Raw genomic sequence first — 72,089 nt, 5'->3', positions numbered from 1 at the left:
GAAGAACTGGGGGAAGGTGTTGGACCCGCAGAAGGACAGGGAGAACGTCCCAGCTGAACACATTGAGGTAAACAGTCCCGTGCTGAGCCAGGAAGCGGCAGCCATCTTCCCAAAGGTACCTCGAGCCCTAACGACCTCGTAGCTCAGGGGGAGGCAGATGGCAGCGTAGCGGTCGTAGGACTTCACCGTGAGGATAAACAGCTCTAAGCCGCCAACCCAGACCACGGAGAAGACATGGACGGCACAGCCCGCTAGAGGGATGGATCTCTTGTTGGTCAGGGAGTTCTGGATCTATTTGGGGACGGGGACGGAGATGTAGCAGAGGTCGAGTGCGGACAGGTGCCTGATTTAGAAGGACCTGGGGGTGTCGAGGCGCCGGTCGAGGGCGGTAACCGTGATGATAAGGAGATTTCCCATCAGGGCTGCCAGGTAGACCAGAAGGAACAGCGCCGCCTGGACCAGCTGCAGCTCCCGGACCACGGAGAAACCCAGCAGGAGGAGTTTTCTCACTATGGAAATGTTGGTAATTGGTAGATGATGATGACTCCCTGCACCGAACAAAGACCTTGATGAGGTGAAGAAATCAACAGGAATTTTGCCGGTGAGTCTATGGAAGGAGAAGCTTATGGTATATTGGAAGAGAGGTATCAATTACAAAATGACCTAGAAACTTGGTAAAAAACTTCCACATAACTAGGAGCCACCTAACTAGTAGGGAATTTCAAAGGAGGACTGACACCATAGTTCTCCCAGTGGGGACAACAAAATGACAAAGATATACGACGGGAAAGTAGTCATGGTAATAATAGCAGTAATAACAGCAAAAGCCCTTATAGAAGTTGCAGTATCAGTTAATCAAGAAATTGGGAAATCGTATTTTTGATCATTTATTGTGTGCAGAGCACTGTACTAATTACTTGGGAGAATACAACGTAACTTAGTTGGTAGACATGTTCCCTACCCATAACAACCTTACAGTCTAAAAGGGTATTAAGATGTTAATATAAAATAAATTACGGATATGTACAGAGACTGTAAGCTCATTCTGGGTAGGGAGTGTGTGTTACACTGTTATATTGTACTCTCCCAAGCACTTAGTAGAGTGCTCTACATACAGAGCTCTGTTCTGAGCTTAAAAATATTCATTAATTCAATCGCATTTATTGAGGGCTTACTGTGTGAAGAGCACTGTACTAAGCTGATTGACTGACTGGTAATAGTAATAACAGTGTTTATTTAGCCCCCCGTGGACATAAACAGCAAGGATATACCAACTCTATAAGGCATCCCGAAGCACAGAAATTCGTTCTAACCCACAAACCTACAGCTAAACATATATGTATCCAAACACATAATGCCCCCACATGTATTCCCGCTCATTCACAGGCAAGGGTTCTCCCACACACGGACAGTCGCACAGATTCATTCGTATTTATTGAGCGCTTACTTTTTCCAAAGCCTGTGCTAGTCACTTGGGAGAGTAGAATACAAACAAGTAGGTAGATGCATACACCCAAAAGCGTATCTAATCACTCATTCAGCTCTTCCGTGACCCCCAAACCTGTTCCCTAGGGTTAAACGGAGAACATTCCCCACTGTTCCCTACCAAGATGTACCCCTTCCCCTAAAGTCCTGGGATTTGCCCCATGATTTCCTACCCTGCCCTAAGCTCGTACACACACAAACACACACACACATACACACACACCTGCATGTCCAGGGAATCCAATTGCAGCTGTCTCAATACGAGGAAAATGAACTGCAGAGTGAAGGGTCTGACGTGGGACCCCAATTACATACGTCAACTCGGTTTTGGCAGAGTGCCGGGAGAAATGATTAATTGATGGTATTTACTGAGCACGTACTGTGTTCGGAACACTGGACTAAAGCGTTAAGGAGAGGACAATCCAACAGAGTTGGTAGATACGTTCCCTGCGCATAACAAGCTGACAGTCTAGGGGGAAGGAAGGAAGATGGGGCGTTGATGAAGGGGCGACGACGAGATGATGGAGGGATGACAGAGGGCCGGTAGAGGACCGATGAAGGGCTGTCAGCGAGACGGTGAAGGAGCTGTCCTAGAACAAACAGCAGAGAAGTGCTGGTCCAGGTACAAAGACCGTGCGACTAAGAACCTGAGCGGAGGAAGTGATTACAGTACTAGTGGCTTATGCTGTGATACCTGCCACTGTCTCGTCCCCGCTGAAGCCTCGTTTCTGCTCCTGCAAACCCGCCTGAAATGCAGCAATGATCTGAACTTCAACCTGGGGACTGAGTGCAAGATTCTCAATAGACTCACTACGGGCTGATGGCCGCTCCGCGCCCCTCCATCCCCACCCCAGCGAACACTCACCAGGGCAGTGTGGAACTGGGGGTCACCGACCTCTGCCGTGCTGGGCTGGTCCCCTGTCTCCCCTCGGATTCCTGGGTTCAGTCAGCCAAGGAGGCACAATGAGGAGCCCTCATCCCCTCTCCACTCTCCGGCGGACACTGAGATGCTTCTCCAGACAGACCCCAACCACAAAGATAAAGCTAGCGCAACTCTGAGCGGAATTCATTCATTCATTCATTCAATCGTATTTATTGAGCGCTCACTGTGTCCAGAGCACTGTACTAAGCGCTTGAGAAGGACAAGTTGGCAACATATAGAGACGGTGCCTACCCAACAGTGGGCTCACAGTCTAGAAGGGGGGAGACAAAGAACAAAACAAAAATTATTAACAGAATAAAATAAATAGAATAAATACATACAAGTAAAACAAATAAATGGAGTAATAAATACGTACAAACATATGTACATATATACAGGTGTTGTGGGGAAGGGAAGGAGGTAAGGTGGGGAATGGAGAAGGGGAGGAGGGGGAGAGGAAGGAGGGGGCTCAGTCTGGGAAGGCCTCCTGGAGGAGGTGAGCTCTCGGTAGGGCCTTGAAGGGAGGAAGAGAGCTAGCTTGGCGGATGTGGGGCAGGAGGGCATTCCAGGCCAGGGGGATGACGTGGGCCGGGGGTTGACGGCGGGACAGGCGAGAACGAGGCACGCTGAGGAGATTAGTGGCAGAGGAGCGGAGGGTGCAGGCTGGGCTGTAGAAGGAGAGAAGGGAGGTGAGGTAGGAGGGGGCGAGGTGATGGAGAGCCTTGAAGACCAGGGTGAGGAGGTTCTGCCTTATGCGCAGATTGATTGGTAGCCACTGGAGATTTTTGAGGAGGGGAGTAACATGCCCAGAGCGTTTCTGGACAAAGACAATCCGGGCAGTATGGATTGAAGAGGGGAGAGACACGAGGATGGGAGATCAGAGAGAAGGCTGATGCAGTAGTCCAGACGGGATAGGATGAGAGCTTGAACGAGGAGGGTAGCGGTTTGGATGAAGAGGAAAGGGCGGATTTTGACAATGTTGCGGACCTGAGACCGGCAGGGTTTGGTGACGGCTTGGATGTGAGGGGTGAACGAGAGAGCGTAGTCGAGGATGACACCAAGGTTGCGGGCTTGTGAGACGGGAAGGATGGTAGTGCCGTCAACAGTGATGGGAAAGTCAGGGAGAGGGCAGGGTTTGGGAGGGAAGACAAGGAGTTCAGTCTTGGACATGTTGAGTTTTATGTGGGGGGCAGACATCCAGATGGAGATGTCCTGAAGGCAGGAGGAGATGCGAGCCTGGAGGGATCCCTGGAGGACAGTATCGGGGCCCTACCCAGGGACTTTGGGGCCCCAGCGACAAGAGAACCCTTGGTCACGTGGTTCCTGGTCCTTGAAACTGGTCTACAGGATGAAATATTGTCTCAGACGTTTTTCTGCCGTCTGACTCCTTGTTTTCAGTTTCTCAGTTTCTGCTTTCCATTAAGTAACTGTTTGAGTAACCTGCTGTTTCTCATTTTCCTTTCATCACTCATTCATTCAATAAATCAATCGATAGTATTTATTGCATGTTTACTGTGTGTGGAACTCTGATCACCACCACACATAGCGGTGTTCAGGTGAGTATAACATTGATGGTTGGAGACTTACTTCTATTCAGAACTTCATTCTTCATGGAATTCGTTAAGCACTTACTATGTGTCAAGCACTGTTCTAAGTACAGGGGTAGGTACAAAACAATCAGGTTCCACACGGGGCTCACAGTCTAAGTCGGGGAAGGAACAGGTATTGAATCCCCATTTTACAGATGAGGAAACTGAGCGATGGAGAAATGAAGTGACTTGCCCAAGGTCACATAGCACGGAATTGGTAGAGCTAGGATTACCGCTCTGGTCCGCTGATATCTGGGCCCGTGCTCCTTCCAGTAGGCCATGGTGCTTCGCTGATCTTTTCCTGTAGTTTGAAAGTTAGTCCTGAATAATTAGTGGTGCTGCTTCAGTAGGTGTGGTGCCTGGGTGGCTTAGTGGATAGAACATGGGCCCAGAAGTTAGAGAACCTGGGTTGTAATCCTAACTCTGCTAATTCCCTGTTATTTGACCTTGGGCAAGTCACTTCATTCCTCCATCCCTCAGTTGCCCCATCTGTAAAATGAGGACTAAGACCACGAACCCCCGGCTATGTCCAAACATATTAACTTCCGTCTACCCAAGTACTTAGTACAGTGCCTGTCACATAGTAAGTGCTTAACAAATACCAGTTTGAAAATAATAACACAAAAAAGCATTGATTATCAATCTGAGTGCCAGTGAAAAAACAAAAATAAAACAAAAATTAATTAATCACACAAGGGGAAAATTACTTTTGTTTGAGCCATACTGTGCACATGCACGCACGCACGCGCGCGCGCGCACACACACACATTTACTCATGAAACACTGTACAGACATGCAAAAATAGCAGTAAGGTACATTGTGCAACGTGGTAATTGGGCAGTGTAAAGTTTGAAAGTTTGAGGTCTGGTTCCAAGGAAGGGGGATGAGTCAATTCAGTATCTAATCCCCCACCGATGACATTATTTCCCGGGGAATATTAGTTCCGACTGATAATGATACGACTTTGAGTGTCACCTTCCATTAAGACTTGTGCTCTCTTTCTAAGGGTGGCCTTCAACTCAGGAAGCAGAAGACGAATCTAGCCTGACCCAGTCTGTCTGTGGAAACGAGGAGCTTGTTCTAAATAAGTGTTATACATGGTTTTCCATTCTTCTAGGGTGGTCTGTTGGTGAAACACACAAAGATCCGGTCCCTGAAAGATGTTGGGGTCAGTTACTGTGGCCATGTAAACTCCAGCAGGCAAAGAATGGTGATTTCACATCCCCAAGATGGAAGGAATTCCCTGCCTAGCCCTCTCCCCTGAGTGGCCTTCATGTCCCTATTCCTCAGGCTGTAGATGGGGGATTCAGAGCGGGGAGAACCATGGTGTAGGACACGGACATCAGCAAGTCCAAGACTGAGGGGGAATCTGAGGGTGGCTTCAAGAAAGCATAGAGACAAGTGATAACAAAGAGAATGAGAATGACTACGGCGGCCGGCATCCTCAACACGGCCCGGAAGATGCGCGCATATGAGACGATGATGAGAATGAAGCAGACGACCCCTAACACTAACCCAACGGTAATGCTCACGTCAACAGGGTCGTGGTCCCCAGACCAGGTATCTTCACCGGGGAGGTGACCTCGCAGAAAAACTGCTGGACGACGTTGGACCCTTAGAAGGACAGGGAGAAGGTCAAAGCTGAAAACAAGACTCCAAGCGGGCCCCCACTGAGCCACAAGGCGGCCGCCATCTTCCCACAAGCCACTCTGTTCATGAAGACCTCGTAATGCAGAGGGAGGCAGATGACGGCATAGCGGTCATAGGACATCACCGTGAGGAGAAATTATTCTGCACCTACAAAAAGAAAATCACCAGACAGACCTGCTGGTACAGCGTAGGAGATTTCTCTACGGTTGGTCAGGGCGTTGTGGATGGATTTGGGGACAATGTTGGAGAGGTAACAGAGGTCGAAGATAGGTTCCTGAGAAAGAAGTACGTGGCGGTGTGGAGGCGCCGGTAGAGGGCAGTGACGGCGATGATAAGGAGATTCCCTGTCAGGGCCACCAGGTAGACCAGGAGGAACAGCGCGGCGTGGACCAGCTGCAGTTCCAGGGCCTCCGAGAATCCCAGCAGGAGGAATCCCCTCACCGCCATGTGGTTGACCATTTCCCAAAGATTGCTGAGACCATACGCAAAAGCAATTCGGAGGAAGTTATTTCAGAACCTCAACAGAAAATGACAGTCAAATCAATCCATCAATGGTATTTCTTGTGCATTTACTTTGTTCAGAGCACTATGCTAAGCGACTGGGAGAGTGTAACAGTAGAATTGGCAGACATATTTGCTATCGACGAGGAGCTTACAGGCTAGAGGAGGAGAAATACATTAAATACATTTCAAATATGTACATACGTTTGTGGGTACGTGAGTGGGGAGAATAAAGGGTGTAAATCCAAGTGCAAGGGCAAGGCAGAAGGGAGAGGAAGTAGCGAAGATGAGGGCTCAGTTGGGAAGAGCCTCTTCGAGGCGATGTGACTTTATTAAGTCCCTGAAAGTGGGGATAGCGATGGTCTGTCAGAGTAGACATCGAGGCCTAGTTGAAAGATCAAGGACTTCAGAGTCAGAAGGACCTGAGTTCCAGTCCTGGCTCTGCCACATGCCTGCTGTGTGACCTTGTGCAAGTCACCTGACTTCTTTGGGCCTCGGTTCCCTCATCTGTAAATTGGAGTTTAAGCCCATAAGCCCCATGTGCAGCCGGGACCGTGTCCAACCTGAGAACCTTGAATCTTCCCCAGCGCTTAGAACAGTGCTATCAAATACATTAATTATTATTATTATTATCATTATTATATAAATAGGGAGGGAATTCCATGGGCTAAGGGTCAGAAGCGGGATAGATGAGACCAAAATGCAGTGAGTAGGTTGGTTTTAGATGAGCCAAATGTGTCGACATGAGAAGCAGCCCCTCTTAATCTTCAACCTTTAGTCAGAAGGAAACCAAAATCAATCGATCAAATATCTTGACCACTTACTATGTTGCTGAGCGCTTCCAAATAAATTATCTCTCACCAGATGGAGCCTCTTGTTTCATGGCAAATCTGGTGTAGGAGAGCCTTTTATCTCCCATCTGAGCTTAACCCTCATTTAGTTGTCAGTGACTGCCCAAAGGACCGTGTCTAATGTAGCCACCATTTTTCTCTTCCACAGAACTGAGCATGGTGCTCTTCAGGTAGTAGGTGCTTAGTAAAAACCACTGAATGGCAGACATTACCAGCTCTGACCATGATTCTCCACTCCTTAAGACCCTCCAGTGTTTGTCCATCCACCTCTGCGTCAAACAGAAATTCCTCACCATCATCTTTACCTCGCCCCCTCCTATCTCACCTCCCTACTCTCCTACTACAAGCCAGCCCACAAACTTCCCTACTCTAATGCCAACATATGCACCTTACCGCCTTCTCTTCTCTTTCACCAACGACCCCTTTTCCACGTTATGTCTCTTGCCTGGAATATCCTCCTTTTTCATGGCTGACAGACATTTACTCTCCCCACTTTCAAAGTCTTATTAAAATCGCATCTCCAAGAGGCCTTCGTATACTAAGTCCCGCTTTCCTCCACTCCCACACCCTTTCGTGTCGCCCTTCACTTGATTTGCCCCTTTTATTCACCTCTCTCTCGATCCCAAGGCACGTATGTATAGATCCATAATCTATGTATTTCTATTAATGTTTGTCTCCCCTTCTAGACTGTAAGCTCCTTACCGGCAGGAAATAGGCCTGCCAATCTTATATTTTACTCTCCAAAGCACTTAGTACGGTGCTCTCCACACAGTAAGTGATCAATGAATATGATCGATTGGCCACCCAGAACGTTTGTCACCGATCAATCCCCGTCCACCCCCTCCACCCACCCAGTAGATCCGGTGGATGGCGAGCCATGGAGATGCCTGGGGGAGAGATCGGTTTTACGAATGAAGACGTCAGGAGATTCTAGTTCTTTGTCACCGCCGGCTCCCCTGTAAGACCCGCAACCCATCCGTGTTCTCCCCGGCCTAGACTCACTGGTCAGTCTGGAGCGAGTGGGCTCTAGTCGCTGTTGTCTTTTAACCATGCCCCGTCCTCTCAGCTCCCGGACGTCTGTCACAGGAGGATCTCCGGGAGGTGTTCGGGGTCCTGACTCTTCTTGCTATCTGCTTGGAGTGTGCCGGCTCTCGGTGAAGCCGGGCCTTTCTGGAAAAGCTTCCTGCTGTTCCTGCGGGACGGGGTACAGGTCACAGCTTGGGCTGAGGGGCCTCATTATGTCCTGTTCGGGCCTTGATCCCCGGGGGTCCGGCACCGCTGGGGACCTTGGGGACCTTGGGTGGGGTAGTGACCCTGCCCCACGTGACTACCCCACTAGGGCCATGTGACCCGTCACACTGGTGTGCGTTGCACAGGGAGAACCTCCAGAGTAACTGCGTAGATGACAATGAGTTGTCCATCTTGGTTATTTGTCAGTGGCCCACCGGCTTCATCCGCTTCACGGCTGTGGGGTGGCCATTTTAAAATGGTTTGTTTGTACTACTCGTCCCTCCTCCAGACCTCACTTTAACCCTCCCACTCCTGATCCCGCTTGCTACGCTCCCCGCCCTCTCTAAAATTACGCTCCTTCTGTCAACTGCAATCCCCTCACTTCTCCCCACTCTTCTACCCACAGCTCCATTCACTGTCCAGCACCAGCCCTTTTGCCTCTCCTGCATCCAATTATTATTGTTATTATTAGTAGTATTATTATTATCATTATTATTATTATTATTCCCGTTCTTGCTAATTGCTTACTATACACCAAGCACTGTTCTAAGCACTGGGATAGATACAAGTGAAATCCAGCAGGAGGAATCCCATAACCGTGGAGACGTCGGGCATGTCATGCAAGATGTCCTTGGGCATCATGTGATGGGACCTGATTTCGAACAGAGATGAAAATCATTCAGGGAGAAATTCACATAGCAAGATATTGCCCTTTTCTGGGGATGAACCTCAATCGATCCATTAATCAATCGATGGTATTTACTGAGCTCATACTGTGTGCAGAAAAGCAAGGATTATGACAAAATTGAAAGTATCAACAAGCTCCTACTCTCAGGATTTTAATGGTATTTGTTAAGTGCTTACTCTGTGCCGAGCACTGTACTAAGCACTGAGCAGGATACAAGCAAATCAGGTTGGAAACAGTCCCTGTCCGACATGGGGGTCACATTCTTAATCCCCATTTTACAGATGAGGTAACTGTGGCACAAAGATGTGAAGTGACTTGCCCAGTGTCACACACCAGATAAGTGGCAGAACTTGTATTAATAATAATAATAATAATAATAACAATAATAATAATAATAATGGTATTTGTTAAACGCTTAATATGTGCCAAGCACGGTTCTAAGCACTGGAGTAAATACAAGGTAATCAGGTTGTCCATGTAGGGGCTCACAGTGCTTCATCCCCATTTTTACAGTTGAGGTAACTGCCTGCACAGAGAATTTAAGGTGACTTGTCCAATGTCCACCAGCTGACAAGTGGCAGAGGCGGGAATTAGAACCCAGGTCCCCTTGACTCCCGGGTCCATGTAGTGACACTGCTTTCAATTTAGAGAAATTGTGACTCTTACACTGGTCATCCCAGTTCCCTATTGAAATTTCCCTCACCTTTCCCCTGATCCATTCTCGAGTCACCGGGCCTGTCCTGGGCTGGAGAGAGGCCCACTCCATCTCGCCCGTCCTGGACTCTTGTGGCGGTGACACGAAGGTCTGGGCGTGGGATGAAAGCAGTCAGTATCCTCGTTACCCCTCTCGGCTCTCTTGTTGGCTGCGCTGTACCCTCAGGCGCCGGCCCGGTTATTTCCCGGGGGAGTCCCCGTAGGAGGATGGGCCCGGGGCTCCGCTGAGAGAGCTGACGGTCCGGGAATCTCGTAAGGCAGGGATCGTGGGCTCCCTGTGGTCCCGGCCCGCACCACCTAAATGACTATTCAGTCCCACGTTGTTCCCGCTCTGGGACTCCTTGCTATGACAACATCTACAGACTAATCATCAATCCCTTTCTGTGATTAATACTAGCCTTCTGGTTAAACTCTGAGTTTGGGAGCTTCATCCCATACTAAGCGCTGAAGTGGACACAAGCAAATTAGGTCAGACAAGTCCCTGTCCCACATGGGCTCACAGTCTCAACCCCCATTTTCCAGATAAGGGACCTGACGGCCGGAGAAGTGAAGAGCCTTGCCCAGGGTCACACAGCAGAAAGGTAGCAGAGCCAAGATTTGAATCCAGGTCATTTTGACTCCCAGGTCCATGCTTTATCGACTAGACTGCGCTGCTTCTCTGAGTTTTATCTTGTTTATAACCTCAAACAATCGGTTCATCACTTAATCAGCTGCATTTTCTGACGTCTTCTGATTGCCGGTCTAGAGAGAACGAGAAATGACTCGAAATACATCCTAACACCCTCCCCCGGACTGGCTTGGGGTATCAACCCAGAGAAGCAGTATGAAAAGCAGCATGGCGTAGTGGCAAGAGCACAGGACTGGGAGTCAGAGGACGTGTATTCAAATCCCAGCTCCGCCTCTTGTCTGCTGCGTGACCTTGGCCAAACCATTTAACTTCTTTGGGCCTTGGTTACCTCATCTAGAAAACGGGCATTATTCATTCATTCAATCGTATTTATTGAGCGTTTACTGTGTACAGAGCACTGTAATAAGCGCTTGGGAAGTACAGGTTGGCAACATATAGAGACGGTCCCAACCCAACAGTGGGGTCATAGTCTAGAAGGGGGAGACAGAGAACAAAACCGAACATACTAACAAAATAAAATAAATAGAATGAATATGTACAAATAAAATAAATAAATAAATAGAGTAATAAATACGTACAAACATATATACATATATACAGGTCCTGTGGGGAGGGGAAGGAGGTAAGTCGGGGGGATGAGGAGGGGGAGGAGGGGGAGAGGAATGAGGGGACTCAGTCTGCGAAGGCCTCCTGGAGGTGGTGAGCTCTCAGTAGGGCTTTGAAGGGAGGAAGAGAGCTAGCTTGGCGGATGTGGGGAGGGAGGGCATTCCAGGCCAGGGGGATGACGTGGGCTGGGGGTCGACGGCGGGACAGGCAAAAACAAGGCACGGTGAGGAGGTTAGCAGCCGAGGAGCGGAGGGTGTAGGCTGGGCTGTAGAAAGAGAGAAGGGAGGTGAGGTAGGAGGGGGCGAGGTGATGGAGAGCCTTGAATCCGAGGGTGAGGAATTTTTTGCCTGATGCGTAGGTTGATTGGTAGGCACTGGAGATTTTTGAGGATTAAGACTGTATACCCCAGGTTGAACACTCTGATTACGTTGTATCTTCCCCAGCGCTTAGAACAGTGCTTGTCACATAGTAAGTGCTTAATAAATGCCATTATTATTATTGTTGTCATTATTATCTGTTTGGCAGGGGCTGAAGGGTTCTAAGAACCGGGTGATGGGAACGTATCACTGATACTGGGTGCGTGGAGACAACGGGAACATCCCTGGTTTCAGGAGGAATAGGTTGTAGCCTAGGGTTCATCCTTGTCGATCTCAGAGCCAAGACACTGTACCAAACTGGGGTGAGGAGCTCAGTGCATTCTCTCTTCTGAAAGTCCCTGTCCCCTTTCAAAATATCTCAGTGATTGAAAATGGAGAAATAATGTCAGCCCAAATTTCCTACTCCGCGCTTCCAGTCTATCAGAGCATAGCTTTTCCCATATTCAAAGTCGCTCTGTCCTCCAACTACTTCCAGGATGCCTCACACGAATCTTTTTTTTCCTCCCTAAGTCATCTTCTCCCAACTACCAATCAGCATCTTAGACTACTTTTCCACTTTTACACTCCCACCTACCATAATAATTTTGTACATAGTGACCTTTATAAAATGTACTCTTTAAGCACATAGTCATCTTTTCACCATTTTTTCCATTTTGTTCTTCATCCTCTCATGAATTAATTCTGTGTTTATCTCCCCTGTGAGATTTTAAGCTCTTGGAAAGAAGGGATGGTGTTTCATTTATTTTGATCTCACTGAAGTGTTCACTACAGTGCTTTACACCCAGGATGCATTCAACAAATACCGTTGATTGATGTATGGATGGATTGATAGATAGATGCATGGATGGATTGTTGGATGGATGGATGGATGGATGGATGGATGGATGAATGGATGGATGGATGGAAGGGTTGGGCGGGTAGATGGATGAATAGACGAATGGGTGTTTGGATGGGTGGAATGTCTACTGTGTGAAGTTAGGCAAGACACTTTACTTCTCTGTGCCTCAATTATCTCATCTGTGAAATCGGAATTGAGACTGTGAGCACCTCGTGGGACAGGGACTGTGTAAAACCTGATTAGCCTATATCAGCCCCAGCACTTAGTACAATGTCTGGCACTTACTTAACTAATGCGACTATTATAATTATTATGGAAGGATGGTTGGGTGTTTGGCTGGCTGGCTGGCTGGATGGACAGACAGATGAGTGAAGAGACAGATGGACGGATGGATGGAAGAACGAATGGATTCAAGGTAAGGATTTGCACTGTCAAATTCATTCATTCATTCATTCATTCAATCGTACATATTGAGTGCTTACTGTGTGCAGAGCACTGTACTACGCGCTTGTAAAGTACAATTCAGCGTGAAATAGAGACAATCCCTGCCAACAATGTGCTCACAGTCTAGAAGGAGGAGACACCCATCGAAACAAGTAAACAGGCAGTCAACTGTGGGGGACACTTTCATTCATTCATTTATTCAATCGTATTAATTGAGCTCTTACTGTGTGCAGAGCACTGTACTAAGCGCTTGGGAAGTACAAGTTAGCAAAATATAGAGACGGTCCCTACCCTACTCTTCTCTCTTGTTATCCTTCGATTTTCTGATTTTCATAGCCACCAAGAGTGATCTTAAAATTCATAGAATTACTGTTATCAGTAGTAGTAGCAACATTATCATTATTGGATTTATTAAGAATTTACTTGCAAGTACTGCCATGTGCTGGAGCAGAATCAAACTAATCAGATCGGACATGTTTCCCGACCCACAGGGGCTCAGATTGTGAAAGAGAGACCACCTATTGAATCCCGATTTTACAGAGAGACCCAAAGAGTTTACGTGGCTGGACCAAGGTCATACCGCAGGCCGGTGGCAGAACCGGGCAGACCTTTCAAATATCATGACTCCCAGCCACATGCTCATTCCCCTAAGACAAGTTTCCACCCTATCAATTACTTGTCAGTCATTTATTCATTCATTCAGTCATATTTATTTAGTGCTTACCGCGTGCAGAGCATTGTCTAAGCGCTTGGAAAGTACCATTCTCAATGAAGAGAGGCAATCTCTGCCCACACCGGGCTTACAGTCACACATATCTAATTAGCCTCTGTCCCAGATATTAACAAATCCTCAGACGTTGGACCTTCTCTTTGGACAGCTCTTTATATGGATACCCCCATGATCAGAACCCTGATGAGGAATGGGATGGTTCAGCAAAAGGAAACAGACATTTTGTCCCTTAGAGGAGGGAGGAGGTATCTCCCCTTTAGGACTCTCACCAGGGCGGCCTATGTGGCCCCGTTCCTCAGGCTGTAGATGAGAGGGTTCAGGGCGGGTGGCACCGCGGTGTAGAACACGAACATCAGCAGGTCCAGGGTCGAGGGAGAGTCTGACACGAGCTTGAGGTAGGAGATGATGACTGTAGTGACGAAGACGGTCAAGACGGTGACATGGGGCAGGCAGGCTTTGGTCCGGCCCTCGGTGGCGGCATCCTCAGCACGTCCTGGAAGATGTGCATGTAAGAGATGATGATGAAGATGAAGTAGATGAAACCTAGAGATACCCCACGTTTGACTCACATCGATGGAGACGAGGTCTTCGGAACAAAAATTCCTCAACAGGGAGGGGCTGTCACAGAAGAACTGCTGGACGATGTTGGACCCACAGAAGCTCAGAGGGTAAGTCGAAGCTGAATACAAGATTCCAAAAGCCCCCCGCTGATCCATGAGGCGGTTGCCATTTTCCCACAGGCCGTGTTGTTCATGATGAGCTCATAGCGCAGAGGGTGGCAGATGGAGTCGTAGCGGTCGTAGGACATCGCTATGAGGATTAAAAACTCTGAAGCGACAAACAGGACCACGAGGAAGACCTGAGCAGCACATTCCAAGAAAGAGATGGAGTTGCAGTTGGTCAAAGTGTTGAGGACGGATTTGGGGACGATGACGGTGATGAGGCAGAGGTCAAGGACAGACAGGTTCCTAAGGAAGGAGTACATGGCTGTGTGGAGGCGCCAGTCAAGGACGGTGAAGGGAATGATGAGGAGATTCCCCATCAGGGCCACCAGGTAGACCAGGAGAAACAGCGCTCCATAGATCAGCTGCAGCTCCCGGATCTCTGAGAAACCCAGTAGGAGAAATCCTGTCACCGTGGAGACGCTGGGAATTTTTGGGTGACAGCATTGACTTTCTGCAGTGGATGAGAGAAGAATCAAAGTTAGAGTAAATAGGTGGGATGAATGAAGGAATTGACAGGACACTTGCTGTTGATTCTCTATGGAGAGAAGACAGTTATTGAATTCAAAATGACCTTTGAGTTCACCATGGAAACATTGAACATTTCTGGGGAATGAAGTCGACTTCCTACACAGGAAGAGAGAAGACTTCAATTTAGAGACGCTGATGCTGGGGTTGAGTGAATAAGACTAAGTCAATCAAGTCTATTTATTGAGTACCTACAGAGTACACGGTATTAGTACAAATGATCACTGCTCCCAGGAGCTTCCATTCTATTGGAAGTAATGAGGTTCGAACCGTGTAGAAGCAGGGTGCACTACTGGAATGAACACAGACCTGGGAGTCAGAGGACCTCGATTCTAATCCCAGCTCTTCCAGTTCTCTGCTGCATAGCCATGGGAAAGAGAGTTAGTTTCTCTATGCCTCAGTTTTCTCAATAGTAAAATGAGGATTCAATACGTATTTCCCCCCACCCTAGTCTGTCAATACCTCGTGGGACAGGGCCCGTGTCCTACCAGGTTGACGTTAATCTCCCCCAGCACTTAATAATTTGCTTGTCACATAGTAAGCACTTAATACATTTAAGAGAATTATCTTTGGTTGAGGAGACCGAAACCAAAATGAATAGCAGATAGCAGAGGTCAGAGAACATAAAGATATGTTCATGACTGTTGTGAAATTTTTTCAGTGGTTTTTAAAGTCAAACAAGAAGTGCCTTTACATATAAATATATGCATTTAGTGGACAGAGAATGGGCCTGGAAGACAGAAGGACCTGGAAGACAGAAGGACCTGGATTTTAATCCTGTCACCTCTCCGTGCCTGCTGTGTGACCTGGGGCCAGTCACTTTCTCTGTGCCTCAGGTACCTCATCTGAAAAATGGGAATTACAACTCTGAGCACCCTATGGGGCATGGATTATGTCCAACCTGATTAGTTTGTATCCACCCCAGTGCTTAGTGCAGTGCCTGGCACATAATACGCACTTAACGGTACCATAAAACAAACCAATAAAACAACAACAATAAAAACCTACGTATACTCCAAACTGATTCCATTTGCTCATATATCTGTATTCACACTTGTACACACACAAACACAAGCATACCTTATCATTCATCTAGTCCATTCCTAAGGTATCGCCTAGCCTACTTCTCTCCTCTTCTCAACTTCCTCTCATGACAATTTATGTCTTTTCACGAGGAACATAAACTCACAATCGGCTTGAAGGCTTTCCACCCTATGACTGCACTTCACCCCCTTTTCTTCGTTCAACCCGTCTTCTCAGCTCCCAAAGCAACTGTGTAGTTGTTACTCATGATCGACTCTCCTGTTTCCCTCTCTTATCCACTCAAAATGAGAGAGCACATTTTTTTCGAATTCTGAGCACTGCTATAATCCCCCCTCCTCCAACCAGCTATCCCGATTCATTTCGCAGACCTCTAAACCCACTTCACGTAACTCAAGTGTGAATCAACTCTTTTTCATACTCACTTGGTGGAATAAGCATGGGCAAAAAGTTTTCCTCTTGACGGTGAGCTCCTTAAGGACAGCATACACTCTGTTCTATTGTATTCTCCCAAGCAAAGCTTAATGGGAGTCAAAGGACTTGGGCTCTAATCCTGCTTCTGTCCCTTTGCTGCTGTGGGACCTTGGGCAAGTCGCTTCACTTCGCTGGGGATCAGTTTCCTCATCTGTAAAATGGCACACAATACCTGCATATTCACCTTTCCATTCTTATTTTCCTTCTAGAAGGGGCAGGGGATGTGTCTGTTATGGAGTTATAAAGTGGATAGAGCACGGGCCTGGGAGTCAGAAAGAGTCAGAAGGTTCTAATTCCAGCCTCACCTCATGTCTGCTGTGTGGCCCTAGGCAAGTCATTCAACTTCTCTGAGCCTCAGTTACCTCATCTGTAAAATGGGAGTTAAGACTGTGAGCCCCATGTGGAACAAAGACTATATGCAACCTGCTTAACTTGTAGCTCAGGACAGTGCTTGGGGCATGGTAAGAGCTTAACAAGTACTACTCTCATTATAATCACTCTCCAATTGCTTAGTGCACACAGAACACACTCAATCAATATGATTCAAGATGATTTGATTGATAGTAAATTAAACTGTGTCAACTTGTCCCAGTAGGCTGGAAAGCCCATGAGGGCAGGGATTAAAACCGTTCCGACCATTTCTCTTCTCCCAACATTTGGGAAGAGCTCTTAAATGGAGCAATTGCTGATAGTGCCAGTGGCTGTCCAAAGCTGGTCACACTCTCACAGCCCTGCCTGTCATTTACCCTCTTTAAGGGATTCTGGGACCCACTGAAGACCAAGGTGACTGTCCAGATTGCTGACACTATGCTGGAGCACCGTATCCCGGCTGGTGGTTGGCATGGTAGCAAGGTTTGAGGAGGAAGGAGAGGTATATGATGGTTGGGGGTTACTGAACTGGAAAACACCTCCCCTCCTGCTAGCACCCCTACCCCGCTGGAAGCCAAGACCCTGGTCCGAACCCCAACTTAGGCCCCCAGACTGGCTCCATCTCTTCCATCCTCATTCTTGTCCACCCCCACCCGTCCATCCCACTCACCCCCAATCACTCTCACCGGGGTAGCGTGGAGCTGGTAGTCACTGACCTCTGCAGAGTTGGGCTGGTCCCCTCTATCTCCTCAGACACCTGGGTTCAGTCAGGAAGGAACAGAGAGGAGCCCTCGATGCCTCTCCACTCTCCCTCAGACCCTGAGAAGCTCTCCAGACTGGCTCCAGTCCCTGTAGATAAAGCAGGAGCTGCTCAGAGGGAGATCCCAGGAGGATGGCACGGGGCCCTGCCGAGGGACCTCGTGGCCTGGACGAGGCACGTACCCTCTTGTCACGTGATTTCTGAGGCTCCTGGGAGACAAGGGTTCTCCCTGCAGCATCAGCGATGGTTCCGGGCCTCGGGGTTCCCGTGGAAACAGCAGCATCTGCATCCCAGCGTTCTAACGGTTCCTGTTTTAAATGACAGTTTTTAGTCACTGTGAATGGTTTCATCTTTGTCTAATTCGTAACCTGAGACACTCAATCTGTCAGTCAATAAGCCAATTGTAACTTTTTCTTATGGTCTTTGTGAAGCGCTTACTATATATCAGGCACTATACTGAGTGCTGGAGTAGATACAAATCTAATCGGATTAGGCAGAGTACATGTCCCTCGTGGGGCTCACATCTCAATCCCCATTTCACAGATGAGGGAACTGAGGCACGGAGAAGTTAAGCGACCCTGCCCAAGTTCACACAGCAGACATTTGGTGGAACCAGGATCAGACCCCATGTCCATTTGAATCCCAGGCCAGAGCTCTACCCACTAGGCAACGTTGTTTCCTCTGACCTGCCCTGATTGCAAATCCGTTGAAGCGCTGTTCATACCTGCTATTTGAACTGTACTCTTGAATCAAGCCTTCATCCACTTTCTCATCTTTCTCTTCTCTCCTTCCTTCTCTACGGAATTTACTCTGTGTCTATCTCCCTCATTAGATTGTAATCTCCTAAAAGCAGGAACAATGCAACTTTAACTCTTTTCAACTCTCCTGAGAGCTTACTACAGTGCTTTGCACCCAGGATGTGGTCAATAAATACTATTGACAATAATAATAGTAATAATGATGGTCTTTGGTAAGCGCTTACTATGTGCCAAGCACTGTTGTAAGTGCTGGAATAGGTACAAGGTAATCATGTTGCACAAGTCCCTGTCCCACATGGAGCTAAAGTCTCAATCCCTATTTTACAAATGAGGTAAATGGGGCACAGAACTGAACTGACTTGCTCCAGGTAACAAGGCAGACAAGTAGCAGAACTAGGATTAGAACCCGCACCCTCTGAATCCCAAGCCTGTGCTCTGGATAGATGGAAGGATAGATGAATGGTTAGAAGGATGGATGGAAGGAAGGAAAGATGGATTAATGAGAGTAGATGGAGTTAACAGGACAGATGGAGCTGCAGTCACCCTTTCTTCCCTTCGCTAATACCACCTCCCATTTTACAACTTTCATTCCCATCCCCAGAGTCTTGCTAAGGAGCATATTATTACATTTTCGTAATCATTACTAATAAAGATATCATTATTGCTAGGTCACTGTCCCTAGGTCACACAGCAGGCCAGTAGCAGAGCTAGAATCAGAACTCAAGTCTCAATCAATCAATCAATCCATCAATCATGTTTATTGAGCACTTATTCTGGGCCCAGCACTTGGAATATTTCACTATAACAGAGTTGGTAGACACGTTCCCTGCCCACAGTGAGCTTACAGTCTAGAGCGATTCCCATTCTTTTAGGCCATGATAAATTTTTTAAAAAAATTATGGTATTTGTTAAGAACTTAAGTACTTAGAGAAGCAGCGTGGCTCAGTGGAAATTGCACGGGCTTGGGAGTTAGAGGTCATGGGTTCTAGTGCCAGCTCCGCCACTTATCAGGTGTGTGTGACTTTGGGCATGTCATTTAACTTCTCTGGTCCTCAGTTACCTCATCTGTAAAATGAGGATTCGGACTGTGAGCCCCACGGGGGACAACCTGATTACCTCGTATCTCCCCCAGCGTTTAGAACAGTGCTTGGCACACAGTAAGTGCTTAAGAAATAAAATTATTATTATTATTATTATTATTATTATTACTTGCTATGTGTCAAATACTGTTCTAAGCACTGAGGTACAAGGTAATCGGGTTGTCCCATGTGGGGTTCACAGTCTTGATCCCCATTTTACAGATGAGATAACTGAGGCGCGGAGTAGTTAAGTGACTGGCTCAAGGTCACACAGACGACAAGTGGCAGAGCAGGGATTAGAACCGCCCCCAAACTGGATTTACTGTACTAATCACATGAGAGAGTTCAGGTTACCAGAGTTGTTAAACACATTCTCTGCCCACAGTGAGTTTAGAGTCTACAGGAACTCCCCTTATTTTAGGCCATGATGCCTACCCAAAACTAGATTGTTGGTCATACTTCAATTTTAGCCACCTCCCTCCCAGACTTTGACAATTCATCAACGCCCAGCGTTTTCTGTGTACCCAGTAGGACAGCTACGTTCCTGGCTAGGTCCAAGGGCAATTGCTTGATTAAGTGGTGCCGTGATATTATTTGCACAAAGAAGGAGAATTTTGTCCCAGAGCCGAGGTCGGGTGAGTGACTCTTTTAGGATCCTGCCCATGGCAGCCTTCATGTCCCGGTTTCTCAGGCTGTAGATAAGGGGGTTCACAGCAGGGAGGAATCCCTTCATAGAACCCGGACACCAGCTGGTTCACTATCAAAGAGGAGTCTTAGGGCGGGTTGTAGAGAAATACACCCGCAGAGAGGAAAATAGAGACGACGACAAGATGGGGCAGGCAGGTGGAGAAGGCTTTCGCCCGGATCTCGGTGGCCGGCATCTTCAACATGGCCTGGAAGATGCGCACATACGAGATGATGATGAGAATGAAGCAGTCGACGCCTAACGCTACCTCGGCGGTGACGCTCACGTCGACGGCAACGTTGTCTTCTAAGCAGATGATCTCTAATGGGGTGGGGACGGCACACGAAAACTGCTTGACCATGTTGGACCCACAGAACAACAGGGAGAAAGTCGGAGCTGAAAAAAGGGTCGAGTCAGGCCCCCACTGAGTCACGAGGTGGCGTCCATATTCCCAGAGGCCACTTTGTTCATGACGACCTCGTTGCTCAGAGGGAGGCAGATGGTGGCGTAGACATGGCCATGAGGACCAACAGCACTGAGCAGGAAAACCAGACTACGGAGAAGGCCTAGGCGGCACTTACAGTAGGGAGATGGATCAACGGTCGGTCAGTGGGTTGTGGATGGTTTTGGGGACAGTGACGGAGATGTAGCAGAGGTCGAGAACGGACACGTTCCCGAGGATGAAGTACATGGGAGTGTGGAGGCGTTGGTCGAGGGCGGTGACGGCGACGATGAGGAGATTCCGCGTCAGCGCCGCCAGGTAGACTAGGAGAAACAGCGTAAGGTGGACCAGCTGAAGCTCCCGGACCTCCGAGAACCCCAGGAGGAGGAATTTCCTCACCGTGGAGATGTTGGTTATTGGTAAGTGATGATGACTCCCTGCACACGACAATTATCTTAATGAGGTGAAGAAATCAACAGGAGTTTTGCCGATGAGTCTATTGGATCAGCAATTTATGGTATGTTGGAAGAGAGTTGTCAATTACAAAATGACATAGAAACTTGGTCAAAGACTTCCACGTCACTAGGAGCGAATTCCCAAGGAGGATTGACACCATAATTCTCCAAGTGGCGACAAGGATATCACAAAGACCTAAGAGGTGAAAGTAATCACAGTAGTAGTAGCAGTAATAGCAGCAAACGCCCTAGTAGAAGTTGTAGGATCAATCAATTAAGCAATTAAGAAAGCGTAGTTTGTGAGCATTTACTGTGTGCAGAGCACGGTACAATACTTGGGAGAATACAATGTAACAGAGTTGGTAGACATGTCCCTTGCCCACAAAAACCTTACAGTCTAAATGGGGATAAAGATCTTAATATAAAATGAATTATGGATATATACAGAGACTATAAGCTGGTTGTGGGTAGAGAGTATGCCTGTTAAATTGTTATAATACTAATGATGATGACATTTATTAAGTGTTTACTATGTGCAAAGCACTATACTAAGCGCTGGGGATGTTAATCAGGTTGTCCCACGGGGGGTTCACACTCTTAATCCCCATTTTCCAGGTGAGGTAACTGAGGCACGGAGAAGTTAAATATCTTGCCCAAAGTCACACAGCTGACAATTGACAGAGCCTGGATTTGAACCCATGACCTCTGACTCCAAAGCCCGTGCTCTTTTCACTGAGCCACGCTGCTTCTCTTGTTATTATTGTACTCTCCCAAGCACTTAGCCTAGTGCTGTACACACAGAGGTCTGCTCTGAGCTCAATAAATATTCATTCATTCAATCGTGCTTACTGAGCGCTTACTATGTGCAGAGCACTGTACTAAGCTGATTGACTGATTGGTCATAGAAATAACGGTGTTTTTCGAGCCCTCAGCGGACACAAAAGGAAAGGATATACCAAACCTTCAAGGCAACCTGAAGGACACAAATTCATTATCACACACAAAATTACAGGTAAACATACATGTATCAAAACACATAATGCCCTCACATGTATTCCCGCTCACTCACAAACCGGGGTTCTCCCACAGATGGACAGGGACAATTGCACAGAGTCAATCGTATTTATCGAGTGATTACTGTGTGCAGAGCACCGTGCTAAGCACTTCGGAGAGTAGAATAAAAACAAGTAGGGTAGACACATAAACCCATAAATGTATCTAGTTACTCTTTCGGCTCTTCCTTGAGCCCCAAACCTGTTCCCTAGGGAGAGATAGAGAACATTCCCCACTGTTCCCTACCCAGCTGTCTCCCTTCTTCAAAGTCTGGAATTTGATCCCTTATTTTCCTACCCTGCCCTGAGCATGGGCACACACGCGCGTGCACACACACACACAAAGCTGCGAGTCCAGGGAATCCGATTGCAGCTGTATCTATACGTGGAAAATGAACTGCAGAGTGAAGTCTGGCTAAACAGGGTAGGGTCTGGCGTGGGACCCCAATTACATACGTCACCTCGTGCTTGGCAGTTGGCTTGGAGAAATGATTAATCAATGGTATTTACCAATGCTTACTGTGTGCGGAGCACTGGACTAAAGCATTAAGGAGAGGACAAACCAACAGAGTTGGTATAGGACAATCCAACAGAGTTGGTATACACGTTCCCTGCCCACGACGAGCTGACAGATGGAATGATGATCAGGAGTTTATGGGGGACGGTGGAGGGAGGATGGAGGGACGATGGAGCGGTGATGGAGGGATGATGGAGGGCCGATGGAGGGCTGATGAAGGGATGTCAGCGAGACAATGGAGCGGGTGTCCTGGAGTAAATAGTATATGAGTAGATGAGTGCTAGTCCAGGTACAAAGACCATGCGGCTGAGAACCTGAGCGGAGGAAGTGATTCTAGTACTAGTGGTTTGTGCTGTGGTACCTACCACTGTCTCGTTCCTGCTGAAGCCTGGTTTCTGCTCCTACAAACCCGCTTGCAAAGCAGCCCTGGTCCTAACCTCAACCTGGGGGCCGAGTACGAGATTCTCCACAGGCTCACTACGGGCTGCTGGCCTCTCCTCACCCCTACATCCTCACCCCATGGTGCACTCACAGGAACAGCGTGGGGCTGGGGGTCGCCGACCTTTGCCAGGTTGGGCTAGTCCCCTGTCTCCCCTCTCACTGCTGGGTTTGGTCAGCCAAGGAGGTACATCGAGGAGCCCTCAGCCCTTCTACGCTCTCTCCCGGACACTGAGATACTTCTGTAGATGGACCCCATCCCCAAAGATAAAGCAGCCACCGCTCTGAGGGGAATCCCTGGAGATCCGGATCGGGGTCCAAAAGAAGTGAAGTGACTTGTCCAATGTTACACACCAGATAAGTGGCAGAACTGGGATTAGAACCCAGGTCCTCTTGACTCCCGGGTCCATGCTCTTTACACTGTGACACCGTTTTTAATATAGAGAAACTGTGACTCTGACCCTGATCATCCTGTTCGCTATTGAAATTTCCCTGACATGTCTCCTGCTCCTCTCCGGAGTCACCGGGCCTGTTCTGGGCTGGGGAGCGCCGACCTCTGCTGAGAGGCTCACTCCGTCTCGTCGGTCCTGAACGCTGATGGTGGTGACAGATAGGACTGGGCGAGGGGTGAGAGCTGTCAGGATCCTTACTCCCCTTCTTGGCTCTCCGGATGGCTTTGCCGTCCCCTCAAACGATGGTTCGGTTATTTCCTGGGGGATTTCCCTGTGGGAGGACGGGCCCTGAACTACGCTGAGACAGCTGACTGTCCAGGAATCTCGGAATCCCGGATCGCGGGCCCTCTGTGGTCCTGGCCCCCACAAGCTAAATGACTGTCCGGTCCCACGTGCTTCCCACTCTGGGATTCCTTCCTATGACAACATCAAGAGACTAATCATCATTCCCCTTCTGTGATTAATAATAGCGTTCTGCTTAAGCTCTGAGGTTTGGAGCTTCAATCCATGCCAGGGCTTGGCACCTTCTAAAATCTGCAGCAATCCATGTTATACATTGCCCTCTAGAGTGTCAGTTCATCATGGGCAGGGAATGTGTCTACCAACCCTGTGATAATGTTATATCGTACTCTCCCAAGCCCTTAGTACCAAGGTCTGCACATAGTAAGTGCTCAATAAATATGATTGATCGATTGATATGCATTATTTCATTCATTCATTCATTCAATCATATTTATTGGGCGCTTACTGTGTGTAGAGCACTGTACTAAACGCTTGGGAAGTACAAGTCGGCAACATATAGAGACGGCCCCTACCCAACTACGGGCTCTTGAATCCCCATTTTGCAGAAAAGGGAACCAAGGACCAGAGAAGTTAAATGAATTATCCAAGGGCACACAGCAGGTACGTGGCAGAGCCGCCTATCTTATCTGCATTCTCCATTCCTCCCAAGCTCACCATGTCACTGTGCCTCGTTCCCAACTCCCCCCACTCAGACCCATACCTCACTACCTATCCCCGGCTTGGAATTCCCTCTCCTTACATATCCACCCGACCGCAGTTCTTCCCATATTCAAAACTCCTTCCTAAAACTCTATTAAATCCATGGAACCTTATCTGATTATTTTTTCATAATGGTACGTGGTAAGTGTTTACTATTTTCTAGGGAACCCTCTAAGCACTGAAGAACATACAAACTAGTCAAGTTGGACATAGTCCCTGTCCCGCAGAGGACTTCCAGTCTTAATCCCCATTTTACAGATGAGGTAGTTGAGGCAAGAAGTGAAATGACTTGCCCAAGGTTACATGGGAGACAGGTGGTGGAGGCAGAATTAGAACTCTTGTCCTCTGACTCCCAGGTCTATGCTCTATCAACTGGGCTATGCTGCTTCCCTATGCTTCCCTGTCTCAGGGCGTTTAATTATCTCAGCCTGGGCCTGTGTAAAAAGCCCCCCCCTTAATAATAATAATAACAATAATGATAATTGTAGTATTTGATAAGCGTTTGTTATGTGCCAGATAATGTATTAAGCACTGGAGTGGATACAAGAAAATTGGGTCAGACAAGTCCCTGTCTCACATGGGCTCACAGTCTCAACCCCCATTTCACGGATGAGTGAACTGAGGCCGAGAGAAGTGAAAATACTTGCCCAAGGTCATATAGCATAAAGGTAGCAGAGCCGAGATTAGAACCTGCATCATCTATCTCTCAGGTCCATGCTCTATCGACTTGACCACACTGGTTCTCTGAGTTACATCTTGTTCATGACCTGAAACAATCAATCGGCCATTTAATCAGCTGTATTTTCTGACGTCTTCTGATTGCAAATCTAGAGAAAATGAGAAATTACTCTAAATCCACAATAAAAACCCTCTCCTGGACTGGCTTGGGGGCTCAACCCAGAGAAGCATTATAAGAAGCAGCCTAGCCTACTAGGAAGAGACCAGGCTTGGGAGTCAGAGGACCTGGATTTTAATCTATGCTTTGCCACTTGTCTGATGCGTGACCTTGGTCAAACCATTTAACTTCTCTGGGCCTCAGTTAACGCACCTGGAAAACAGGGATTAATAATAATGATAATAATAATAATAATGGTATTTGTAAACGCTTACTATGTGCCAAACACTGTTCTAAGTCCTGGGGTAGATACAACACAATCAAGTTATCCCACGTGGGGCTCACAGTCTTAATCCCCATTTTCCAGATGAGGGTAACCGAGGCATACAGAGGTTTAGTGGCTTGCCCAAGGTCACACAGCAGTCTAGTGGTGGAGGAGGGATTATAACCCACATCCTCTGACACCCAAGCCCATACTCTTTCCACTTAGCCACACAAATCCTGTCAAATTCCCCAAAGAGCGGGAGTACCATGATCGGGCTAGTATTTTCAGTTTCTCTGGAGTCATTTTTTCATTTAGATATTAATTGAATGGATTCCTTTCCTTCGACCCCCTTTCGTGTCCAGACCTCATTCCCCTTATCCTCCCTTGTGTTCTGGGATCTTACCTTGGGCTCTTACCTCGAGCAGGACTATCTGCTCGCCTCTCACTGAAACCACTTGGCCAGATAGTAAGTGGGTCAGCAACAGAGATGGTTGGGACTCGAGTGTCCCAATGAGTCAAATAATCTCCATTAAAATGTCTTGAAGACTTCAAGTGGTGTAATGAACAGGGGATATATCTGCATGAAGCAAACCTCTCCTTTCTCACCTCAAACATTTTCTTTTTAGGCCTGAAGACGATATGGACAGAAATCAAAGCAGATGGGTTTTTTTTTTCATGAAACAAATTTCTCCCTTTCACTACCAATATACTCTATTCATTCTTATTTCAGAGGCCCCGAGGGCCTGAAGTGAACTACTACACAGGAGGAGTTTCTGTAAGAAACCAATTTCTACTTTTCAAGTTCATACATTTTCCCTTCAGGTCTTGAAGACCTTAGGTGAAAAAATATAAGGTGAGTTTTTGTATCAAGGATTTTTCTCCTTTTTGAACTGCATATATTACCTTCTCCGGTCCATAGGCAGAGAAACAAAAGCAGGAGATTTTTTGCATGAAGAAAACCTTTCCTTTCTCAACAAATGTATTCCCATTCCAGGTCTTGAAGACATTCATAATGAGAAATGAAAGTAGGAGATAGTTTGAATGAAGCAAATTTCTCCATTTCCACCTCGAATATTCCCTTTTCTGGCCTTGAAGGCCTTAGGTAGCAAATTAAGGGCTGGTGGTTGTTTGCATGAAGCAAATATTCTCCTTTACCACTTGAAATATTCTCTTTTATGGCTATGAAGACCTTAGAGAAGTAAAAGCTAGAGAGGATTTTTCCATGAAGCAAATTTCTTCTTTCGCATCTCAATTCTTCTCTTTCCTGGCCTTCAAGACTTTGGGGTAGGGTAATAAAAGCTGGAGGTGGTTTTCATGAAACCCATTTTCTATATTTTCCTTGCAATAATCGTTTTTGAGGTCCTGAAGACCGTAGGGAAGGAAAATACTGGCGATTCACCTTTTTACACCTCCACATAATTTCTGTTCGTTGTCAAATGAAAGGCCTTGAAGGTCTGAGGTGGAGGAATGCACAAGTAGTATATCTGCCTTGAAGACCTTGTATAGAGAAATAAAAGCTGGGGATGGTTTGCATGAAGCAAATTCTTCCTTTTTCAACACAAATATTCTCTGTGATGGCCTTGAAGACCTTAGGTTGTCAAGTAAGCAGGTCATTTTTGCATAAAGCAAAAGTCTCCTTTTTAATGCCATACACTGTGTCTTCAGGTCTTGAAGACCTAAGAGAAATAAAAGCTAGAGCTGGACTGTATGAAGCAAATTTAGCCCATTTCACCTCAAATATTCTCTTTGGAGACCTTGAAGACCTAATATCTTACAGACATAACACCCGAAGATTGTTTACGTGAAGTAAACTAAGTGATTTTACGTTAAGTAAACTAAGTGACCTCATCATTTCCTACCGCTGCACTGTGTTCACACTCACCAACTCTGAAATCCCTCCCTCTGATCATAATCTTCTCACCTGCCTCCTCACTCACACTTCTTTCTCCTGTAAATCCATATTATTCCCTCACAGAGATCTCCGCTCTCTTGACCCCATCCATCTTTCTGAGCACCTCACACCCCACCTCGACTCCATCTCTTTTCTACCCAGGCTTGACGATCAGATTACTGCTCTCAACTCTACCCTTTCTACACAGCTAGACTCACTCGCGCAACTTTCCCTTCACTGCTCTCGTACCACTAACCCACAGCCCTGGATCACTGCCACTGTCCATCTCCTTGGCTCTTATGCTCGAGCTGCCGAACGCTGCTGGTGAAAGTCTAAACACCATGCCAACCTCGTTCCCTTCAAGTTTATCCTTTCCTGCCTTAACTCATCCCTCTCCTCTGCCAGACAAAACTATTTCCCCTCCCTTATTGACACCCATGCCCATCATCCCCATCAGCTCTTCCGTGCATTCAACTCCCTTCTCAGGCCCCCGGTTCCTCCCCCTCCTTCTTCCCTCACCCCCAGCGATCTGGCCTCCTACTTCATTAATAAAATTAAATCCAACAGGTCCGACCTCCCCAAAGTCACTCCCCCCCCTTCTCCAACCCCCCGGCTCTCAACACTCTCTGCTACTCTCCCATCCTTCCCAGCAGTATGCTCAGAGGAGCTCTGTTCACGCCTCTCAAGTGCTACTCCGGCCACCTGTGCTTCTGACCCCATTCCCTCTCATCTCATGAAATCTCTCGCTCCGTCCCTTCTCCCTTTCTTAACTTCCATCTTCAACTGCTCACTCTCCACTGGTTCCTTCCCCTCTGCCTTCAAACATGCTCATGTCTCTCCCATCCTAAAATAACCCTCTCTTGACCCCACCTCACCTTCTAGTTATCGCCCTACCATTCCTTTCCAAACTCCTTGAACGAGTTGTGTACAGGCGCTGTCTCGACTTCCTCAACACCAACTCTCTCCTCGACCCCCTCCAGTCTGGCTTCCGTTCCCTACATTCCACGGAAACTGCCTCCTCATAGGTCACCAAAGACCTCCTGCTTGCCAAATCCAACGGGTCATACTCTATCCTAATCCTCCTCGACCACTCAGCTGCCTTCGACACTGTGGACCACCCCCTTCCCCTCAACACGCTATCCAACCTTGGCTTCACAGACTCCGTCCTCTCCTGGTTCTCCTCTTATCTCTCCGGTCGTTCATTCTCAGACTCTTTTGAAGGCTCCTCCTCCCCCTCCCATCCCTTTACTGTGGGAGTTTCCCAAGGTTCAGTTCTTGGTCCCCTTCTGTTCTCTATCTACACTCACTCGCGTGGTGACCTCATTCGCTCCCACGGCTTCCGCTATCATCTCTATGCTGATGACACCCAAATCTACATCTCTGTCCCTGCTCTCTCCCCCTCCCTCCAGGCTCGCATCTCCTCCTGACTTCAGGACATCTCCATCTGGATGTCTGCCCGCCACCTAAAACTCAACATGTCCAAGACTGAACTCCTTGTCTTCCCTCCCAAACCCTGCCCTCTCCCTGACTTTCCCATCTCTGTTGACGGCACTACCATCCTTCCCGTCTCACAGGCCCGCAACCTTGGTGTCATCCTCGACTCCGCTCTCTCCTTCACCCCCCCCCCCATCCAAGCTGTCACCAAAACCTGCCGGTCTCAGCTCCGCAATATTGCCACGATCCGCCCTTGCCTCTCCATCCAAACCGCTACCCTGCTCGTTCAAGCTCTCATCCTAGTCCCGTCTGGACCTACTGAATCAGCCTTCTTCTCTGATCTCCCATTCTCTTGTCTTCTCCCACTTCAATCCATACTTCATGCTGCTGTCCGCGGATTGTCCTTTGTCCAGAAGACGCTCTGGGTATGTACTACCCTCCTGAAAAATCTCCAGTGGCTACCAATTAATCTGCGCATCGGGCAGAAACTCCTCACCCTCGGCTTCAAGGGCTCTCCATCACCTCGCCTCATCCTACCTTATCCTCCCTTCTCTCCTTCTACAAGCCCAGCCTGCACTCTCCGCTCCTCTGCTGCTAAGCTCCTGACCGTGCCTCGTTCTCAGCCTGTCCCGCCGTCGCACCCCGCCCACTTCATCCCCCTAGGCTGGAATGCCCTCTCCCTCTCCCATCCGCCAAGGTAGCTCTCTTCCTCCCTTTCAAGGCCCTACTGAGAGCTCATCTCCTCCAGGAGGCCTTCCCAGACGGAGCCCCCTCCTTTCCTGTCCCCCCGCCTCCCCCTCTCCATCCCCCCGTCTTACCGCCTTCCCTTCCCGCACAGCCACCTGTATTTATGTATATGTTTTGTACATATTTATTACTCTATTTATTTATTTATTTGACTTGTACATATCTATTCTATTTATTTTATATTGTTAATATTTTTGGTTTCGTTTCTCTGTCTCCCCCTTCTAGACTGTGAGCCCACTGTTGGGGTAGGGGACTGTCTCTATATGTTTCCATCTTGTACTTCCAAGCGCTTAGTACAGTGCTCTGCACACAAGTAAGCGCTCAATAAATACGATTGATTGATTGATTGATTGTTTTTCACCTCATATATTCTCTTGGAAAGGCCTTGAAGACCTAAGGTGGACAAATGAGTGTGCAGTTTTTTTTTTCATGAAGCAAAATTCTCTTTGTATAACGTCATTTATATATGTTTTAAATTCCTTGGCGATCTGATTTAGAAAAGTGGGGTGCAGGAAATTGTTTTGCCTAAATCAAATTACCCCATTTTCAATTGCAATCTTCTCCTTTGAGGCCCTGAAGGCCTTAGAGGACATACAAACCGAAGATTATCTGCATGAAAGTTTCTCCTTTTTCCAGGAAAAGCTGGAGGAAGATTTGCATGAAGCGGATTTCTGCTTTTGCACTTCAAATACTCTCAATTATTAAGGCCCTGAAGGCCTGAGAGTGGAGTAGTGCACAGGAAGTGTATCTGTCCTTGAAGCTCTGCCTTGAAGACCTGATATAGAGAAATAACAGCTAGAGATTGTTGTGTCATGAAGATAATTCCGATCCTTTTTCACAAGATATATTTTTCCTTTGACGGCCCCGAGGCCTTTAGGCTGACAAATAAGTAGGACATATGTTTCATGAAGCAAAAATTCTCCTTTTTTAATGCCATATAATTCTCTTCAGGCCTTGAAGACTTAGAGAAATAAAAGCTAGAGTTTGGTTTGCATGAAGCAGATTCTCTCCTATCCCACCTAAAAATATTCCTCTTTGGATGCCTTGAAGTCGTGTATAACTCAGAAACGAGAGTTGGATTGCAAGAACCAAATTTCTCAATTTTCACCTCCGATATTCTCTTCCGCTGTGCCTTGAAGACCTTAGTAGAGAAATAAAAGCTGGAGGTTATTTGGCATGAATCAAAGTTTCTCTTTCCCTCTTCAAATATTCTCTTTTAAGGCCTTGAAGACCTTAGACAGAGAAGTGAAAGCTCGAAATGGTTGCATGAAACAAATATCCCCTTTTTACCACCTCAAATACTCTCAATTGCAAAGCCTTGAAGGACAGAGAGTGGAGTAGTGCATAGGAAGTGTATCTGCCTTTGAAGCTCTGCCTTGAAGAGCCATGTATAGAGAAATAACAGCTGGAGACTGTTTGCATGAAACATATTCATCCTTTTTCACCAGACATATTTCCTTTAAACAGCCCCAAAGCCCTTAGGTTGAAAAAAATAAGCGGGAACATTTTTTGCATGAAGCAAAATTCTCTTTTTTTTAATTGCCACAAATACTACCTCTTCCGGCCTTGAAGACCTTAGAAGAAATAAAAGCTAGAGTTTGTTTGCATGAAGCAAATTTCTCCTTTTCCACCTCAAATATTCTCTTTGGATGCCTTGAAGTCTTTATTACTCAAAACGAGAGTTGGATTGCAAGAACCAAATTTCTCATTTTTCACTTCCAATATTCTCTTCTCTGGCCTTGAAGACCTTAGGTAGAGAAATAAAAGCTGGAGGTTATTTGCATGAATCAAAGTTTCTCTTTCCCTCTTCAAAACATTCTCTTTTAAGGCCTTCAAGACCTTAGACAGAGAAGTAAATGCTCGAAATGGTTGCATGAAAACACATAACTTTCCTTTACACCTCAAATGCTCTCAATTACAAGGCCTTTAAGGACTGTGAGATGCAAGTAGTGCATAGGAAGTGTATCTGCCTTTGAAGCTCTGCCTTGAAGACCTTATATAGAGAAATAACAGCTGGAGATTGTTTGAATGAAACATATTCATCCTTTTTCACCAGATATATTTCCTTTTACAGCCCCAAAGCCCTTAGGTTGAAAAATAAGAGGGACATTTTTTGCATGAAGCAAAATTTTCTTTTTTTTAATGCCAAATACTACCTCTTCAGGCCTTGAAGACCTTAGAGAAATTAAAGCTAGAGTTTGGTTGCATGAAGCAAATTTCTCCTTTCCCACCTCAAATATTCTCTTTGGTGGCCTTGAAGACCTAAGACCGTACAGCAATAACAGCTGGAAATTGTTTGCAGGATGAAAACTGATCATTTTTCACCTCATATATTCTCTTTCAAAGACCTTGAAGTCCTAAGGAGAACAAGAGAGTGGGTCAGCATTTTCATGAAGCACAATTCTCCTTCTTTAACACCGTATATTATTTTTTGAGGCCTTGAAGATCATATTTAGAAAAAGCAGCACAGGAAATTGTTTGCATAAAGCAAATTTCTTCTTTGGCACTAGATATCTTTGGAGGACTTGAAGACGTTGGAGAAATACGAACTGGGAGAATGCACAAAAAGTTCTTTTTCTTCACCTCAAATATCCCCTTTCGGGTCCTTGAAGATGCTTGGTACATAACCCAAAGTTGCGGACTCTTTGCATGGAGCCAATGTCTCCTTTTCCACCGCAAATACCCTCTTTCCTTGCCTAGAAGGCCTTCAATTGAGAAATCAAAGCTGGAGGTTGTTTGCAAGAAGTAAATGATCTCCATTTTCATCTCAAATACTTTTGAGGCCTTGAAGACTTTATACAGAGAAGTAAAAGTTAGAGTCGGTTTGCATTAAGGGAACGTCTCCTTATGCACCTCAAATGCTCTCTCTTTTCGCCTAGAAGACCTTGGGCAGAGAAATCAAAGCTGGAGGTTTTCTCTCAAGCCATTCATTCTCAGTCTTCTTGTGGGCTCCTCCTCCCCATCCCGACCCCTTACTGTAGGGGTTCCTCATGGGTCAGTTCTTGGTCCCCCTCTGTTCTCTATCTACACGCACTCCCTTGGTAAACTTATTCACTCCCAAGACTTCAACTATCATCTCTTCGCTGATGACACCCAAATCTACATCTCTGCCCGTGCTCCCTCTCCCTCCCTCCAGGCTCGTATCTCCTCCTGCCTTCAGGATATCTCCATCTGGATGTCTACCTGCCATCTAAAACTCAATAAGTCCAAGACTGAACTCCTTATCTTCCCTCCCCTGACCTATCCCTGATTTTCCCGTTACTGTAGACGGCACTACCATCTTTCCCGTCTCACGAGCTCGCAACCTTGGTGTCATCCTTGACTCCACTCTCTCATTCACCCCACACATCCAATCCGTTACCAAAACCTGCCGGTCTCACCTCCACAACATCGCCAATATACGCCCTTTTCTCTCCATCATAACCACTACCTTGCTGGTTCAATCTCTCATCCTATCCCGACTGGATTACTGCATCAGCCTCCTCTCTGATCTCCCATCCTCCTTTCTCTCCCCACTTCCGTCTATACTTCACACTGATGCCCCGATTATCTTTGTATAGAAACGCTCTGTACATGTTATTCCCCTCCTCAAAAATCTCCAGTGGCTACCCATCAACTTACGCATCAGACAAAAACTCCTCACTTTCGGCTTCAAGGCTTTCCATCACCTCGACCCCTCTTACTTCACCTCCCTTCTCTCCTTCTACAGCCCAGCCCGCACCCTCCACTCCTCTGCCGCTAACCTCCTCGCTGTGCCTCGTTCTCGCCTGTCCCTCCGAGCTACATCTGCCAAGCTAGCTCTCTTCCTCCCTTCAAAGCCCTACCGAGAGTTCACCTCCGCCAGGAGGCCTTCCCAAACTGAGCCCTCTTTTTCCTCTCCTTCTCCCCATCCCCCAACCTCCTTCCTCTCCCCACAGCACTTGCCTATATTTGTACAGATTTATTACACTATTTTACTTGCACATATTTACTATTCTATTTATTTTGTTAATGATGTGCATATAGCTTTAATTTTATTTCTTCTGACGATTTTGACACCTGTCTACATGTTTTGTTTTGTTGTCTGTCTCCCCCTTCAAGACTGTGAGCCCGTTGTTGGGTAGGGACCGTCTACATATGCTGCCGACTTGTACTCCCAAGTGCTTAGTACAGTGCTCTGCACACAGTAAGCGCTCAATAAATCCGATTGAATGAATGAATGAATACATGAATCGGTACTCCTTTCGTTCTCTCCTCACTGGGTGGGGAGGCGGTGGGAGCTGGGGCTCCCGACCACCTGGAGAAAATGAGCCCCAGGACCTGGGCTTGTCTGGGGGACGTTGGGAGCCCCCTTTCTCGGTGAAGGGTCCTCATGCCCTGGAGCTGATGGCTGTGCCCCCTCTCCCCCAACTCTGGCTGCAGGGTACAGCGCCACCCCTTTGAGAAGATCGCCACCCCATTCCAGGTGTACAGCTGGACGTCGCCCCAGGCCCAGTATGCCATGGACTATGTGCGGACTGAGAACACCTACCGCACGCGGCTGGGCCCTGGATAGGTGCCTGCCTGCCCAGCCTCCTCGCCCCCTGCCCCGTGGGGCCAGCCTCCAGACAATCCCAAGGCCTGTCCACCCTCCCAGGCCTGTCACTGTGGCTCCAAGGTGAAGGGTGCAGGGCCCGGGCCCAGCTCTGTCTGAGTGAGTGGCTGTGGGGGTTTGGATGGAGCATTGTCTGCGTTCCCCATCTCCCTGGCGTGGAGCTCTGGCAGAATCGTGGCATCTCCCCTCTGAAAACCCAGAGAGGCCAGGGTTGGGTAAGGCCGCACCCTGCAGGGTGCTGGCCCCCTGACCCTCGCCCTCCCACCTCCCCTCCCCGACCCAACAGACGCGGGATTGGAACGAGGAACTGCAGAAAACGCCAGAGCTGCCCCGGAAGAACCTGCCCGAGTGGTTTCTGAGGCAACGAGCCATCTTCAAGGTACGGTGGTGGCTAGGGGCTGGTTCTGTGTAGGTTGGGGGTTGGGGGTGGGCAGATGGCTCCAGCCTCCCCCCACACTACCTCTTGTCACCTGATCCCACAGACTGACCAGCAGCATCCTCCCTGGGAACTCGGTCCCTGAGCTGATCCCTTGCCCCCTCAGATACACAGTGACCTCACCCACAGTGACCGGCCTCCACCCGGGAGGCCATGTCGGGATCGACGGGAACGTGATGGCCGTCAACTCCAGCGAGGAGACCAAGATACATATGTTTATCTAGAACAATATCTTCTGCAGCTTGGACTTCGATGGGCGCGACCACTACAAGGACTTCGGGGGCGTCATGTCCGCCTACGCCGACCCCAGCCATGACCTGAACGGCATGCGCACCTACAACGCCATGGATGTGGAGGGCCTGTACACGCTGGGCACAGTGGGGGTGGACTACCTCGGCTACTTAATGCACACAATAAGCGCTAAATAAATATGATTCAAAATTAATTTATTGATTGTAAATTATACTGTGTCAACCTAGCCCAGTGGGCAGGAAAATTCTTGAGGGGAGGGATTACAACCTTTCTCATTATTTGTCTTCTCCCAACATTCGGGAAGAACTCTTACAGGGAGGAATTGCTGAGAGTTCCAGTTGTAGTCCAAAGCTGGTCACACTCTCTTAACCCTTACTGTCATTTAGTCCCTGCAAGAGATTCTGGGGTCCACTGAAAGCCAAATTGATTGTCCACAGTGCTGAAACTGTGCTGGAGTACCGTAGTCCGGCAGGTGGTTGGCATGGTACCAAGGTTTGAGGAAGAAGGAGGAGAGGCGTGTGTTGGTTGGGTGTTACTGAAACGGAAAACACTTCCCCTCCTGCTAGCCCCCGTGTCCCGGTGGGGGCCGCGGCCCCGGTCCGAATCCGAACATAGGCCCCAGACTGGCTCCATCTCTTCCATCCTCATCACCACCAATCACTCTCACCGTAGCAGCGTGTGGCTGGGGGTCGCTGACCTCTGCAGGACTGGTCTGATTCCTTCTATCCCCTCATGCTCCTGAGTTTGGTCAGACAGGAAGGAACTGAGAGGAGCCCTCGATCCCTCTCTGCTCCCCCTCAGACCCTGAGAAGTTCTCCATATGGCCCCCATCCCTATAGATAAACCAGGAGCTGCTACGAGTGGGATCCATATAGGATACCTCGGGGCCTGCCAAGGGACCTCAGAGCCTGGGCAAGCCAAGCACCCTCTGGTCACGTGGTTTCTGAGGCTCCTGGGAGACAAGGGCACGCCCCCGCAGCATCAGCGATGGTGCCGGCCTTCGGGGTACCCTTGGAAACAGCGGCAGCTGCATTCCAGCGTCCCAACGGTTCCTGTTTTCAACGACAGTCTTTCGCCACTGTGAATGGTTTCGCCTTTGTCTAATTCACAACCTGAAACACTCAATCTGTCAGTCAAGCAGCCAACTGTAACTTTTACTTATGGCCGTTGTGAAGCACTTACTATATATCAGGCATTATACTAAGTGCTGGAGTAGTTACAAGCTAATCAGATCGGACAGAGTCCATGTCCCCCGTGGGGCTCACATCTCAATCCCTATTTTACAGATGAGGGAACTGAGGTACGGAAAAGTTAAGCGACCCTGTCCGAGGTCACACAGAAGACATGTCGTGGAACCGGGATCATAAACTATGTCATTTTGAATTCCTAGTCCCTGCTCTACCCACTAGGCAACGCTGCGTCTTCTGACTTGTCCTGATTACAAATCCACTGAAGCACTGTTCATACTGACTAAATAAACCGGACTCTTGAATCAAACGTTCACACACTTTTTCATATTTCTCTTCTCTCCTTCCTCCTCTACATGATTTATTCTGTGTCTAGCTCCCCAATTAAATCATAATCTCCTAGAGAGCAGGAACAATGCAATTTTATCTCTTTTCAACTCTCCTGGGAGCTTACTACACTGCTTTGCACCCAGGATGTGGTCAATAAATACCATTGATAATAATAATACTATTGATTATGGTCTCTGTTAATCGCTTACTATGTGTCAAGCACATTTCTAAGTGCTGGAGTAGATACAAGGCAATTAGGTTGGACACAGTCCCTGTCCCACATGCAGCTCACAGTCTCAATCCTCATTTTACAGATGAGGTAACCAAAGCACAGAGAAGTGAAGTGACTTGCCCCAGGTCATATGGCAGACAAGTAGCTGAACGGGGATTAGAACATGTGACCTCTGACTTCCAGGCCTGTGCCCTGGATGGAAGGATGGATGGATGGATAACGAATGGTTGGAAGGAAGGAAGGATAGACTGATTGAAGGGAGGGGACAGATTTGACAAGACAGATGAAGCTGCAGTCATCTTCTCTTCCCTTCTCCCACACCACCTCCCATTTTCCAAATTTCATTCCCACCCCCAGAGTCATGCTAAAGAGCGTATCATTATATTTTCGTGGACATTACTTATAATGATATCATTATTGTATTTATTAAGAGGTTGTGTGCCTAAATTCTTCCACTTGCTAGAGTAGAAACAAAAGAATCAGTTCAGACACAATTCCCTTCACCCAGGGGCTCAGAGTCTAAGAGCAAGAGAGATACTAGGGTCACTGCCACTAGATCACAAAACAAGCCAGTAGCAGAGCTGGCATCAGAACTCGTCTCAATCAATCAATCAATCAATCAATCATATTTATTGAGCGCTTACTCTGGGCCCAGCACTGTACTAAGCACTTCGAAAACTTCAATGTAATAGAGTTGGTAGACACGTTCCCTGCCCACAGTGAGCTTACAGTCTAGAGCGATTCCAAAAATTTTAGGCCATGATAAAATTGAAAACAAATTATGGTATTTGTTAGGTATTTGCTATGTGTCAGCACAAGTTCTAAGCACTGGGGTAGATACAGGGTAATTGGTTTGTCCCTTGTGGGGTTCACACTCTTAATCCTCATTTTACAGATGAGGCACAGAAAAGTTAATTGGCTCGCCCAAGGTCACACAGAAGGCCAGTGGCAGAGCAGGGATTAGAAACCGCTCCCAAAGTGTGTTTACCATACTAAGCAATTGGGAAAGTTCAGTACGCCAGTGTTGTTAAATACATTCCCTGCCCACAATTAGCTTACAGTCTTAAGGGACTCCCCTTCCTTTAGGCCATGATGCGTCCCCAAAACTGGATTGTCCATCTTACTTCAGTCTTAACGACCTCCCTCCCAGACTTTGACAATTCATCAACGTCCAGCATTTTCTGTGAACCCAGTAGGACAGCTAAGTTTCTGGCTAGGTCCAAGGGCAGTTCCTTGGTTAAGTGGTGGTATGATATTATTTGCACAAGGAAGGATACTTTTTGTGCCAGAGCGGAGGCCGGGTGAGTGACCTTTTTAGGATCCTGCTCATGGTGGCCTTCATGTTCCGGTTCCTCAGGCAGTAGATAAGGGGGTTCAGAGCAGGGGGTACCGTTGCGTAGAACACGGACACCAGCCGGTCCACAATCAAGGAGGAGTCTGAGGGCGGCTTGATGTAGACAAATGGACCTGCAGAGAGGAAAACGACGACAAGGTGGGGCAGGCAGTTGGAGAAGGCTTTGACCCGGCTCTCGGTGACCTGCGTCCTCAACACGGCCCGGAAAATGCGCACATACGAGACGATAATGAGAATGAAGCAGACGACGCCTAACGCCAACCCGGCGGTGACGCTCACGTCGACAGCAACGTGATCCTCGGAGCAGGTGATCTTCAGTAGGGAAAGGACGTCACAGAAAAACTTCTGGACGATGTTGGACCCACAGAAGGACAGGGAGAAGGTCGGAACTGAAAACAAGACACCAATCAGGCAGCAACTGACTCACAAGGCGGCGGCCATCTTCCTTCAGGCCTCTCTGTTCATGACGACCTCGTAGCTCAGGGGGAGGCAGATGGCGACGTAGTGGTCACAGGACATGGCCGTGAAGACCAACAGCTCTGAGCAGGCAAACCAGACCACGAAGAGGACCTGGGCAGCACAGACCAGGAGGGAGACTGTGGATCAGTCAGGAAGTTGTGGATCGATTTGGGGACGGTGACGGAGATGTAGCAGAGGTCGAGGAAGGACAGGTTCCTGAGGAAGAAGTACATGGGGGTGTGGAGGTGTCGGTCGAGGGCGGTGACGGCGACGATGAGGAGATTCCCCGTCAGGGCCGCCAGGTAAACCAGGAGGAGCAGGGCAGCATGGACCAGCTGCAGCTTCCGGACCTCCGAGAATCCCAGCAGGAGGAATTCCCTCACCGTGGAGATGTTAGTCATTAATAGGTGATGATGACTCCCTGCACAGGACAAAGATTTTGATGAGGTGAAGAAATGAACAGAAGTTTTGCAGGTAAGTCTACGGGAGGAGCAACGTATGGTATATTGGAAGAGAATTATCAATTGCAAAATTACCTAGAAACTTGGTAAAAGACTTCCACGTAACTAGGACAGAATTCCCAAGGAGAATTGACACCATAATTCTCCAAATGGGGACAAAAAGATGACAACGATACAAGAGGGGAAAGCAGTCACAGTAATAGCAGTAATCGCAGCAAAGGCCTAGCAGAAGTTGTAGTATCAATCAATCAAATAATTAATAAATCGTATTACTGTGTGCACATCACTGTACTAAATACTTGGGGGAATACAATGTAACAGAGCTGGTAGACATGTTCCCTCCCCACAACAACCTTACAGTCTAAAGGGGGATAAAGATGTTAATATAAAATAAATTACAGATATGTACAGAGACTGTAAACTCGTTGTGGGTAGGGAGTGTCTCCGTTATATTGTTAAATTGTACTCTCCCAAGCACTTCGTATAGTGCTGTACACACCGAGCTCTGTTCTGAGCTCAATAAATATTCATTCATTCAATCGTATTTATTGAGCGTTTACCGTGTGCAGAGCGCTCTACTAAGCTGACTGACTAACTGATAATAGTAATAACGGTGTTTATCGAGCCCCTGGTGGACACAAAAGGCAAGGATATACTAACCCTACAAGGCGACCTGAAGCACACAAATTCATTCTCACACCCAAAATTACATCTAAACATAAATGCATCCAAACACATAATGCCCTCACATGTATTCCCGCTCACTCACGGGCCGGGATTCTCCCACAGAAGGACAGTCGCACAGAGTCAATCGCATTTATCAAGTGCTTACTGTGTGCAGATCACTGTGCTAATCACTTGGGAGAGTACAATACAAAAGAGTAGGTAGTCGCATAAACTCAAACATGTACTTAGTCACTCATTCGGCGCTTTCCTGACCCCCAAACCTGTTCCCTAGGGAGTGATGGAGAACATTCCCCACTGTTCCCTCTCCAGATGTCCCCTTTCCTTAAATCCTGGGATTTGCTCCCTGATTCTCCTATCCTGCCCTGAGCACGCTCACACACGCGCACACACAAAGCTGTGGGTCCAGGGAATCCGACTGCAGCTGTCTTTATACAAGGAAAATGAACTGCAGGCTGAAGTCTGACTAAACAGGGAGGGGCCTGGCGTGGGAACCCAGTTACATACATCACCTCGGGCTTGGCAGAGGGTGGGGAGAAATGATTAATCGGTGGCATTTACTCAGGGCGTACTGTGTGCGGAGCACTGGACTAAAACGCTAAGGAGAAGGAGAAGACAATCTGAGTTGGTAGGCACGTTCCCTGCCCATAACGAGCTGACAGTCTAGTGGGATGCAGGGATGATGGAGGGAGGATGGAGGGACGATGGAACGGTTGATGGAGGTATGATGGAGGGCCGATGGAGGGCAGATGAAGGGATGTCAGCGAGACGACTGAAGGGGTGTTTTAGAGCAAATGGCAGATGAATGCTGGTCCAGTTACAAAGACCATGCGACTGAGAGCCTGAGCACAGGAAGTGATTTTAGTACTAGTGGCTTGTGCTGTGCTGTACCTGACACTGTCTCGTCCCTGCTGAAGCCTGGATTCTGCTCCTGCAAACCCGCCTGCAATGCTGCCCTGATCCGAACTTCAACCTGGGGTCCGAGTGCGAGATTCTCCATAGATTCACTACGGGCTGCTGGCCTCTCACCGCCCCTCAATCCTCTCCACAGGGCGCACTCACCGGGCCAGTGTGGAGCTGGGGGTCGCCGACTTCTGTCAGTCTGAGCTGGTCCCCTGCCTCCCCTCGGACTCCTGGGTTCTGTTAGCCCAGAAGGGACATCGAGAAGCCCTCAGCCCTCAGCTCTCTGCTCTCCCGGGGACACTGAGATGCTTTTGCTGATGGACCCAGTCCCCAGAGATAAAGCATCCGCCGCTCTGAGGGGAATCCCTGGAGGTCCGGATCGGGCCCCAAATGCCTGAAGTGATTTGACCAATGTCACACACCAGGTATGTGGCAGAACTGGAGTTAGAATCCAGGTCCTATTGGCTCCTGGGCCCATGCTCTTTCAACTAAGTGACACTGCTTTTGCTCTAGAGAAACTGTGACTGACCCTGGTCATCCAATTCCCTATGGAAATTTCCCTCAACTTTCCCCTGCTCCTCTCCGGAGTCACCGGGCCTGACGTGGGCTGGAGAGTATCTACCTCTGCTGAGAGAGAGGCTCACTCCATCTCAACGGTCCTGGACGCTGGTGGTTGTGACAGAAAAGACTGGACAAGAGGTGAGATTTGTCAGGATTTTTGCTCCCCCTCTTGGCTCTCCGGTTGTCTGTGCCATCCCCTCAGATTCATTCATTCAATCGTATTTATTGAGCGCTTACTGTGTGCAGAGCACTGTACTAAGGGCTTGGGAAGTACAATTTAGCAACATATAGAGACGGTCCCTACCCAACAGCGGGCTCACTGTCTAGAAGGGGGAGACGGACAATAAAAGAAAACAAAACATATAAACCAAATAAAATGAATACAATAAATGCGTACAAGTAAAATGAATAAATAAATAGAGTAATAAATATGTACAAACATATATACAGGTACTGTGGGGAGGGGAAGGAGGTAAGGCGGCAGGGATGGAGACGGGGAGTAGGGGGAGAGGAAGGAGGGGGCTCAGTCTGGGAAGGCCTCCTGTAGGAGGTGAGCTCTCAGTAGGGCTTTGAAGGATGGCCCGGTTATTTGCTGGGGAATACCCCATGGGAGGACGGGCTCGGGGCTCCGCTGAGACAGCTGACTGTCCGGGAATCTCAGAAGGCCGGGATCGTGGACTCCTTGTGGTGCAGGCCCCCACAGCCTAAATGACTGTCCAGTCCCACGTGGTTCCCACTCTGGGATTCCTTCCTATGATAACATAAACAGACTAATCACTTTGAGTCTAATCACCCTTTCTTTGATTAATAATAGTGTTCTGGTTAACCTCTGAAGTGTGGAGCTTCATCCCATGCCATGGCTTGGGACAATCTGAAATCTGCATCAATCCATCTTAGACATTGCCCTCTAGACTGTAAGCTCATCATGAGCAGGGAATGTGTCTACCAACCCTGTTACATTGTTATATCGTACTCTCCCAAGCGCTTAGTACCAAGGTCTGAACATAGTAAGCTCTCAATAAATATGATCGATCGATTGATATGCATTATTTTCCCCTGCTGAATTCCTACCTGCATTCTCCATTCCTCCCAAGATCACCATTTCACTGTACCTCGTTCCCAACTCCCCCCACTCAGACCCCTACCTCACCACCTTTCCCACGCTAGGAATACCCTCTCCTTTCATATCCACCCGACCACAGGGATTCCCATCTTCAAATGTACTTCCTGAAACTCTGTTAAATCCACGGGGCCATTCCTTTTTTTTTTTTCATAATGGTACGTGGTAAGTGCTTACTATTTTCCATGGACAGTTCTAAGCACTGAAGTACATACAAGCTAGTCAAGTTGGACACAGTCTCTGTCCCACATAGGACTTCCAGTCATAATCTCCATTTTATAGATGAGGAAGTTGAGGAAAGAAGTGAAATGACTTGCCCAAGGTCACTTGGCAGACAAGTGGGGGAGGTAGAATTAGAGCCTAGGTTCTCTGACTACCAAGTCCATGCTCTTTCAATTGAGCTATGCTGCTTCCCTGGGCTTCCCTGTCTCGGTGCATAATTGTCTCGGTCTGGGCCTGTGTAAAAAGCCCCCCTCCCCATTCTTAACAATAATAATAATTATAACAATAATAGTAATTGCGGTATTTGATCAGCATTTATTATGTGCGAGGTACTGTACTAAGCGCTGAAATGGATCGAAGCAAATTGGGTCAGGCAAGTCCTTGTCTCACATGGGTTCACAGTCTCAACCCCTATTTCACCGATGAGGTAACTGAGGCCCAGAGAAGTGAAGAGTCTTGCCCACGGTCACGTAGCGTAAAGGTAACAGAGACGATATTAGAAACCGGATCATTCTGACTCCCAGGTCCATGGTCTATAGACTAGGCCATGCTGCTTCTCTGAGTCGCAACTTGTTCATGACCTCAAACAATCAATCGGTCATTTAATGAGTTGTATTCTCTGACATCTTTTGATTGCAAATCTAAAGAAAACGAGAAATGACTCTAAATCCATCCTAAAGTCGTCCTCAGGGCTGGTTTGGTGGTCCCACCCGGAGAGCAGCATAAGCAGCATAAGGAGCAGGCTAGCGTAGTGGCAAGAGCCCGGGTTTTTGATTCTAATCCCAGCTCCACCACATCTCTTCTATGAGACCTTGGGCAAGCAAATTAACTTCTCTGGGTCTCAGTTACCTCATCTGAAAAATGGGGATTAAGAATAATAATACTCATAATAATCATAATAAGAATCGTAGTATTTGTTAAGTGCTTACTATGTGCCAAGCACTGTTCTAAGCTCTGGGGTAGATACAACGTAATCAGGTTGTCCCACGTGGGGCTCACAGTTTTAATCCCCATTTTCCAGATGAGGTAACAGGCACACAGAAGTTAAGTGACTTGCCCAAGGTCACACAGCAGGCAGATGGCGGAGGCTGGATTAGACCCATATCCTTTGACTCTCAATCCCATGCTCTTCACACTAGATCATGCAAATTCCGTCAAATTCCCCAAGGAGCGGGGGTACAACGAGCAGGCTAATATTTTTGGTTTCTGTGGAGTCATACTTTCGTTTAGATATTATTTGAACGGATTCCTTTCCATCAATTCCCTTTCGTGCCCAAGCCTTATTCTCCTTCTCCTCTCGTGTGTCATGGGCTCTTACCTCGAGCTGGAAGCTCTGCTTGCCCCTCGCCGAAACACTTCGGACAGCTAGTCAGTGGCTCAGTGACCCAATGGGTCAGCAACAGAGGTAGTCGGGGCCCGAGTGACCCAAAGAGTCAAATAATCTCCATTAAAATGCCTTGAAGGCCTCAAGTGGTGTAATGAACAGGAATCTTATCTGCATGAAGCAAACCTCTTCTTTCTCCCGTCAAATATTTTCTTTTCAGGCTCTGAAGATCTTATGGAGAGAAATCAAAACAGATTTTTTTTGCATGAAACAAATGCCTCCCTTTCACCACCAATATACTCTTTTCATTCTCATTTCAGAGGCCTTGAGGGCCTGAAGTGAACTATTACACAGAAGGTGTTTCTGCAGGAAGCCAATTTCTTATTTTCAAGTTCGTACATTTTCCCTTCAGGTCTTAAAGACCTTAAGAGGAATATTATGAGGTGAGTTTTTGTATCAAGAAATTTCTCCTTTTTGAATTCCATATATTACCTTCCCCAGCCCTTATGCAGAGAAATGAAAGCAGGAGAATATTTGCATGAAGAAAGCTTGCCCTTTCTCAACACACATATTCTCTTTCTAGGTCTTGAAGGCATTCATTATGAGAAATCAAAGTAGGAGATGGTTTTCATGAAGTAAATTTCTCCATTTTCAAATCAAACATTCTTTTTTTCAAGCTTTGAGGACCTTTAGCGATGTAAGAGCTGGAGATTGTATGCATGAAGCATATTTCTCTATTTTCACATCAAATATTCTCTTTTCTGGACTTGAAGACCTTAGGTGGCAAAATAAGGGCTGGAGGTTGTTTATATGAAGCATAGTTTCTCCTTTCCCATTTTAAATATTCTCTTTGGTGGCCTCGAAGAACAGAGACAGAGAAGCAAAAGCTGGAGACGATTTTTGCATGAAGCAAATTTTTCCTTTTGCATCTTGATTCTTCTCTTTTCTGGCCTTGAAGACCTTAGGATAGAGAAATAAAATCTGGAGGTGGTTTGCATGAAACCCATTTTCTGTTTTCCCTCCAGTATTCTCTTTTGAGGTCTTGAAGACCTTAGAGAAAGAAATTACTGGAGATTCTCTTTTTTATACCTCCACATAATCTCTATTCATTCTCAAATAAAAGGCCTTGAAGGCCTGAGGTGGAGGAATGCACAAGACGTATATCTGCACTAGAAGGCCTGCCTTGAAGACCTTGTATAGAGAAATCAAAGCTGGGGATGGTTTGCATGAAGCAAAGTCTTCCGTTTCCACCACAGATATTCACTTTAATGGCCTTGAAGACCTTATGTTGTCACGTAAGCAGGACATTTTTTGCATCAAGCAAAAGTCTCCTTTCTTAATGCCATACACTATCTCTTCAGGCCTTGAAGACCTTAGAGAAATAAAGGCTAGAATTGGACTGCATGAAGCAAATTTAGCCCTTTTCACCTCAAATATTCTGTTTGGAGGCCTTGAAGACCTAAAATCATATGGACATAACACCTGGAGACTGTTTACATGAAGTTAACTAAGCATTTTTCACCTCATATATTCTTGGAAAGGCCTTGAAGACCTAAGGTGGACAAATGAGCAGGTAATTTTTTTCATGAAGCAAAATTCTCCTTCTTTAACCTCACATTTTTTTAAATTCCTTGAAGATCTGATTTAGAAAAGGTAGTGTAGGAAATTGTTTTGCCTAAAGCAAATTTCCCCTTTTCACTTGAAATCTTCACTTCTGAGGCCCTGAAGGCCTTAGAGACATGCAAACTGGAGAACGTCTGCATGATACTTTCTCCTTTTTCCAGTAAAAGCTGGAGAAGTTTTGCATGGAGCAAATTTCTGCTTTTGCACCTGAAATATTCTCTATTCATTCTCAAGTATAAGGCTTTGAAGAGGAGTAGTGCACAGGAAGGGTATCTGCTCTTGAAGGTCTGCCTTGCGAAGGGAAATAACAGCCAGAGATTGCTTGCATGAAGAAAATTTATCCTTTTTCACCGCATAAATTCTCCTTGATTGTCCTGAAGCTCTTGGGTTTACAAATAAGCAGGAGAGTTTCTTCATGAAGCAAAATTCTCCTTTTATAATGTCATATACTATCTCTTCAGGCCTTGAGGACCTCAAGAAATAAAAGCTGGAGTTTGTTTTCATGAAGCACATTTCTCCTTTCCCACCTCAAATAGTCTCTTTGGAGGTCTTGAAGTCTTTATTAATCTAAACTGGAGTTGGATTGAATGAACCAAAGTTCTCCATTTTCACCTCTAGTATACTCTTTTCTGACTTTGAAGATCTTAGATTGAGAAATAAAAGCTGGAGGTTGTTTGCATGAAGCAAATTTTCTCCTTTCCCTCCTCGAATATTCTCTTTTAAGGCCTTGAAGACCTTAGACAGATACGTAAAAGCTGGAGATGGTTTGCATGAAGCAAAGTTCCCCTTTTTCACCTCAAATACTTTCAACTACAATGCCTTGAAGGCCTGAAGTGGAGTAGTGCACAGCAAGTGTACCTGCCTTGAAGCTCTGCCTTGAAGACTTTATATAGAGAAATAACAGCTGAACATTGTTTGCATGAAGCAAATTCATCCTTTTTCACCAGATATACTATCTCTTCAGACCTTGAAGACCTTAGAGAAATAAAAGCTAAAGTTTGTTTGCAGGAAGGAAGTTTCTTCTTTCCCACCTTAAATATTCTCTTTGGAGGTCTTGAAGTCTTTTAGAGAAATCAAAACTAGAATTGGTTTGCGTGAACCAAATTTCTCCTTTTTCATCTCAAACGTTCTCTTTGGAGGCCTTGACGACCAAAACCTTACAGAAATAACACCTGGAGATTGTTTGCCTGAAGTAAACCAATCATTCTTCATTTCATATATTCTCTTGGAAAGGCCTTGAAGACCTAAGGTGGACAAATAAGCAGGACAGCTTTTTCTTGAAGCAAAATTCCCCTTTTTGAATCCCACATATCATTTTTGCATGTCTTGAAGATCTGATTTAGAAAAATGAGCACAGGAAACTGTTTGCATAAAGCAAATTGCTTCTTTTCACTTGAAATAGTCACTTTTGAGGCCTTGAAGACCTTAGGTAGGGAAATAACAGCTGCGGACTGTTCACATGAAATAGATTTTACCTTCTGTACCACATAAATTCTCTTTGATGGCCTTGAAGCCCTTAGGTAGAACAGGAAGCAAAATTCTCTTTTTTAAATGCCATCTCCTGGCCTTGAAGACCTTAGAGAAATAAAAGCTAGACTTTGCATGAGACAGATTTCTCCTTTTCCACCTCAAATATTTTCACTTGAGGCCTTGAAGACCCAAGACCGTACAGCAATAACAGCTGTAGATTGTTTGCAGGATGAAAACTGATCATTTTCCACCTCATATATTCTCTTTCAAAGACCTTGAAGACCTAAGGAGGACGAATTAGTGGGACACTATTTTCATGAAGCAAAGGTTTCCTTCTTTAACCCCTGTATTTTTGTCAGGCCTTGAAAATCAGATTTAGAAAAATCAGTGCAGGAAATTGTTTGCATAAAGCAAATTTCTCCTTTTGCACTACATATATTCTCTTTGGAGGGTTTGAAGACGTTGGAGAAAAAAGTCTGTATGCTACTCACTTGCAGGGCTTTTGTTGAGGAACAGCCACGTCTCCCAAGGCTCTGGGTCAGTGATGAATCTAAAAAGAACTTAAGTGACTAAAATCCTTGCAGCTATCTGCAAATGGAATAGTCACCCACGAGTTAGGAATGGTTTCTGGACTGAACAGAGGCAGGTTAACTGAGGGAGATGAACATCGTGGTTACCTTGTAGCTAACCTAGCACTTAATACAGTGGTTGGTACTTAGTAAGAGCTTAACAAATACCATGAAAAACCCAAAATCTAAGATTTCCCTCCAACCCCAAGATTTTCTCCTCTGCGCACTTTTCTCTGGATTATTATTCTCGTCCCTATTTGGATCTAGTTCCCTTTTCTAAATGTCCTTAGGCAGTCAATGTCAATTTCCAGAAAATGACCACTATCACTGTGAAGACGGAATTCCTGCTGCTGGGATTCTCGGAAGTTCAGGAGCTGCAGCTGGTCCACGCTGCATTCTTTCTCCTGGTGGCCCTGACATAAAATCTCCTCATCGCCCCCGTCACCACCCTCGACCGGTCCCCCCGCCCACCTTCCATGTTCTCCTTCCTCAGGAACCTGTCAGTTACCTCATCTTGCCTCGACCTCTGCCTCAACTCTGTCATCCTCCCCAAGCCCATCCCTAAGCAACAATAACTCCATCTCCTTCCTAGGCTGCATCGCTCTGTTCTTTTTGTGGATCTTGTTTGTGGGTTCTGAGGATTATGTTCTCATGGAGATGTCCTATGACCGCTACGCCATCTGCCTCCCTCTGCGCCGCGACGTCTTCATGGACTGAGGGGCCTGTGGGAAGATGGCCGCCGCCTCATGGCTCAGCAGAGGACTGATTTGGGTCTTGTTTTCAGCTTCGACCATCTCCATGTCCTTCTGTAGGTCCAACGTTGTCCCCCAGTTCTTCTGTGATGCCTCCGCTCTGCTGATGGCCTGCTCCGAGGACCACGTTGCCACAGACGTGAGCATGATCACAGGGGTGGTGCTAGCCGTTGTCTGTTTAGTGCCCATCCTCCTCTCCTACATCTGCATTTTTCTGGGCCATGCTGAAAATGACGGCCACTGAGGGCCGGGCCAAAGCCATCTCCACCTGCCTGCCTCACCTCACTGTCATCATTGCTTTTTTTCTCTACCGGGACTTTCGTTTACCTCAAACTGCCCTCGGACTCCCCCTCGACGCAGGATGTGCTGGCGTCCGCGTTGTACCTGAACCGTGGTGCCCCCCGCCCTCAACCCCCTCATCTACAGCCGGAAGAAAAAAGATGTGAAATCTGCCCTCGGGAGGGTCCTAAAGGGTACACTTTCCCAGCTCCCCCTCTGGCATAAAATGTGTGTTTCTCCATGCCAATGATCTCAGCCGTTGTCCAAGGGATTGTCCAAGGATTTGTCCAGATTTACAGCCATCCTTCGGCTCTAAAGACAGAGTCCTAGAAGGGAAGGTTTTTCTATGTGTGCTGCTGTGGCTGAGAAAGCCCTTCTTCATGTTCAGAATTTAGAGATCTTTCCTTGATCCCACATGAGAGAAATTCAAGGTACCCCTGTAGATTGTAAGCTCCATGTGGGCAGGGAACAGGTCTAGCAACTTTGTTGTATTGTACTCTCCCAAGCACTTAGTACCACGCTCTGCACATAATAAGCACTCAATAAATACCACTGCTTGATCGATTAGACAGTGCTCCACATAAAGTAAGTGCTCAATAAATACCATTCACTGATTGTCTGACGGACTGATTAATATCTGTACTCTTCTCTAGACTTTGAAGTATACTGCTCTAATAATATAGTAATAATTTTTGTATTTGTTAAGTGTTTACTATGTGCAAAGCACTGTTCTAAGCTCTGGGGCGGATAGAGGTGATCAGGTTGTCCCATGTGGGCCTTACAATCTTAATCCCCATTTTACAGATGAGGTACCTGAGGCACAGAGAATTAAGTGACTTGCTCAAAGTCACACAGCTGACAAGCGGTGGAGCCGGGATTTGAATTCATGACCTCTGACCCCTAAGCCCGTGCTCTTTCCACTGAGTCATGCTGCTTCTCTAGACGTGTAAGATCGTTGTGCGCAGGGAAACGTCTACCAAGTCAGTTATATTCTACTCTCCCAAGTGCCTACTACAGTGCTCTGCACATAGTAAGCACTCAATAAATACTATTGATTTATCGATTGCTTTGTAAAGTGCTCCACACAGAGTAAGTGCTCAATAAACACCACTGGTAAATTGTCTGATCAATATCTGTATTCTCCTCTAGATTGTAAGCTCCTTGCGGGCAGGGAATGTGTCTGCCAACTCAGTTATACTGTACTATCCCAAGCATCTAGTACAGTGCTCTGTACATGGAAAGTGCTCAGTAAATACCATCGATTGAGTGATCGATTGATTAATGTCTCTATCCCCCTCTAGCCTTTATGCTCATTGTGGACAGATAACCTGTCTACCAGTTCTGTAGGACTGTACAATCCCAGGCACTTAATACAGTGCTCTGCACGCATTAATCGCTCAGTAAACACCATGGATTGATTGACTGATTATTTGATGAGGTGAGGTGAGCGGGGACAGAGACAGGGTGTACAGAAGAGGGTACCAAGACCCAGGAGACACAGTTGCCATTTCCCCAATACCTGGATGTCTGCCCCAAGCAGCTCACAATAGTTCAACTGTATCAGATCAACAGTTACCCTTCATCCCGATGTATATTTTTACACTCCCAATTACTACCTATACATAGATTACCAATTGTATATTCAGTTAGTAATGGGTCTACTTCATCCTGGCATTGGTATCCGTCCTGTAAAATCCTTACATTCTCTGATGAGAATCACTGCTGTCTGCTCTCTTCACTAAGTTGTAAACTACCTGAGGTCAGAATGTGAATGTTTTCCTTTTTTGGAATTTGTTCATTGCTTAGTATGTGCCAGGCATCTTACCAAGTGCTAGAGTAGATACAAAATAATCAGTCAGTCAGTTGTTCAATTGTATTTATTGAGTGCTTATTGTGTGCAGAACACTGTACAAGGTGCTTAGGAGAGTACACTAATGCAATATAAAAGATGCATTCCTTGTCCACAATGAGCTTACAGGCTAGGGGAACACAGACGTTAATGTAAATAAATACTGTATGTGGGTACAAGTGCTATGGGGCTGGATTTAAGAAGGGAGCAAATCAGGATGGCACAGAAGGGAGTGGGAGAAAAGGAAATCAGGGCTTATTCAGGGAAGGGGTTTTGGAGGAGCTGTGCCTTAAACAAGGCTTTGAAGGTGGGGAGAGTGATCATCCACCGGATATAAAGATGAAGGGTAACTCCCAGCTCAGAGACAGGCATGTGGGGTGACAGGTTGGCAGTGAGATAGACTAAGTCGTGGTACAGTAAGTAGGTTAGCCATTAGAGGAGTGAGGTGTGCAGACTGGGTTTCAGCAGTGAGGTGAAGTAGGAGGGGGGCAAGCTGATTGAGTGCTTTAAAACCCAATGAGAAGGAGTTTCTGCTTAAAGTGTGGGTGGATCGGAAACCACTGGAGGTTCCTGAGGAGTGGGGGAAACATGGCCTGAACGTTTTTTATAGTAAAATGATCCGGGCAGCACAGTGAAGTGTGGACTGGAATGGAGAGAGAAAGGAGGCAGGGAGATTTTTTTTAATAGCATTTATTAAGCGCTTACTATGTGCAAAGCACTGTTCTAAGCCGCTGGAGAGGTTACAAGGTGATCAGGTTTGTCCACGAGGGGCTCACAGCCTTAATCCCCATTTTACAGCTGAGGTAACTGAGCCCAGAGAGTTAAGTGACTTGCCCAAAGTCACAAGCTGAGAGTTGGCAGAGCAGGGATTTGAACCCCATGGACCACTGACTCCAAATCCGGGGCTCGTTTCCACTGAGCCACGGTGATGCTGATGCTGAGGAGGCTGATGCAGTAAACAAGGTGGGAACAGGATAAGTGATTGGATTTGATGTGGGGTAGCAGTTTGGGTGAAGAGGAGTAAGGAAACTTGTTTTATGTACTTCAATGTTTAAGTTACTATGTTTATTAAATTGAAGTAGAACAGAAGGGCAAGATATATTCTATGCAAATAAGGAGCTTTCACTTTACCGAAGTTTTACAGGTGCTTGTGAATGCCTACGTTCTAAAAGACAAATGGGAAAATGAAATTTCACTGGAAAATCCTCCTGGATTCATTCATTCATTCCATTCATTCAATCGTATTTATTGAGCGCTTACTGTGTGCAGAGCACTGTATACTAAGCCGCTTGGGAAGTACAACTCGGCAGCATTTGGAGACGGGTCCCTACCCAACAACGGGCTCACAGTCTAGAAGGGGGGAGACAGACAACAAAACAAATGAGTTGGACTTCCAAGAGGGATTTGTAAAATGGGGAGAAAGATGAGGCTTAGCCAAGTTTGAAGGAGGGAGGGTTCACCAGGCAGGAGGAAGAGAGTACAATCCCTAGGGTTATAGGCAGGGAGGTTCAGAATGAGACACGGGTAAGAAATGTCTGGGGAGATTGGCAAGTGTGAGCTGTGGTGTAGTGGGAGAAGAAAATGGGTAGATAGTTAAGAAAGAAAGAGAGCTGATTTACGAAGGTCCACGGGCCTTGGCCTGATATATAGCCCATCTCCAGAGTTGAAACAGAGTCTAATTAATTAATCATGAAAACGGAATGATGATGAGTCCATTATTGTTGTTCTAGGAAGGAGTCCCAGACTGGGAACCATGTGACACTGGGACATTATTTAGGTTGTAAGAGTTTAGACCACAGGGAGCCCCACGAACCCGGCCCTTTCTGAGATTCCAGAGAGTGAACTGCCGCAGCCAAGCTCCGGGCCCGTCCCATCATGGAGAATATCCCAGAAAATAACTCGGGCCATCGTCTGAGTGGACGGCGCAGCCATCCGGAAAGCACGAGAGGGGGAGGGAGGATCCTGACAGTCTCCTCCCCTCAACCCAGAACCTTTCTGTCACCCCCACCAGCGTCCATAATCGGAGAGGTGGAGTGAGCCTCTACCCTCGCTGAGGTCGATGACTTTCCAGCCCTGCTCAGGACAAGCCCAGTGATTCTCCGGAGGGGAGCAGGGGGAAGGTGAGGGGCAGGGCAGGGAAATTTCAATATAAACCCAACGTATAACAGGTAATTTTCCTTTTCTTTCTTAATAATAATAATTGTGGTATTTGCTAAGTGCTTACCAAGTGCACAATAGGTATGAAATAATCAGATTCGGACACTTTCCCTGTCCCACATGTGACTCCCCCGTCTAAACCTCAATTTTACAGATGGAGGAAACCGAAGAATAGAAAAGTTACTTTATTTGACCCAAGATCGCCCAGCTGGTACATGGCAGAGTCTGGATTAACAGCAAAGTCCCCCTAGCTCTTTCCAATAGGCTGCGCAGCCTACTCTAATTATGTAGAAATTATGTGACCACAATCCTTGAAAGATGTTTACAAATGGAATAGATTTCTAGGAGTCCAGGAATGGTTTCAGTGACGTCCTGAACCAAGGCAGGTTGATTGGAGGAGATGAAACAACCTGAGTAGTGTTTTAGTAGTGTCATAGTGAGCATGATAAAGTACCATACAACGCCGCGATATTCCCTCCAACCCAAAGATTAACTCCTCTCCTGTGCACCTTTCTCTGGATATATTATTCTAATCCCTATCATTTCTAAATCATCCTTAGGCAATCAACGTCAATTCCTGGAAAATGAACCGCATGTCACCGTGAAGACAGAATTCCTCCTGCTGGGATTCTCGGAGATCCGGGAGCGTACAGATGGTGCGGCCCGTGCCATTCCTTCTGGTCTACCCTGGCGGCCCTAACTGGGAATCTTCTCTATCAACCCCAATCACCCACCCACGACTGGCGGTCTCCACACCCCAATGTACTTCTTTCTTAGAAACCTGTCCGTCCTCGACCTTTGCTACATCTACGTCACCATCCCCCAAAATCCACCCACAACTCCCCCTGACCAACAAGACCAATCAACTCCCTAGTGGGCCTATTACCGTCCAGGTCCTTTTCTGTGGTCTTTGGTTTACCGGCTCAGAGCTGTCCAGTCTCTCACGGTGATGTCCTACAATCGCCTAAACTGCAATCTGCCTCTCTCTGAGCTATGAGATCTTCAATGGCTCAAGGGGTCGGTGGGGAGATGGCCACCACATCATTGGCGCAGCGTGGGGGCCTGTTTTCGCAATGTGTTCAACAAAGGAGGTTCTCCCTGTCCTTCTCTGCAGGTCTATACACCATCCTCCAGTTTGTTCTGTAGTGGTCCCCCCTATGCAGGTCACGGGTATCTGCTCTACGAACACACATCGCCAACGAACGCGACTGTAATTTTGGGGCAGCAATAGCTGTCGTCTGCTTCATTTCCATCGTCCTCTCGTACGTGTTCATCTTCTAAGGCATGCTGAGGAAGCCGGTCACCGAAGGCCGGGCCAAAGCCTTCTCCACCTGCCTGCCCCACCTCATTGTCGTCACTGTTTTCCTCTATCCGGGTGCAATTGTCTACATCAAGCCGCCCTCAGCCTCTTCCTTGATGGTGGACGGGCTGGTGTCCGTGTTTTATGTAGTGGTACCTCCTGCTCTGAACCCCCTTATCTACAGCCTCAGGAACCGGGGCATATAGGCCGCCATGGGCAGGATCGTAAAAAGTTCGCTCACCCAGCCTCTGCTCTGGGACAAAATGTCTCCTTCCTTGTGCAAATAATCTCACACCACCACTTAACCAAGGAATTGTTCGTGGACCTAGCCGGATACTTAGCTGTCCTACTGGGTTCACAGAAAACTCTGCACTTTGATGAATTGTCAAAGTCTGGGAGGGAGGCGGCTAAGACTGAAGTAGGACAGACAATCTAGTTTTGGGGAGGCATCATGGCCTAAAGGAAGTGAGGTCCCTGTAGACTGTAAGCTCACTGTGGGCAGGGAATATATTTAACAACTCTGGTAAACTGAACTCTCCCAAGTGCTTAGTACAGTAAATCCAGTTTGGGGGCAGGTCTAATCCCTACTCAGCCACTTGTCTTCGGTGTGACCTTGGGCGAACCACTTAACTTCTCCTTGCCTCGGTTACATCATCTGTAAAATGGGGAGTAAGACTGTGAATCCCACATGGACAACCTGATTTCCTTGTCTGCCCCCCTATGCTTAGAACAGTGCTTGGCACATAGCAAATGCTTAAGAAATACCATAATTTTTATTTAAAATTTTTTCATGAACGTAAGAACGGGAATTGCTCTAGACTGTTAGCTCATTGTGGGCAGGAAGTGTGTCTACAAACTCTGTTATGTTGAACTTTTCCAAGTGCTTAGTACAGTGCTGGGCCCAGTGCTCAATAAATATGATTGATTGATTGATTGATTGATTGAGACTTTAGTTCTGATGCCAGCTCTGTTACTGGCCTACTGTGTGTACTTGGGCAGTGATTTAGTATCCCTAGGATCTCGCTTCCTCTTACACCTTGAACCACTTTGAGACAAGAATTGTTTCTGTACTGATTCTTTTGTTTCTACTCCAGCATGTGGAACAATTTAGGCACACAACCTCTTAATAAATAACCTCAATATAATAATGATATCATTATTAGCAATGACTATGAAAATACAATGATATATGTGCTCCCTAGCATGACTCTGGGTGTGAGTATGGAAGTTGAAAAATGGGAATAGGTATGGGAAAAGGGAAGAAAGGATAACTGCACCTCCATCTGTCTTTTCAAATCCATCCTCTCTCATTAATTCATTTTTCCTTCTTTCCATCCATCCATTTTTCCAACCATTCATCCATCCATCCATCCATCCACCTATTCATTCATCTATCCATCCAACCACCCATCCGTCTATCTATCCATCCATCCATCCATCCATCCATGCATTCAGAGCACGGGCTTGGGATTCAGAAGTCGCGTGTTCCAATCTCAGTTCTGCTACCTGTCTGCCCTGTGACCTGGGACAAGTCACTGCATTTCTCTGTGCCTCAGTTCCCTCATCTGCAACATGGGGATTGACACTGTGATGCCCAGGTGGGTCAGGGACTTGTCCAACCTGAGAACCCTGTATCTACTCCAGCACTTAGAATAGTGCTTGGCACAGAGTTAAGCACTTAATGAAGAACATCATTATTACTGTTATTGTTATCAATGGTATTTATTGACCTTATCCTGAATGAAAAGCAGTGTAGTAAGCTCTCAGGAGAGTTGAAAAGAGTTAAAATTGCATCGTTCCTGCTCTCCAGGAGATTATGATCTAATGGGGGAGATAGACACAGAGTAAATTACATAAAGGAGGAAGGAGATAAGGGAGAGATGAGAAAGCAGATGAACGCTTGATTCAAGAGTACAGTTTATATAGTCAGTATGAACAGCACTTAAATGGATTTGCAATCAGGACAAATCCGAAGAAGCAGCGTTGTCTAGTGGGTAGACCGCGGATTCAAATGGACATGTGTTCTGATCCCGGTTCCACCAGATGTCTGCTGTTTGACTTTGGGCAGGGTCGCTTGAATTCTCCATGCCTCAGTTCTCTTATCTGTAAAACGGGATTTTAGATGTGAACCCAACGGGGATAGTGGACTCTGTCCAATCTGATTAGCTTGTATCTACTCCAGCACTTAATATAGTGCCTGATATTCACTCATTCAATCGTATTTGTTGAGCACTTTCTGTGTGCAGAACACTGTACTAAGCCCTTGGGAAATACACGTTGGCAACATACAAAGACTGTCCCTACCCAACAATGGGCTCACAGTCTATAAGGGTGAGACAGACAAACTAATATATAGTAAGCGCACCGGAAATACCATAAGAGCAAGTTACAGTTGGCTAATTGACAAATTGAATGTCTCAGGTTTTGAATTAGACAACGGTGATGCGAATCACAGTGGCTAAAGACTGTCGTTGACAACACGAATCGTTGGGATGCTGGGATGCGGATGCCGCTGTTTCCACGGGAACCCCGAGGGCCGGCACCATCGCTGAAACTGCAGAGACCGGACCCTTGTCTCCCAGGAGCCTCAGGAACCACGTGACCAGAGGGTGTGTGGCTTGTCCAGGCCACGAGGTCCCTCGGCAGGGCCCTGAGACATCCTCCAGGGATCCCCCTCGGAGAAGCTCCTGCTTTATCTACAAGGATGGGGCCCTGTCTGGGGAGCTTTTCAGGGTCTGAAGGAGAGCAGAGAGGGATCGAGGGCTCCTCTCCGTTACTCCCTGGCTGACCGAACCCAGGAGTCTGAGGGGAAAGAGGGGACCAGCCTAGCCCTGCAGAGGTCAGCGACCCCGAGCCCCATGTTGCTCCTGTGAGAGTGACCGGGGGTGAGTGGGATGGAGGGGAAGGGGGTGGACGCGGAAGAGGATGGAAGAGATGGAACCACTCTGGGGCCTAATTTGGGTTCCAAACAAGGCCACGGTCACTAGCAGGGGAGGTGGGCTTGTAGGAGGAGTGATGTCTTCCAGTTCAGTAACCGCCAAACATCACACACGTCTCCTCCTTCGTCCTCAAACCTCGCTACCATGCCAACCGCCCACCGGGCTACGGTGCTCCAGCACAGTGTCACGGACTGTCATTTCGGCCTTCAGTGGGTCCCAGAATCTCTTGCAGTGGGTAAATGATAAGTAGGGCTGAGAGACGAGTGTGACCGCTTAGGACCGTCACCAGCACTATCAGACAATTACCCTCCTTGTAAGAGTTATCCCCCAAATGTAGGAAGGAGTAAAACTAGTGGGAAAAGTTGTAATTCCTACCCGCAAGAACTTTCCCCAGTCTACGGGCTAGGTTGACAACAATATAATTTACTAACCAGTCAGTCAATCCTTGAATCATATTTATTTAGAGGCTTAACTGTGTGTACTAAGCCCTTGGGAGAGTAATAATAATAAAAGCAGTACTTTGTGAGCTCTTACATCTGTCCCAAAACCATTGTCCTAAGCGCTGGGGTAGATACAAGCTTAAGCACCAGTCCTTGTTCCCATATCGTGGCCTCACAGTCTTAGCCCCCATTTTATACTGATGAGGCAAACTGAGGCCCTCAGAGAAGTTAAATGACCTGCCCATAGTCACACCAGCAGACATGACGGCAGAGCTAGAAATTACAACCCAAGTCCTTCTGACTCCTTCCGACTCCCAAGCCCCGTGCTCCTACCCACTTTAGAACACCATAAAAGACACATTTCCTGCCCTTTCTAGAGGGAAAGAAAGAATGGAAAGCTGAATATGCAATTGTTGCATGCCATTTTACAGATGAGGAAACTGAGGCCCAGAGAAGTGCATAGCACTGTATTAAATGCTTGGGAAGTACAAGTTGGCAACATATAGAGACGGTCCCTACTCAACATCGGGCTCACAGTCTAGAAGGGGGAGACAAGTAGGAGGGAAAACTGGTATCGAATCCTCATTTTACTATTGAAAAAAACTGAGATGAAGAGAAATTGTCACTTTCCCATGGCTATGCAGCCGACAAGTGGTAAAGGTGGGATTAGAACCCAGGTCCTCTGACTCCGAGGCCTAGTTCCTCCTAATAGGAGCCTGTTTCTACATTGTTCAAAGCTTGGTGCTTCCAATAGAAAGGAAGTTATTTGGAGACAGTGATCATAATAATAATAATAATGGCATTTTAAGCGCTTGCTATGTGCAAAGCACTGTTCTAAGCGCTGGGTGGGGGTACAAGGTGATCATGTTGTCCGACGTGGGGCTCACAGTCTTAATCCCCATTTTGCAGATGAGGCAACTGAGGCACAGAGAAGTTAAGTGACTTGCCCAAAGTCACACAGCTGACAAGTGGCAGAGTCGGGATTTGAACCCATGACCTCTGACTCCAAAGCCCGGGCTCTTTCCACTGAGCCACGCTGCTTCTCATACTAATCTATGTATTAGTACATAGATCATATGTACTGATACCGTGAACTCTGTAGGTAATCAGTAAACAAAATTGATTGACTTAGTCGTATTCCTTCACCCCCAACATCAGTGTCTCTAAATTGAAGTCTTCCCTCTTCCTGTGTAGGGAGTCTACATCATTCCCCAGAAATGTTCAATATCTCCACGGTGAACTCATAGATCATTTTGAATTCAATAACTATGTCCTCTCCAGAATCACCAGCAAGTGTCCTATCAATTCCTTCACTCAAGCCCCCCTCCGCCTCCAACGCACTCTGCCAAGCAGGCATGGTGTTTGTTCTGCAAAGGATGAGCGGCTCCCGGGCACAGTCTCCTCCAATGGTGGCCCACTGCTCAGCTGCTCCCAAACAAGGGATTGCCAGGCGGTTGAGTCCCACCCCTTCTCTACTCTATATAAGGCCCCCGGATAGTGGGCCTTCTCTCAGCTGCTGCCTCTTCAGTACCTTCCCAGTGCCTGCCTTCCTCTCTGTGTTCCCGCGTCATGGTGAGTGAGGGTAGGGGTCTTATATTGACTTTTTCACTGCTCACTAGGGGTAGGGGCTTCGGCTCTGTCGGAGTTTGTGTTGTTGAGTCTGAGTCGGGTCGTGGGCAGATGCATGTAGGGATAGCGTCTCTGGGCGGAGGGGGCCGTCTCGGGTTTGGGCCCAGAGGATAGGATGACCCACCTGCCTCAGGTACGGTATGGCTGCACCAGTTCCATCGGAATAATAATTCTATCTATTATATCAGCATTTACTAAGCACTTACTAGGTGAAAAGCAATGTTCTAAGCGCTGTACAGGTTACAAGGTAATCGGGTTGTCCCAAGGCGGGTTCACAGCCTTATTCCCCACTTTATCGATGAGGAAACCGAGGCACAGAGACGTGAAGTGACGTGCTCAAAGTCACACAACCGGTAGTTGGTGGAGGCAGGATTTGAACCCAGGACCTCTGACTCCAAAGCCCGTGCTCTTTCTACTGAGCCACGTTGCATCTCTAATTCTTATTTTTCTGTCTTTCTTTTTAGATTCATCACTGACCCAGAGACTTGGGAGACTGTTCCTCAACAAACCCCCTGCAAGTGAGTAGGTTACAAACCTTTTTTTCCTGGAGCTTCCTCTCCCTTTTCCCGCATCTAGTCCTCCTCATAAAAAAGGAACAACTGCACAAGGCTTTTAAACAAAAGCCCCACAATCTCCCTTTTGTTAAAACGGAAATCGCTCTCCACAAACTAACTTTGAAAGAGCAAACGGTTTGTTGGTGCTCCTGGCAGACCAAATCTGTTTTTTTGTGCCCACGATGGCACTACCGATTTTCTGGTGGGCACAGGGTCCAAACGGATTTCTGGTGCCTGTGGATACCCTAATGAGTGCTCTAGGCACAAAGAAGAGGAGGGGGGCGTCGGTCGAGGGTATTGCCGATGCCCACACTTGCCCAAAAGTATGTCTGGGGGCCACAGAGTCACAGGTAAACCTCACATAACCGTGGGGGTGCCTAAACTGGTTTTCGGTCCTCAGCGGTGCCCAGATTGATTTTTGGCTGGTAATTTGGTTTTATTGACGGGACGATAAAAGATATCAATATTCTGGCTGTCCAGAGGCACTTTGATTTCCTTGAAAATCGATCGAGATCACTCTGGAAAATGGAAGAGACTCGGTTGGGCTGCCCGATTAGCTATGTGTCCACCCCAAGGCTGGAAGCTAGGTGAATGGGGCATTAAAAAAAATTCGCAAAACACGAAAACATTTTCGGGCCAGCAATTCCCTTTGTCCATCCTCTAAAGGAACCACATGCCTTCCCGGAACACCATGGGTATTAATAGTCAGATGATGCATTGGCTTTTTGATTTCCTCTTAAATTTAAGTAATTTAAGGGGAAATCAAAAAGCCAATTACATTTTCATTTCGGTTCCTGTTGTGGTTCTGAGGTTTCTAAGACATAATTTAACCCCTCAAAACTTTTGGGGGCCATCGTGGATTTTTTTCAATTTTATTTCCCTGTGGGATTTAGGGCACAGTTCCCGGAGTCCACCTCTTGGGTTGGACAGTTGAAGATCAGCAGGGTCCCATTTCTAGTCCCGTTGGGTCCTCACTGTCCAAATCGAAAGAAATTTGATTTGATTCCCGCCTCTTGGGGACAGAATGTTGGATCGGGAAAATTTAGTTCGTTCTTTTTTCCTTCCTTTGAAATAATCAGCTAGCCTGTACCCTAGCTGTCCCATCCCCTGGGTCCCTTGGAGCACCCGAGATTCCTTTTCGGTCTTTCCCCACTGGGTTTTCCATGCCACCGGCTGCCGAGGAAGCCCCCCCTCCGTCTCCCACGCACTCTGCCAAGCAGGCATGGTGTTTGTTCTGCAAAGGATGAGCGGCTCCCGGGCACAGTCCCCTCCAATGGTGGCCCACTGCTCAGCGGCTCACAATTAAGGGATTGCCAGGCGGTTGAGCCTCGCCCCTTCCCTACTGTATATAAGGCCCCCGGAGGGTGGGCCTTCTCTCAGCTGCTGCCTATTCAGTACCTTCCCAGTGCCTGCCCTCCTCACTGTGTTCTCGGGTCATGGTGAGTGAGGGTAGGGGGCTTATTTTGACTTTTTCACTGCTCTCTGGGGGTAGGGGCTTCGGCTCTGTCGGAGATTGTGTTGTTGAGCCTGAGTCGGGTCGTGGGCAGATGCTTGTAGGGGTAGCATCTCTGTGTGGAGGGGGCCGTCTCGGGTTTGGGCCCAGAGGACAGGATGAGCCACCTGCCTCAGTTATGGTATGGCTGCACCGGTTCCATCGAAATAATAATTCCATCTATTATAATAGCATTTATTAAGCACTTACTAGGTGCAAAGCACTGTTCTAAGTGCTGCAGAGGTTACAAGGTAATCGGGTTGTCCCACGGGGGGCTTAATCCCCACTTTACCGATAAGGGAACCGAGGCACAGAGAAGTGAAATGCAGTGAGGACTAGTGGAAAGAGCTCGGACCTGGGAATCAGAGGACCTGGCTTTTAATCCCCTCTTTGCCATTTACCTGCTGTGTGACTTTGGGCAAGTCACATCACTTTCCTGGGCCTCAGTTTCCACATTTGCAAAATGGGGATTCGGTAGGTGTTCTCCTTCCTATTTAGACTTTGAGGTCAATGAGGGACCTGATTAACTTGTATCTAGCACAGCACTTACTACAGTGTTATCACGTAGAACATGTTTAACAAATACCACTGTTATCATTATTCTTATTATTATGAACTAGTCAAATCTCTTCCTATCTTTTTATGCCTATTCAGTAGCTCCTCTACCTTTCATATCTATTCGCCTTACCTTCTATTTCCCAACATAATCTTTTAATTCATCCCTGGCCAATCTTCTAGCTCTGCCTTATTCTCATTTCTCCCGCGTCTCTCCTCTCTCTCGGGCTGTTTCGCCAACTTAGAACTGCCACCACTTCAAATAATAATTACGGTACATATTAAGCACTTACTATGTGTGAGTCATTGTATTAAGCGCTGCGACGGATACAGTCAAATCGGATTTGTCCCACGAAGGGCTCACAGTCTCAACCTCCATTTTCCAGATGAGGTAACCGAAGGTCCAGAGAAGTGAAGTGACTTGTCCAAGGTCACACAGCAGACAAGCAGCAGAGCCGGGATTACGACCCATGGCTTTCTTACTCCCCGACTCGTGGTTTATCCACTCCACTATGCTGCTCCTCCTGACAGACCACAATCCTTCCACGTTCCAATTCCCACACAAGAGCCCATCTCCTCCAACGAGCATTTCCCAGTTAACTCTCAGGCAGACAAACCCAGCCACCATCTCTATCCATCATGGACCGACTGATACTCCTCCTAAGCACGTATATTGTTTACTCCATTGCACAGCCACCTCTCGTTTGCCCTTCTGAAAATACTTCTATGTCTATCTCCCCTATCCTTTATTTTTATTAATGTCTGTCTCCCCCTTTTGACTGAAAGCTTGTGAGCAGGGAACATGTCTAGCAGCTCTGCTCTATTGTATTCTCCCAGGTTCTTAGAACAGTACTCTACACCCAATCAGCGCTCAGTAAATACCATTGATTGATTGATCAGAGTCTAAGCTTTTTGTGGGCAGGGAATGTGTCATTACTAGTCTTATGATTCAGATAGTGGGGAGCCGGGGCCCTGGGATTTTGGATTTTGGATTTTGGCCCTGGGATTTTGGATCTGGGATTTTGGATTTTGGATTTTGGCCCTGGGATTTTGGATCGGATCGTCACCCACCCTTGTATGACCCTATATTCGATTCTCCAAATCCACCCCCCTCACCGGGAACGTTTTCAGCTTTGCCTCTCCCAGTTGGAGCAGAAGCTTCTTGTGGGCAAGGAACAGGTCACTTTCATTCATTCGTTCACTCACTCGTATTTATTAAGTACTTACTGTATGCAGAGCACTATACTAAGTGCTTGGCTCAGTAGAAAAAGCACGGGCTTTGAAGTCAAATGTCATGGGCTCAAATTCCGGCTCCGCCATGTGTCAGCAGTGTGACTTTGGGCAAATTACTTCACTTCTCTGCGCCTCAGTTACCTCATCTGTAAAATCGGGATGAAGACTGTGAGCCCCCCGTGGGACACCCTGATCACCTTGTAACCTCCCCAGCGCTTGGAACAGTGCTTTACACGTAGTAAGCGCTTAATAAATGCCATTAGTATTATTATTATTATTAGAAAGGCCAACACTCAATTATGACTTCTTCCTTATCCCTAAACCCATCTCAAACCAGAAGAAAACATTAATCAATCAGTGATAATTATTGAGCATTTGCAGTGCAGAACACTGTACTAAGCACTTGGGAGAGTACAATACAACATGGTTGGCACAGACCCTCCCTGCCCACATTCAAACAATTAATTAATCAGTGGTATTTACTCAGTGCTTACTGTGTGCAGAGCGCTGAACTAGGTGGATGGGAGAATACAACGGAGTTGATAGACACGTTTCCTACCCACATTCAATCAGCCTATGGTATGTATTTAGCACTTACTGTGTGCAGAGCACTGTACTCAGCACCTGGGAGAGGACTGTGCAACAGACTTGGTCGATGTTTTTTTCAATACCCACAGTAAGCTCTCAGTCTAAAGACCAGTTTAACTTATTTCTATCCCTGACCCTATGCTCAAACCTGCTCCATTTCCTTACTTTACAATTTGCAAATTAGTAAGATGCAGAGTCTTTTATAAGCAGTTTAATAAGAATAGATATATTAATATATAGCAGAAGAAGAAGAAGGACGGTGAAACGTCCTTCATCCCGACCAACATGGCCGTGAATTACGTGCAGCTTAACCGATTTTATCACGAGGAGCTGTACGCGCCAGTGCGAAGGAACAAAGCGGAACCCAAAGCTCGACCCTTACGTGTGGGAGATACTGAGAAGCCAGAGCCTGAGCCTTCGGCTCCAAATCGTAAGCGGCCACGTAATGAAAAAGCAACTGACGACTATCATTATGAGAAGTTCAAGAGGATGAACAGAAGATATTGACATCTTCTGTACAAGACTGTTGTTTGCCATGAGGTTTTATTTTTTCCATCGAGCTCCAGATGGAGTCCCAGCCCGCACCCTCCAATCCTCTGCCGTGAATCCCATCATTGGGCCTCGTTCTCGCCTGTCCCGCCGTCGACCCCCCGGCCCACGTCATCCCCCTGGCCTGGAATGCCCTCCCTCCGCACGTCCGCCAAGCTAGCTCTTTTCCTCCCGTCAAAGCCCTACTGAGAGCTCACCTCCTCCAGGAGGCCTTCCCAGACTGAGCCCCCTCCTTCCTCTCCGCATCCCCCTGCCTTACCTCCTTCCCCTCCCCACAGCACCTGTATATATGTATATATGTTTGTACATATTTATTACTCTATTTATTTTACTTGTACATATTTACTCTATTTAATTTGGTTTATATGTTTTGTTGTCTCCCCCTTCTAGACTGTGAACCCGCTGTTGGGTAGGGACCGTCTCTATATGTTGCCAACTTGCATTCCCTAGCGCTTAGTATAGTGCTTTGCACACAGTAAGCGCTCAATAAATACAATTGAATGAATGAATGAATGAATAACATACGATATAGGTAATATAATAACAATAATTATGTTATTTCTTAATTATTTCTTAGGTATTTCTGTGTGTGAAGCATTATACTAAGTCCTGGGGTACATAGAAGATAATTAGGTCCCTTTTAGGGCCCCAGTCTCAGTATGAGGGAGAACTGATAATGAATCCACATTTTGCTCCTACTGTATGATAAGCACTGGGATAGGTACGTTGGACACAGTCTCTGGTCTGCCTGAGGCTTTCAGTCTAAGAGAGAGGAAGAACAAAAATGAAATCCTTGTCTTGGAGGAGTTTACAATATAATGGATTGTTGGATCTCTGCCCACAGTGTATGAAAGAAACCAAGGTTCCAGGCAACTTATGAGTAACGGTAGTATTACTGTGGACGAAGCACTGATCTAAGCTCTGGGGTATATGCATATTAATCAGGTTGGACACAGCCCGTGTCCCACATGGAGCTCACACTCTTAATCCTTATTTTGCAAATAAGGTAACTGAGGCACAGATATTGAAGTGACTTGCCCAAGGTCACACAGTAGACACATGGCAGATCCGAGATTAGGAGCCAGGTCCTACTGACTTCCAGGCCCATGCTCTATCCACTAGGCCAAGATGCTTGCTGAAAGCTACGATGCTTGAATGAAAGCTACAGATTGATTGATCAATCAACGGTATCTGGTGAGCACTTACCGGATACTAGGCACTGAACTAAGCATTTATCAGATGAGGAAACTATAGTACAGAGAGATTAAGTGGCTTTCCCGAGATCATACAGCAGGCCAGTGGTGGATATAGGGGTCTTCTGAATTCCAGAACCTGGCTCTTTCCACTGAGAGGTAGCTGAGTTCCCTTCACTCACAAAGATCCACGTCGCCTCATCTGGCCCTGGAGAGGGTACTAGCTGGAATGGTTCATCTCTCCATAGGGAAGTAACGTGAAAGAATAGGAGAAATTCCGACTGTGATCCTTCTATTCTGGGCTTACAATGATATTTCCCTTCCCTGGCCCTCACCTTTCCCCTGCTCTTCTCCACCGTCACATGGTCTGTCCTGGGCTGGGGAACACTGACCTCTGCTGAGAGAGAAGCTCACTTCATCTAATCGGTCCTGGACGCTGGTGGGGGTGACAGGAATGTCTGGGTAGGGGGTGAGAGATGTCAGGATCCTCCCTCCCCCTCTCAGCTCTCCAGATGCCTGAGCCGGAACCCTCAGAAGATGGCCAGGTTATTTCCTGGGGGATTCCCCGTGGGCCGACGGACCCGGGGTTCCGCCGAGACGGCTGACCATCTGGGAATCTCGGAAAGCCGGGATCGTGGGCTCTCTGTGGTCCTGGCCTCCACAACCTGAATGACTGCCCAGTCCCACGTGGTTCCCACTCTGGGACTCCTTCCTAGAACAAACTCAATGGACTCATAATTCTTTTCAAATGATCAATACTGGCTTTATGTTTCAACCCTGGGGATTGGAGATATTTCGTGGTAGGGAGAATAGGCACCCTAGCCCATTTGGGTTGCCATGGTTGAAAGCAATATTCAGATTGACTTGCCAAAAAAAAAGAAGAGGACCCCAAGATCTCATTCCAGTTGTGCCCCTCAATGACTCTGTGTCACAGGCACCTGTAACAATTTTGAAAAGTTTCCTTGTGTGTAAAGAATATACTCTGGCCTTCAGTTATACTTCAATTTGATTTGATTGATTGAATTAATACTTAAATATTGAAGCATATTATACAATGAATAATGATAGTAACAACAGCATAAGTTGGAAGAGAAAGCATAATGGTGTTTATTGAGTGACAACTGAGAGCATTAAGTGATTGGAAAGTTTTTTCGTGTTTGGGGGATTTTTTTTAATGCCCCATCCACCTTGCTTCCAGGCTTGGGGTGGACACATGGCTAGTCGGGCAGCCCAACCGTTGTCTCTTCCATTTTCCAGAGTGATCTCGATCGATTTTCAAGGAAATCAAAGTACCTCTGGACAGCCAGAATATTGATATCTTTCATTGTCCCGTCAAGAAAACCAAATTACCAGCCAAAAATAAATCTGGGCACCGCTGGGGACCGACAACCAGTTTAGGCACCCCCACGGTTATGTGAGGTTTACCTGTGACCCTGTGGGCCCCAGACGTACCTTTGGGCAAGTGTGGGCATCGACAATACCTTCGACCGACGCCCCCTCCTCTCCTTTGTGCCTAGAGCACTCATTAGGGTATCCACGGGCACCAGAAATCCGTTTGGACCATGTGCCCACTAAAAAATCGATAGTGCCATCGTGGGCACAAAAAACAGATTTGGTCTGCAGGGAGCACCAACAAACCGTTTGCTCTTGCAGGGTTAATTTGTGGAGAGCGATTTTCGTTTTAACAAAAGGGAGGTTGTGGAGATTTTGTTTTATACCCTTATACAGTTGTTCCTTTTTTATGAGGAGGACTAGATGCAGGAAAAGGGAGAGGAACCACCAGGAAAAAAAGGCTGTAAGCTACTCACTTGCAGGGTATTTTTTTTGAGGAACAGCCACGTCTCCCAAGTCTCTGGATCAGTGATGAATCTAAAACGAAAGACAGAAAAATAAGAATTAGAGAAGCAGCGTTGCTCACTGGAAAGAGCACGGGCCTTGGAGTCAGAGGTCCTGGGTTCAAATCCCGCCTCCACAAATTACCGGCTGTGTGACTTTGGGCACGTCACTTCACTTCTCTGTGCCTCAGTTCCCTCATCGGCAAAGTGGGGATTAAGGCTGTGAGCCCCCGTGGGACAACCCGATTACCTTGTAACCTCTGCAGCGCTTAGAACAATGCTTTGCACCTAGTAAGTGCTTAGTAAATGTTATTATAATAGATGGAATTATTATTCCCATGGAACAGGTGTAGCCATACTGTAACCGAGGCAGGTTGGTCATCCTATCCTCTGGGCCCAAACCCGAGGCGGCCCGTTCCGCGCAGAGACGCTACTCCTGCAAGCATCTGCCCACGACCCGACTCAGGCTCAACAACACAAACTCCGACAGAACCGAAGCCCCTATCCCCAGAGACCAGTGAAAAAGTCAAAATAAGCCCCCTACCCTCACTCACCATGACCCGGGAACACAGAGAGGAGGGCAGGCACTGGGAAGGTACTGAAGAGGCAAGAGCTGAGAGAAGGCCCACCCTCCGGGGGCCTTATATACAGTAGGGAAGGGGCGGGGCTCAACCGCCTGGCAATCCCTTGATTGGGAGCAGCTTAGCAGTGGGCCACCATTGGAGGGGACTGTGCCCGGGAGCCGCTCATTCTTTGTGGAACGAACACCATGCCTGCTTGGCAGAGTGCGTGGGAGACGGAGGGGGGCTTCCTCGGCAGCCGGTGGCATGGAAAACCCCGTGGGGAAAGACCGAAAAGTAATCTCGGGTGCTCCAAGGGATCCAGGAGATGGGACAGCTAGGGTACGGCCTAACTGATTATTTCAAAGGAAGGAAAAGAAAACAAACTAAAAGTTTCCCGATCCAATATTCTGTCCCCAAGAGGCGGGAATCAAATCAGATTTCTTTCGATTTGGACAGTGAGGACCCAACGGGACTGGAACTGGGACCCTGCCGATCTTCAACTGTCCACCCCAAGAGGTGGACCCCGTGAAGAGTGTCCTAAATCCTACAGGGAAATAAAAGTGTAAAAAATCCACGATGGCCCCCAAAAGTTTTGAGGGGTTTAAAATATTCCTTAGAAACCTCAGAACCACAACAGGAACCGAAACGAAAAAGTAATTGGCGTTTTGATTTCCGCTTAAATTTAATTGCCTTTAATTATAATTAAATTTAAATAATTAATTTAGGACTAAATCAAAAAGCCAATGCATCACCTGACTATTAATATTCATGGTGTCCCGGGAAGGCACGTGGTTCCTTTAGAGGATGGACAAAGGGAATTGCTGGCCCGAAAATTTTTTCGTGTTTTGGGGATTTTTTTTAGTGCCCCATCCACCTTCCTTCTAGCCTTGGGTTGAGCACATGGATAGTCGGGCAGCCCAGCCGAGTCTCCTCCATTTTCCAGAGTGATCTCGATCGATTTTCAAGGAAATCAAAGTGCCTCTGAACAGCCAGAATATTGATATCCTTTACCGTCCTGTGAAGAAAACCAAATTACCAGCCAGAAATCAATTTGGGCACCGCTGGGGACCGAAAACCAGTTTAGGCAACCCGACGGTTATATGAGGTTTCCCTGTGACCCTATGGTCCCCAAACGTAATTTTGGGCATGTGTGGGCATCGACAATACCCTCGACGGACGCCCCCTCCTCCCCTTGGTGCCCAAAGCAATCATTAGGGTATCCACGGGCACCAGAAATCCATTTGGACCCTGTGCCCACCACAAAATCGGTAATGCCATCGTGGGCACAAAAAACAAATTTGGTCTGCCGGGAGCACCAAGAAACCGTTTGCTCTTGCAGGGTTAATTTGTGGAGAGTGATTTTCGTTTTAACAATAGGTAGGGTGTGGGGTTTTTGTTTAAAAGCCTTGTGCAGTTGTTCCTTTTTTTATGAGGAGGACTAGATGCGGGAAAAGGGAGAGGAAGCACCAGGAAAAAAAAAAGTCTGTAAGCTACTCACTTGGGTTTTGTTGAGGAACAGCCACGTCTCCCAAGGCTCTGGGTCAGTGATGAATCGAAAAAGAAAGACGGAAAAATAAGAATTAGAGAAGCAGCCTGGCTCAGTGGAAAGAGCACGGGCAGTGGAGTCAGAGGTCCTGGGTTCAAATCCCGCTTCACTTCTCTGGACCTCAGTTCCCACACTTGCAAAATGGCGATTTAGTTCCTGTTCTCCCTCCTATTTAGACTGTGGTGTCCATGAGGTGCCTGATTAACTTGTATCTACCCCAGCACTTAGTACATTGCTTACCACGTAGTATGTGCTTGATATACCATTATTATTATATTATCATTATGATGACCGACCTGTAATTACCAAGCGCTTAGTACAGTGCACACAGTAAGTGCTCAGTAAATATGACTGAATGACTGACTGACTGAATGAATGAATAATTCATCCATGGCTAGCTCTGCCTCACACTCATTACTCCCACGTTTCTCCCCTTTTTTGGGCTGTTCCCCTATCTTAGAACTCCCACTCCTACAAGTAATAGTTATGGCATGTGCTAAGCACTTACTGTGTGCGATTCACTATACTAAGCGCTGGGGCGGATACAGGCAAATTGGGCTGGTCTCACGCGGGGCTCACAGTCTCCACCTCCATTTTCCAGATAAGGTCACTGAGGCCCAGAGAAGTGAAGTGACTTGCCCATGGTCACGCAGCAGACAGGTAGAGGACCCGGGATTAGAACCATGACCTTCTGACTCCCAGACCCGTGGTTTATTCACTCCATCATGCTGCTCTTCCTGACAGACCAAACTCCTCCCACGTTCCAATTCCCGCACAAAAGCCCTTCTCCTCCAATGAGCCTTTCCCAGTTAACTCTCAGGCAGGCAAACCCATCCACCATCTCTACCCATCATTTAACGACTGGTAGTCCTCCTTGGCATGTATACTGTTTTACTCTATTGCACAGCCAACTCTCTAGATTGCTCTGCTGTAAATACTTCCATGTCCATCTTCCCTTTCTTTTATTTTTATTAATTTCTGTCTGCCCCATTTGACTGTAAGCTTGTGAGCAGGTAACATGCCTACCAGCTGTGCTCTATTGCATTCTCCCAAGTGCTTAGAACAGTGCTCTGTCCCCAGTCAGCCCTTAATAAATGCCATTGATTGATTGATTGATTGATTGATCAGCCTCAGCTTTTTGTGGGCGGGGAATGTGTATCTGCCCACAGTGTATGAATCAATCAACGATATCTAGTGAGCACTTACCGGGTATTAGGCACTGTACTAAGCACTTAGCAGATAAGTACACTAGAGCACAGAGAGATTAAGCGGCTTTCCCGAGGTCACACAACAGGCCAGTGGCAGAGATGGGGGCCTTCTGAGTCTCCGAACTTGGCTCTTTCCACTGACAACTGATTGGTGGCTGAGGTCCCCTCATTCACAGAGATCCCCGCCCCCTCATCTGGCCCTGGTGGGGGTACTAGTTGGAATGGTTCATCTATCCTCAGGGAAGTAACGTGAAAGAATAGGAGGAATTCTAACTTTGATCCGCTTATTCTAGGCTTGCATTGAAATTTCCCTTCCCTGGCCGTCACCTTTCTGCTGCTCCTCTCCGGAGTCACCGGGCCCGTCCTGGGCTGGAGAGCACCGACCTCTGCTGAGAGAGAGGCTCACTTTATCTCGTCAGTCCTCGAAACTGGTGGGGGTGACAGGAAGGTCTGGGTGAGGGGTAGGGGCTGTCAGAATCCTCCCTCCCCCTCTCCACTCTACGGCTGGCTGCGCCGTGCCCTCCGATGACAGCCGCGTTATTTCCTGGGGGATTCCCCGTGGGAGAACGGGCCCGGGGCTCCGCTGAGACGGGAATCCCAGAAGGCCGGGATCGTGGGTTCTCTGTGGTCCAGGCCCCTACAACCTACACAACCGCCCAGTCCCATGTGGTCCCCACTCTGGGACTCCTTACTAGAACAACCTCAATGGACTCATCGTTCGCTTTCCATGATTAATAATAGCTTTCTGTTTTAACCCTGGGGATTGGAGAGTTATCGTGGTAGGGAGAATAATCACCCTAGCCCATTTGGTTAGTCATGGTTGAATCCAGTATTCAGATCAGCTTGGCAAAAACAAAAAGAAAAGGACCCCAAGATAGCATTACAGTTTTGACACTGAATGACTGGAGGTCGCCGGCACCTGGAACGTTTTTGAAAAGCGTAAGCTCCTTGCGTGCAAAGAATGTATCTTGGCCTTCTGTTGTACTTCAATTTGATTGATTGAATTAATACTTAAATATTGAAGTATGTAACAATAAATAACAATAGTACAACAGTAAGAGTAGGAGGAGAAATTATAATGATTTTTATTGAGTGACAACTGAGAGAATAAAGTGGTTGGAAAAATTCATTCATGCAATCGTATTTATTGAGCGCTTACTGTGTGCTGAGCACTGTACTAAGCGAAGCGCTTGGGAAGTATAAGTTGGCAACATATAGACACGGTCCCTACCCAACAACGGGCCCACAGTCTAGAAGTACCAAAAATTCAACCTCTTCTCCTGCTCCTGGTTTCTGGGGCAGATTTGAGGGTCAAAATTAAGTCTAAAACAACCTTCTTCAGCTACATCTTCAATTTTCATTAGTGATATTTATTAAGCATTTATTATGTACCAGGCACTGTATTAACCACTGGGGTAGATACAAGCTAATCAGTTTGGACACAGTCCATGTCCCACATGTGCCCCACAGTATTCATCCCCATTTTACAGATGAGGGAACTGAGGCTCAGAGATGTGAGGTGACATGTCCACGGTCACACAGCAGACAAGTGGCAGAGCCAGGACTAGAACACAGATCTTTCAGCCTCCCAGGCCAGGGCTCTACCCTATGCTGGTGATGAATTAAGGGGGTGAATCCAAGTGAAGGGATCCGCCCCCAGGCATGGGAATTAGATTTAAATACCAGTCAAGAACAGCTGGATAAAAACTCTTCTAACAAACTAGCCAAAGCCACAGATAATAGGCAACCATAAAAAGCCTCTGACGACAGATATCTCAGATCTCTGCAGGTCGCATAAGTCTGTATACAGTCAACTCACGGGGAGAGAAATAACAGGGTCTGAGCGTGAAGTGAAATTTTCTATCTTTGGAGAAAAGACTCCCAACAAGGACCATCCCCATCGCCGTCTTCACGTCCCGGTTCCTCAGGCTGTAGATGAGGGGGTTCAGGGCAGGAGGTAACAAGGTGGAGAACACGGACACCAGCAGGTCCAGAGCTGAGGAGGAGCCTGAGGGTGGATGTAAGGTACCTAAGGTATCCGAGGTGAAAAACACGGTCGTGACGGTGAAGTGGGGCAGGCAGGTGGAGAAGGCTTTGGCCCGGCCCTCGGCGGCCGGCATCCTCAGCACGGCCCGGAAGATGCGCACGTACGAGACCACGATGGAGACGAAGCAGAAGAAGCCCGAAAGGGCCCCGGTGACTACGATCACATCGACGACGAGGTGCGTTTTGGAGCAGGAGAGTCGGACCACGGAGGGGATATCGCAGAAGAACTGTGGGATCAGGACGGACCCTTAGAAGGGTAGGGATAAGGTTCCGGAGGACGTCGTCAATGCAAACAGTCCCCCGCCAAGCCGTGAGGTGGCGACCATCCTGCCACAGGCCCCTCGGTCCATGATGACCTCATAGCGCAGAGGGAGGCAGATGGCGGCATAGTGGTCGTAGGACATCGCCGTGAGGAGGAACACC

This window comes from Tachyglossus aculeatus, unplaced genomic scaffold (assembly GCF_015852505.1).
Source record: "Tachyglossus aculeatus isolate mTacAcu1 unplaced genomic scaffold, mTacAcu1.pri scaffold_87_arrow_ctg1, whole genome shotgun sequence".
In the NCBI taxonomy this organism is placed as follows: Eukaryota; Metazoa; Chordata; class Mammalia; order Monotremata; family Tachyglossidae; genus Tachyglossus; species Tachyglossus aculeatus.
The sequence above is the reverse complement of the archived record's forward strand: the minus strand, read 5'-3'. Positions refer to the sequence as shown.